Source organism: Schistocerca nitens, chromosome 8 (assembly GCF_023898315.1).
Source record: "Schistocerca nitens isolate TAMUIC-IGC-003100 chromosome 8, iqSchNite1.1, whole genome shotgun sequence".
Taxonomy (NCBI): Eukaryota; Metazoa; Arthropoda; class Insecta; order Orthoptera; family Acrididae; genus Schistocerca; species Schistocerca nitens.
Genome location: NC_064621.1, coordinates 555,313,025 through 555,385,113, shown reverse-complemented (window position 1 = coordinate 555,385,113; position 72,089 = coordinate 555,313,025). Strand labels below are relative to the sequence as shown.

At 41.0% G+C, this 72,089-nt stretch overlaps 1 protein-coding gene across 1 annotated transcript; it reads left to right on the top strand.

Annotated features, from left to right (window-relative positions):
* The first annotated feature begins 29,116 nt into the window (after positions 1 to 29,116).
* LOC126198883 (40S ribosomal protein S3-A) lies at positions 29,117 to 53,775 on the top strand. Its single transcript, XM_049935491.1, has 4 exons — positions 29,117 to 29,225; positions 29,450 to 29,769; positions 50,244 to 50,431; positions 53,534 to 53,775. Exons 1-4 carry the CDS (start codon positions 29,193 to 29,195, stop codon positions 53,725 to 53,727), a joined length of 735 nt encoding a protein of 244 aa, XP_049791448.1. The 5' UTR covers positions 29,117 to 29,192; the 3' UTR covers positions 53,728 to 53,775.
* The last annotated feature ends 18,314 nt before the right edge of the window (positions 53,776 to 72,089 follow it).

The following is a 72,089-nucleotide window of genomic DNA, read 5'->3' as shown; positions in this document are numbered from 1 at the left end:
AAGTGCATAATGAAACAAGAAATCTGCACCCAATATTGCGTCTGACACATCGGCAATTACGAAAGTCCATGGTTAACTTTCATGGAACCCGAGGTCTACCTCTATCTGACGTTTTCCATAAGTCGCTATCGACGTCTGGTTTGCTGCTGTGAGTTTCGACTGAGATGGAGGGAACTTCACATCACAGTTTCTAACAGGCAATGCACTAACGTCCGAACCGGAGTCGACTAGATAAGCACGGCCGGACTTAACATCTGTAACAAACAGCCGATGGGACAGTGAAGATAAAGAAGAAAGGTTAACTCACCTGTAGCTGCCCCTCGTCGATGTCACCTCGTAACAGTAGGCGCTGGTGCTCGAACTCGCGACCGGCGGCGCCTAACGCCGGCCGCTGTCGCCATTTGGGTGATTGCAGGGTGATTTGCAGCGCGTCGCCTCGCTTCCGAATCGTCGATGGTACCAGCAGATACGCTCCTTAGACACAATGTCATCTTCCTTGCTCTTCTTGTTTGTGCCTGTCTTGCCTCCGAGCAACGTCGATATCTGCTGCTTCAATCCGTCACGAACTTGTTTTCGTAGGTCATCCAGTTCCTGAGAAACGTCCGGCTGTTGGCGTCGTTGTATCGCCGCCGTTTCCTGTGAGTCTGTACTATTGTGTCCGAACATCACCGTCGACGTATGCGCTGCGTCTAACGAGGTGTAGACCTTGTCGGCTAATGAGATCAACGACGAGATATCTTGTGCGTCTGAGAGCGCCACAGCCGTTCTAACTGCCTCTGGCAGCTGCACACGCCATACATGTTGCAGTGTCGTATCAGGCAACTCGGTGCCGTTGACTAAGCTTCGCAGGTGCCGCCAAAATTCCGAACGTGACTTATCTCCTCTTTTTTCACCGTGCAATACTGGATGGGTACGTTGTTCCACCGGCAGACGTAGTCGCTCAATGAGTAACTGCTTAAAACGCGTATACTTTTGCGTGGCGGGCGGCTGATGTATTATATATGCGCTGATCGCCCTGTTTTATTGTCAAGCGCACTAACGGCGATCATAAATTTTGTCTCTTCGTATACAATGCCATGATGCTGGAAAGTCAGGTCAAGCATTGGAAGCCACAGTTCAGGTTTATCAGGTATGAACTGCGGTGGGCGTAATTTCATCTTGCTACTGTTCTCTGTCGAAAGGCCGTTACTTGATGGCGCAGAAAAATTCAACACAGCGTTGTCTTGTTCTTCAATGTCGCGCCGTAATTCCTCAATGTTCTTTAGCAAAACGTCGCTCCGATCCGACCCGCGCGGACTCGCCGATCTCCTGGTAGACGAAATTGAACTGGGCTGCATTTGTTCGTCTACAACGAAATTCTTTATACGGAGTCACAACTTTAGCCACGTACTACTTATTACAATCTTCAGAAAGACTCACGAAGTAGTTAGGCTATAATATTTTATTTTTTTATTGCAACAAAAAGCTCATATTAACATTGAATGAATAACAACAGAACTATTATATATAATCAAAGAATAAACAATATGTCTCTTGTGCGCGCCGCCACAGAATAATGTGCGTCTACGGATGTTCTGCTAGCAACTCCCACAAATTTGATGATTGTACAGGATATGCATGCAAATTACCGAATAGTCTGTGTGGTTCAAAGCAAGCGTCAAAATGTTGGTATGGATGTCTTGTTAAATTTCTTACTGAATGTAATGTCTGGGAGAGCTGTTCAGATGCATGAATGTTCTGTGGTGAAAACCTGGTACTGCCTTTTATGTTGATGATGGTTTGGCTATGGGCTTTATTGACTCAGAAAGTAAGTTTATTGAATAGATGGGTAAATATTTTCAAATAATTGTAGAAAAAGTTGATTGCTTCTTGGGCTTACAAATCAAGAAATTTGGAAACTGTATTAAGAAAATCAGTCGGCATATGTGAAGAGAGTTTAGAGAAACATGGTAAGATGGATGTAAAACAGTTATCTTTATCTATTGAACCAGGATGGATTCCAGGTGAGTCACATCCTTTTAGTAGTACTGAACTGTATCTACAAATCGTTGGACGTTAGACATATTTAACACAAGGTAAAAGATCAGAGAGTTCAAGATTCACCACCACAGGACACATTTTGCATAGCTCAAACGAATGTCCAAGTCTTAAATCAACAATTACAGATGGCATTAAATTTTAGAAGAATAAAGACTGTAATACTGAGGCTTATAGTGAGGCTGATCATGGCTGGGACAGAAGCACAAGACGATCAGCAAGCGTCCTACTCAAGTTCCATGGAGGACCAATTGTGTGTAAATCAAAATAACTGCAGTGTGTTGCTCTTTCTTCTATGGAGGCAGAATATGTGGCTCCTAGTGAAGCTTGCAAATCACTTGTTTGGTTAGACGAACTTCTGAAACAAATTGCAACTGTTGATGAGTCCTCAGTTCCTATTTTGCAAGGAGATAAACGAAGTGCTATCAGATTTATCAATGGATTATAATTGTATGAAAGACAAAAACACGTGGAGACAAGGTATCATTACACTTATCAACCAGTTAAAGAGAAGAAGGTTAGAGTGGATTGAACACCACCAACCAATAGACATGCAACAGACACTACGACAGAAAGGGTTGTCATTTAGAAAGTTACAGATGATAGAGGAACTTGTTGGTATTTGCGACAGTGGGTGAAAGTATCATTGTTTTCAGGGCTGTTCTATGTATGTATATCAATAATATTTTAAAGTTCTCTGTTACATGTCGTTATATTTTCTTTGGGGTTCAGCTATAGTGATGAGTGGTGTGTTATTTATCAGTGGTACTGTCATACTTTTTGGTGTTTAAATAAATGTTTCGTTTCAAAAACGAAATTTGATGTTTTGTCAACAATCAGTGTACTACAATCAGCCTCCAACCCCAATAAAAATTTAAAAGCAAATAATGCACACCCTCATGCTTTCATTACTGGATCCCTTGCAATAGTGAAATCTTTATAATTAGAGTTAATCAAGTGCAAGAGCAATCAATACAGTGGAAGTACATTCACACTTTACTATATAATTCTACAGGGGACGATTATTGAACTATATGAAGTAAAATGGTCATAAAGCCTGAACGATTTGCGTTATAACGTTCAAACTGCCCACTTGGCCATGGGGCATGATGGGAAATAGTATGTGCATTACTGTTTGGTTTAGTGATGAAGCCTATTTGGGGGACTGAGAATCCGCAATTCGCGATCGGAAAGTCTCTTCACTCTCAGCAGGTTACTGTGTGGTGTACAACATCCAGTTACGGAATAATTGGTGCGATATTCCTTGATGGCATGGTGATTACCGAATGGTATTGAAGGTTTTGGAAGATTAAGTCATCCCCATTATCGAAAGTGACCCTGATTTCAACAACAACTGCTTCATGCAATACGGAGCTCCATCCCATCAAAGCAGGAGGGTGTTTGATGTCTAGAGTAGCACTTTGGAGACAGCATTCTGGCTCTGGGGTGCCCTGAGGTACTGGCATGGGCCTTGATTGGCCGCCATATTCTCTGTATTAGAACACATGCGACTCCTTTTTTGGGGGGGCTATATTACAGACAATGTGTAAAGCAATAATTCCAAAACCATTTCTGAGTTGCAAACAGTCAATCAGTCATTCAGGAGCTCACCGACAGCATCAATGTTCTGACACTTCTGCGGGTCATGCAGAATTTCGCTATTCGTCCTCTCCACATCATGGCCAAGGAAGGCAAACATATCAAACATGCCATAACCTAAATTCGATTATCTGTACTGATGTTTACATGTTGAATAAAGTGTGTACATGCTGTAGTTTGTAACTAATTTACTTTTTTTAAAAATTTGGTTCAATAATTGTCATCCTGTATGTATAAATGTGCACTTCCATCTAAAATATTTTTGCTACATAAACACCTGGCACAATAACTATGTACTCTGTCACTAATACTACAAAGTGTACTCTATTTGAAAGAGCAACACCATTCAAAGTTCAAATACATAGTTATTCCATGACAAGTTGTGATAAAGTTGAATACCAATTCTGTCAATAGCTGCTAACATGGAGTTCTCCATTAATCATGAGAAAGCACGGAGAATGGGTGCGAACTAAAATGAAGTATAATATGAACAATGTACTTACAGTGCATTTAAAAGTAGCAGTTTAGATTTGTAGCCAAGAACAAATGTTCACAGAACAATATCCGACAAAACCAGAGTGTTTTATGTGAAATAAAAATGAAGAGATAGAAAAAATCAACCAACAAGTTGCAATGGGTTGGCTGACTTTTTTCAACCTCTCCAAACTTATACAGTTGCTCAATTGCAGCCACGTGTGAGGTTTTGAAATAAAAATATGGAATATTATAGATGCGAACAAAAATCTAGCATAATACAAGCAACATATCTAAAATGCAAATCCAAAAAAGAAACACACACAATACGTCGTACTCAGGAACGCAATGCAATGAAAGCAGCTTCTCTTTGCTACGAAACGAAAACAAATATGGACGACTTTAAATCACCAAATAATAAACTGAGATGATGGATTGATAAATGTGTCACACTCCAAGTGGCATGACTGCGACCCAAGTTAGTGTTACCAGAATAAGTTGTTTCATCCCCAGACCTTACAAAAATAGTAGACTTCCTGAGGGCGCTGCAGGTGCAGGATATTTTGAACCTTTGGCTGGACGCCACTGTGGTGGTAAGAGTCTGGTAAGTTGTCATGTGATGTGGCTCGTAAGGACACAGATTGAACGTTATATATTCATTGATGCATACATACAGTATTTGTTACTCAAAACTGTACTGTCTACACATTCCACTCTACATAAAGAAAAGTGACTTAGAATTGCGCACATTTAATTGCACAAGTAAATTCGGGAAAGGACCCAATATTAATATTCACAGATAGGTTTAGATGTTTCATATTAGGGACTTTCGGTCATAGCACTTACATTTTCAGAAGGAATTCACTCTTTTTGTAACAGTGATTGCTATTTTTGGTAGTACTGATGGAAATGAGGCTCAAAATGTTTTATCTTGTGGTACTGTAAAATATCTCAGATCTTAGTGAAAATGGCACATAGCCAGGGGTCACCAACATGTTGCATATGGCAATGAAATGGTAGTACTGTAGTGTACCAGATACCGAAAAAATCATCTTTTCCAAAATACATTTCACTTCAAAAATCGGAGCGCTAAACAATATGATGCATACAGTTCACATTCATGCCAACGTAATAAGCGGCATTTAGTTGTGAACAAATATTGTTATGAGATATTTCTTGTGGTAAATAAAAAATCGTTAAACAGTGACTATTTGCAGTTTGTTAATAAATTAAATTGCTATCTTCCAGTTATCTACTTAAATGAGAATTACGTTTGTGACGCAACTGAAAGAAAGATGTGTTATTATGCCTAACCAAAGGAGCGTATGTTACCACCACAATGGCTGCTGGGGCGCCTTTGTAACTACTCATGGTAGACCACTTAAAGGACTGTGGGGCCCTGGACAGGCCATAAAGAAACAAGCAATGATGTGATGTATTGTAGGTGACTGTGCTAATTCGAGCAGGCTTCAACTGTACATTGCTGTATGGATTACATGTAAAAACCTCACATTTTGTTTCCTAATAACTTTTTATCTTTGCTATCCAAGTGGATAGTGAAGGTGCATGAATTTCTGTAATTATTTAATCACCTGCTTTTTTCTCTCAGAATTGAAAATAACAGTGAATAATTAAGTTTCCCAAATCATGTATGTGGTGGAAAAGAGAATGTGTAGAATATATGTTGTGCAGTAGGATTGAGGTATATCTTTATAGTAAGTGCACTCCCCAGTCTTGTGGTCTAATTTCAGTTACTTGTATAATCATGTATCTTATAATTACAAGAACACGTTTTAATGCACAATGTGTCATTTAGTATTTCAATTTAGGGCACTTTTTTTTACAGTTGGACAGAAAGCATCTCATAAAAGACTATTATGCACACACTGCTCAGACAGACATCAATTATGGCAGCTACATTTTTGTTCATTAAACATCTTACCAATGAAGAATGACTATAATCATGTTTCAGATAAAGAAGTGTTTATCCCTGTCGATGTGCTTGGTCCACCCACATGACTCATCTAAGGAACGAAATGCAATGGTCCACTTTTCGAGCAATATTTTATTATTAAATGTTGGTGGAGTCAACAATATTTTTGAAATAATTGTTTAATTTTTACTACACAATGGTAATAACAGTTATGGACATTAAATGCCACATACTGGTCAAATTATTTACGAATTGGAAGGTTGATTAAAATATTAATAATAATCAACAGTCATAGGGTGAAATTGGAATTGTTGTAAATGTTGTTTGCCATCTTTTACAAGAGCCTGGCAAGTATTTCTGTGGTCAGCCAGAAAGCGATGGATAACATACTGACCATAGTTCCCAGTCTGGAAGCCCACATTCTTGTCCAGCTCACTGAAAGAAATGTTTCTATGCTCTGTTTGCTCCAAAAACCGACACTTAGGGAATTAAATTCAGTTAGGAACTATAACAGTTTACCTTTTGTTATCATTTGAAAACATAACCAGGACTCTCAATGGGAAGAATCATTTAATTAATATTTAATTAAAAACCTTCACTACTTTACGTTTTTGTAATATAAAAATCAAGCAAAATTATTATTTGTGGTTAATATTGTTGTGGGAGTAAAAGAGAATCAGTGAGAGTGTGTATGTGGGACATATGTTAAAATTGAAGATTAAATTTATGTAATACATTATGTAATCATAGCATGGGAAAGATGTTTGTGCCCACTTTGCTGATGATGTATGTCTAAGTGTACTTGCTTTTGTAAGGAGGCAGCCAGAATAACAGCTGAAAGTAAAATCGTATTGTAAATCTATTCCAAGAGTAATTTTCTTTTCGTTTTGGTTTTATTAAATCTTATGTTAGTATTTGCATGTTGGAATGACGTAAATGCATCTGCGAATAATGATTGGTGCAGGCCAGTTTTGGCGCGAGAATGATCTCAAACAATTCTTGTTGAGACACGCGCACCTCCCTCCAATATTTAAACAAAGGCTTAATCAGTCTTATATCAAATAATTAAATATTATATGTGGAGATAGGAAATCATAGGAACAACTGAAATAGCTCATCACTTCACTGCAATTTGCATTTATTGTAACACTTGATAACAGACCAAGAAAATGTCGAGCGTTACACTTGACAGATAATAGCACTAGAACAATAATATACACCTGATCCAGTTTTCTGCATTTTAGTTAAAGTTCGGCGCGTGAACACAATTTTAAGCTCCCCATATTAATATAAATATTTGTGTAGCACGTTAAAGAACTGGTTATGAAACAGTCACTTATAACAGCAAGGCAGGCACACTCCATTTAAAGGGAAAATAATTAGCAACTTTACATATTGACTAGAACATTAACGTGAATAACAGGAAAGTGCACCATCCGCAACACCTTATGGCGACAGTTAACCTCCAATAAGTTCCTTTCTTTACAATATGACATTAAGTACAGCTCAATAGTAATAAAAACATTTAGTTTCCACCGATATATATGTATATATATATATATAACTGTGTTGGGATATTGAGCAGTGATTAATTTAAGCTAGTCACAACGTACACTAACCAAGTTAGCAGCGTATTTAAAGACAAGTGTCGAGCAAGAACCCTGGTCAGAAGGTAATGGAACCAGTATTAATTTACAACTAACTACAGCATTGGAATCAACTGATGACAGTTGACCATTACCGATGTGGTGTACGATGGACAGTCAATAGACTGAACACTCAGCTGAAACCCACGTATAATGCTGAGGGGCGAAACGCCCAGCCCAAGACATGTTTAGCACAAACACCTAGTTTGAGAACAAAACAATCATGAAACAACAGGATGATATTGCAGCTGGCAGTACAAATACCAGAGCCCGAATATAGTGTTAATGCAGGGCAGGACTAAAGCACGCTAGTTTCTCTCTCAATTAAGGTTTCCAAAACAATCAAAACTAGCAGGATTCCCTTACATGGCAGACGTGCCAACACTTGTGTTCATACCCCAGAATCAACTAGCACAACATAAATCATTGACACATTTCAGATAATATTTTAAAAACAATATACTTAATTACCTTTGTTTACCACAAGCATAATTATTTAACAGGTTAGGCTCTGTTATTGACGCCATGCAAATGAGGTACCAAATTAAGATCTACAATTTTACTTTGCCATTTAACACGCGTTGTGACGAGGAAAGAAAGAATCCAGCTAATTAATTGAAAGTCACTACTCGGATTCAGTATTGGACGATGCGCTTAAAATCAACAGAGAAAGGTAAAACTCAAGTTTACAATCGCAAGCAGCACACGCGGAACACGAGCATAAGGTGAGTATTAAATAAACTGCTCCTTGTTCGATCATTCACACACCGACGAAAGAAATAATGTTAGCCGATTTACTGCAGACGTCGGAATCCTCAGTTGCTTGCAAATGACGCAAATAATGGTCAAAAGGTCTTACTTTAAGTCTGATGACATCCATAGGATAGGAGTTTCAATGGACATCCCCTTGGATCCACCATCAACAAACGACGTGGCCTCCTGTACACTACCAGACGTCCGCAACCAGAGTTCCTCGTCCCCGACTGACGCTCTCCCGCAAACCCGGCAGGCAGCCGGTACTACCACATTATAGTTAGGAGAGGAGGTAAGTCAGCCACAACTTCGGTGTAGAATCTGACAGGGAATTCATCGGATCCTGGCGCTATGTTCAATTTTAACGATTTCAGCTCTTTCCCAACACGACTTACACTAGTATTTCTTTCATTCATCTTTTCAGTGGTATGAGAATGTAATTGCGGCAGTTCACTAGAGGTTTACTTCGTAAAGGAACATTTGAAAACTGAGTTAAGCATTTCAGCTTTTCGTTTGCAGCTCTCAGTTTCAGTTCTTGTCTCTTTAATCAGCGTCCAGACACTAACTTTGGTGTCTCTAACAGCCTTTACATAGAACCAGAATTGCATTGGGTTTTGCGTAATAGCGTTTGACAGTATTCTACTTTGGTACTCATTGAAGGCGTCACACATTGCTCTATTTACAGTCAAACGTATTTCATTCAGCACCTCTCTATCTACAGACCTATGCTTTGTCTTAAACCTACACTCCTGGAAATGGAAAAAAGAACACATTGACACCGGTGTGTCAGACCCACCATACTTGCTCCGGACACTGCGAGAGGGCTGTACAAGCAATGATCACACGCACGGCACAGCGGACACACCAGGAACCGCGGTGTTGGCCGTCGAATGGCGCTAGCTGCGCAGCATTTGTGCACCGCCGCCGTCAGTGTCAGCCAGTTTGCCGTGGCATACGGAGCTCCATCGCAGTCTTTAACACTGGTAGCATGCCGTGACAGCGTGGACGTGAACCGTATGTGCAGTTGACGGACTTTGAGCGAGGGCGTATAGTGGGCATGCGGGAGGCCGGGTGGACGTACCGCCGAATTGCTCAACACGTCGGGCGTGAGGTCTCCACAGTACATCGATGTTGTCGCCAGTGGTCGGCGGAAGGTGCACGTGCCCGTCGACCTGGGACCGGACCGCAGCGACGCACGGATGCACGCCAAGACCGTAGGATCCTACGCAGTGCCGTAGGGGACCGCACCGCCACTTCCCAGCAAATTAGGGACACTGTTGCTCCTGGGGTATCGGCGAGGACCATTCGCAACCGTCTCCATGAAGCTGGGATACGGTCCCGCACACCGTTAGGCCGTCTTCCGCTCACGCCCCAACATCGTGCAGCCCGCCTCCAGTGGTGTCGCGACAGGAGTGAATGGAGGGACGAATGGAGACGTGTCGTCTTCAGCGATGAGAGTCGCTTCTGCCTTGGTGCCAATGATGGTCGTATGCGTGTTTGGCGCCGTGCAGGTGAGCGCCACAATCAGGACTGCATACGACCGAGGCACACAGGGCCAACACCCGGCATCATGGTGTGGGGAGCGATCTCCTACACTGGCCGTACACCACTGGTGATCGTCGAGGGGACACTGAATAGTGCATGGTACATCCAAACCGTCATCGAACCCATCGTTCTACCATTCCTAGACCGGCAAGGGAACTTGCTGTTCCAACAGGACAATGCACGTCCGCATGTATCCCGTATCACCCAACGTGCTCTAAAAGGTGTAAGTCAACTACCCTGGCCAGCAAGATCTCCGGATCTGTCCCCCATTGAGCATGTTTGGGACTGGATGAAGCGTCGTCTCACGCGGTCTGCACGTCCAGCACGAACGCTGGTCCAACTGAGGCGCCAGGTGGAAATGGCATGGCAAGCCGTTCCACAGGACTACATCCAGCATCTCTACGATCGTCTCCATGGGAGAATAGCAGCTTGCATTGCTGCGAAAGGTGGATATACACTGTACTAGTGCCGACATTGTGCATGCTCTGTTGCCTGTGTCTATGTGCCTGTGGTTCTGTCAGTGTGATCATGTGATGTATCTGACCCCAGGAATGTGTCAATAAAGTTTCCCCTTCCTCGGACAATGAATTCACGGTGTTCTTATTTCAATTTCCAGGAGTGTATTATGCTATAATCTCTGTTTCTTTAGAAGTTTCTTTACAGTGACTTTACACTATGGAGGTTGTAACCTCCCCCTCAGTTATCGACCTTAATGACAGTGAAAAATGAAACCGCGTGTGCCTAATGGGAATTTTGGAAAAGCAATCGTCACCGAAGTTAATCTGTCGGTAAAGAGGGAGGAAAGGGTTACATCTAAATGAAAGGAAAAATGCAAATGAAACTGGTGGAAATTAATTTTGAAAAGGGGTAAAGTTAATAAAGAAAGTAAATGTGCGGCCATTACGTTAACAATTAACTAGCGGTAATTAGATATTTGAGATTTGGGGGAAATCACGGTCGCCAGTCCTAAGGACAATTACTATAGTAACTGAAAAAGAAAAGTTATTACACATATAATTAGCACTAGAAGCGTGGCAACTGAAGGTTGACACGTGTAGTGTGAAAACTGAAAGTTTGTCAGAAGTAAGAAATTTCGCTACACTCTGACTTAATTTAGAAAAAGAATTAATAAAACCGGAAAATCGAAAGTTAATTTAGTGACTGAAGTTAATAGTGAGCTTTCTTTCTGAAGCACATCGAAATCCAGCAGAATACGGTTAGTCTTGGACTACCTCAACAATCATTTCAAAAGCAACTTGACTCTACGCAATTTAGAAACAAGAGATTTAACTTTGAACTTGAATTAAATGATTCTGAATAATTAACAATAGTAAAATTTAGTACGTACCAAGCTGAGCTGCAGTCACAGGTAAGCTAAAATATGCTAACAAAACTCGCACTCTTAATTTGTGCTCGTGTAATCTAAATATTGTAGCCAGCTATGAATAACTGAACTTTGAAATTAAAGCAGTGAAATCTAATTATATTATTTTAATGCTGGCGTTTGAATTTCAACGACACTCGGGTTCATTTCGGAAAAGGAAGGGACCCTGCTTGGCAATGCAATTGGGACAATGAGCAACAAAGGTTCATGTTAAGTTGCTGTAATTTTGCGAGGCAAATAGAACAATTTGAAAAGCTGAGGTCTGCCATACAGTTCTGAAACTTTACGTGCTTTTAGACTTCCTTGTTGGTTGATTGAAGGTTTGAAGCCGTCGATCGAGGAGGTGGCGACAGTCACTCATTGTCGGCCGTCGCTGTTGCAGAAGCTGGATGCTGGCGCGCCTTCTTCTCGACACGGTCACCAGGCGAAACGGGCTCCTGGTGTGCGCCAGCTAATGCTTCCCGTCCGCGACACCATGTCAGAAACTATCATCGCAAGTCGAGCGCAATTACATGCTGCTAACCCCGAAAGCGCGGCAACTCGCGGGAGCGTCACACCACACACCTGCTCCACTCGCTACTCCAGCCAGACTCCCACTGCCCTGCCCGCGCTCCACGCGGCAGAGTTAACACTACCAAAGATCCTACACACTTTGATTCTTCACACGACCTATCGATGTAATCGTTCGATAGCAGTTTTCCCTAGGCAAGACCCAGCGTAAAAATACAAATAATATTTACGAAACAAACCAATTATACACCGACATAAATGCATATATATATATATATATACAAATAGTAAAACAATTACAATATATAAAGGCACAGAAATGTCATATATTCAGGTAACAAATTAAGGAAAAAACTTACAGTACAACAGATGGAAATAGGAGGATATGCATTTCCGGCGTTACACGTGCCCCACATTGTCTGAGGATGTTCGTGTAACTTAAACAGACTCAGAAAATGTCCCAAAAAATAAACAGCGGAAATGCATATGCTCAAAACATCATCAAAATTTAGCATTCGTCTAATTAAGCATAAATCAATTTTTTTTAGACCATAAAAATTGAGTGGAGACAGTCCTAATCTTATTCCACTCTGTCATCTTGCACAAAATAAAACAGGTTGACAACATATTAAAATTCATAGAAAGCATAGAAAATGGTTTAGCTATTCCAAAATCATTAAAATTCGTAACACTCTAAGAAATGGAATACTATTTGCAAAATTAATTAGAGTACATGGTCATAAAAACAGGTAGATCAAAATACGCAGATTAATTATTAATTACATAGAATACACATTTTATATAACCTTTTCATAATTATTATCTCGTCATGAGAGTCCACTTAACGCTAAACAAGAAAATAATATACAGTAGATCGACAAAAACATAAATATTGACAGCAGAATTCTTTCACATCAGCTGTCCGGGAAGAAAAACAACTCCGCCTTCCGTACTCGCAAGTACAAAGAATGCCGACAGCGGCACAAGAGCCGACAGCGACCCAAGAGCCGACAGCGGCTCCGCCTGGCCAGTATTGTTGCGCCCGCCTGTGCGGCACGCTTGATCTCACTCGCCTGTGTAGCGGCATTTCCAGAACGTCCGTTTCACTGAATTCTTTAGGAAAACTCACTCCCGAGTAATCTCAAGGAGTCCCTTAATACTATCACAGTGGATAACTCAACACTGTGCATCATCACACGCATGTACTAGCCTGAAACTTAAAACAGCGTCTAAGTACATCGGCAATGACTAGTAAAACACACATTCATGAAATCTGACAGCTAGTTACAAAAGCATATTTACATTCCTTAATCTACTGTGACTCAGCTGAAAACTTAAACTAGCAGCTTGGATTTTTCAATTGGTTAAAACGTCTAATCAAAAATTAATTACTTGTTAATTACAAGTTCTTTAATGACCTCTAGGTCAGGCAAAAGCATCGCAACATGGCACATCCTTAAATCTTACACTCTATATTACATACTGTACAAATTACGCATTCTGTGGTATTAATCAATCCTAGGTTGGTACAATTTCAAGTCTACAATATTCCGTATACCTAATCGTTTTCCAGAGCTTGGATACTCTAAGCAATAAGCATTTGTGTGAGGTATACCAATGACTTTATATGGTCCATTATAAACAAACTGAAATTTAGAGATTTTATTGTCTATCTCGCTCGATTTCTCATGAGCTTTTACAAGTACTAAGTCTCCGATTGCAAACTTAGCAAAACGCGCTTTAGCGTCATGACGACGTATGCGAGCATCAGCTTTTAGCTTCATTACTTCTCGCAAACGATCTTTTTTCACACCAATACTAATGTCAATCCGTGGAGGGAATTTGATTATCTCTTCCATGTCACTTTCTACACTTTTGTCAATGCCGAGATTCCTCACGTTACGGCAGTTCAAATTCATTCCTACGTCAATGTCATCCGGCCAGTTAACAATGTGTATAGGCTGGTATTGCCTATGCACACCGTCTCCTGCCTCGTCAAAACTAACTACTATTGTTTTATCTGGTGACGTACATGTCAAAGTTTTGCTTTCGCAATTAATGACTGCACGGTACTTTAATAGCCAATCTAACCCGATAATTACTTCCGTAGTTAAGTCTGGCACGACGACAAACTCTTGCTCAAGTCGTGCCCCACATATCTCGAAGTTGACAAAAATCTCTTTTGTGACCGGTTTACTGGCCTTCCCAGTAGCACCGATAATTTTCACTCCTGTTACTGGCATAACTACGATACCAGGTCTGTCTTTCAGTAACTCAAATATTTTCCCAGATACAGCACTCAATTCTGCACCGGTGTCAATCAACACGTTTAGTTGTAGGTCGTGCATATTAACAGACACTACTATCTGTCTACACTTGTCCTCGACTGTTTCTTTATTTTCCCACAATAAATCCTCGTCTATATCCAGGCCATTCCAGAAAAAACCATCCGGCTTTGATCCTAAATCCGGTTTATCTGGCGGCTTTTTCATCCTCTGTTCACATACAGTTTTAATTTCAACACGTTTGTCCTGAGGCTTAGTCTGTAGCTTCGCCTCCAATACCGAAACCTTATCCTGTAACTCGTCAACTAGTGAGTGTTGCTTTGCTATCAATTCACTAATTGTCACCTTCGTTGATTCCTCTTTAATCAGATTGATCTCATCCGCCAATCTACCTGGAGAAATGTGCCCAGTAGTATCTGCAATTACTTCCTCTAGATCTGCGCAACCCACACTGTTATCTTCTGACCGTATAATGTCAGCTCTAACCTCATACACGCTGTAATCTACGTGCTTTTCTACCAATCGTGTCCGGCTATCACTAAAATTTTCGTAATCTTTCTCCTTAATACTCCCGCAATGTTTAAACTGGAGGCTTGCGTCGGATGGGTCGGCTACTTCTACCACTACGACTTTCGGTAAAGTCTGCCGGTTAGGGCCAGAACTTTCCTTTACTACTTCAACATTCAACTCCTGCGGGACGAAACACGACGCATCTTGCTCGTGCTCCCGATTAACATCAACTATTTCTAGTAAAGTCTGCCGGTTAGGGCCAGAACTTTCTATCACTTCACAAATACTATCTTCCTGTGGGACGAAAGGCGGCAAATCCTGCCCGCGCTCCCCATAAACATTTCTCCCATACAGGCCCCTATAATCTCTTAGTTCGTCGTATAAGCGACCGAACTGCCTTAACCAGACCTCATCCCTCTCTGCATCCCCTCGCTCGATGACGGACGTTTTATCCGACATCTGATCTTGTCTCAACACTTGCGAATCATTCTTAAACTCAATCTCCAGTTCCGCTGTGGGTATTACAGCTGCCACTTTATAATCGATTTCCGGAACACTACTTAAATTGTTCTCACTGACAGTGAATGTATTTTCTACTGCCGTGTCTACAGCTGATCTACTACTAGTGGGCGCACTCCTTTCTCTTAACACTGGCACACTCTCCCGCCGTTGATTATTCCACACGGAATTTTCATAACGACGACACCTGGGTTTTCTCCTATTATTGGGCCGCCAAAATTTCTCCACGCCCGGTCGGCCCCTCACCGGCGCGGCTAATGGTTTCCCTGTCTCGTCCCAGCAGATACGGTCCCCGGATGCTGCTGAGGCGGCTGATCACACCCTCTGGCGTTATTACTATTCTGTGAAGCCCGTATCACGTTAGTACGATACTGGTTTCCGTCATTCCTGTTATTATTTGCATTGTACCGATTGTTATTACGGCCCGAACCATTATTGTTCATGCTGTCATGGTTGCGGAATGCATTATTCCCATGGTGATCATTGTTGTGGTACCCGTTGTTGTTACCACGGCCTCTACCAGTATCGCGATTATTGCGCCAATTGTCCTCGTCCTCAACTCTTTCCAGGAAATCATTGATTGTCTTGTAATTGCTTCCTACGTAGCGTTTTGTATCATCTGGAAGTTTCTTGTAGAGTTCCCAGACTATTTCGGATTCCGTGCGGCGATCACGCAAATATTCCAACTTGCGGATCCAGCCCTCACAAAACTCCTTCATCGAGCCGCACGAATTCACATCGAAAGGCCTCGATACCACAAATTCGCGCCAGACACTTTGCTGTTTTTGCTCTGACCAGTATTCAGCCAGAAACAAATTCTTAAACTCGTCAAAAGTCAGGTTCGTAATGTTGAGGTTTAAGCCCCAACGCTTGGCATCACCAGCCAACACATCAATAACCGCATTAATTTTTCTCTCATTAGTCCATGATCTGGGTAAAACTCTTTCACAATTTTTAATGAAATCCGTCGCGTGTATACCGCCTTTTTTCAAGGGGTCGAACCGCTCCTCTTTCGTCAACAATTCCAAACTATGTGCACAGATTTGCACATACTTCTGTTTTTCGTCAAGTTTCTTTTCTAATTCCGACACTCTCGTAATTACTTGGCAAGTGGTTGTCGCAAGCGTTTCTACTTCCCTTTTTTTCTCTTCGCAGGTATTAGCCTGCTTCGTCACTTTGGTATCTACTTCGGATACTAAAGCCTTTAAAGTTTCCACCGTCTTTTGATCCTCTTTTTTCACTAATTGAATTTGTTCCGTCACCTTATTCTCGATGATCGGAGCAACTGCTTCTCCTACACTTTTTCCTATTCTGCTAATTTCGGAATTAAAACGCGTATTTATGCTCGCAATTTCCGCCTGAACACCTATCATTTCCTGTTTAAGATTACCGATTTCGGTATTAATCACAACAATATCTTCTTTGATTTTATCAACTTTTGTGTTAACAACCCCAACATTGTTGTTAACAACATTAATAGCTTCGTTCTGATTGCCTAGCTTTCGTTCAATTTTTTCAAACTGAGCTTCTTGCTTGGCAAATTGAGCTTCTTGCTTGGCGGCCTGAGCTTCTTGCTTGGCAGCCTGAGCTTTAATTTCTGCCGATTGAGTTTCTATCTTGCTAGACTGGGCCTTGATTTCGTTAATCAAAACATTCAATAAATCAGCTAAATTCTCGGAAACTACAGGTTTTACTTCCGTAGCGGCTTCCTCTTTAATTGTCCCCCCGTATTCGTCATCAAGGGATTCCGATTTGATTTTCACTTCCGATTCCGAAACATTTTCTAATGTTTGGAATTCCATTTCTGCTCTTTGTTGCGTCTCGGCGGTCGCGTCTTTCATGCTAGCCGCCTGCCCCTGAACAATGGGTACCGCGGTGCGTGTTTCCCACTGTTCGACCGATTGTTCCGTACCCAAGTCTACCAAATTTTGGTAATTGTTGCCTTCACTCATTTTAATAATTTTCAATATAAATAACAAATCTCAAATCTAATTAGGATTCCTCAGACTAATATTCTCGCTGACGTATCGACCATTTCGTAACCAGTACTTTGTTACGAGATTTGCACAATGCAAAATTCGTGTCCAGAACAACCTCAAATTTGAAGATTGTCCTGTCACGGTCGCCACGTGTAACCTCCCCCTCAGTTATCGACCTTAATGACAGTGAAAAATGAAACCGCGTGTGCCTAATGGGAATTTTGGAAAAGCAATCGTCACCGAAGTTAATCTGTCGGTAAAGAGGGAGGAAAGGGTTACATCTAAATGAAAGGAAAAATGCAAATGAAACTGGTGGAAATTAATTTTGAAAAGGGGTAAAGTTAATAAAGAAAGTAAATGTGCGGCCGTTACGTTAACAATTAACTAGCGGTAATTAGATATTTGAGATTTGGGGGAAATCACGGTCGCCAGTCCTAAGGACAATTACTGGTTCAAATGGTTCAAATGGCTCTGAGCACTATGGGACTCAACTGCTGAGGTCATTAGTCCCCTAGAACTTAGAACTAGTTAAACCTACCTAACCTAAGGACATCACAAACATCCATGCCCGAGGCAGGATTCGAACCCGCGACCGTAGCGGTCTTGCGGTTCCAGACTGCAGCGCCTTTAACCGCACGGCCACTTCGGCCGGCTAAGGACAATTACTATAGTAACTGAAAAAGAAAAGTTATTACACATATAATTAGCACTAGAAGCGTGGCAACTGAAGGTTGACACGTGTAGTGTGAAAACTGAAAGTTTGTCAGAAGTAAGAAATTTCGCTACACTCTGACTTAATTTAGCAAAAGAATTAATAAAACCGGAAAATCGAAAGTTAATTTAGTGACTGAAGTTAATAGTGAGCTTTCTTTCTGAAGCACATCGAAATCCAGCAGAATACGGTTAGTCTTGGACTACCTCAACAATCATTTCAAAAGCAACTTGACTCTACGCAATTTAGAAACAAGAGATTTAACTTTGAACTTGAATTAAATGATTCTGAATAATTAACAATAGTAAAATTTAGTACGTACCAAGCTGAGCTGCAGTCACAGGTAAGCTAAAATATGCTAACAAAACTCGCACTCTTAATTTGTGCTTGTGTAATCTAAATATTGTAGCCAGCTATGAATAACTGAACTTTGAAATTAAAGCAGTGAAATCTAATTACACTCCTGGAAATTGAAATAAGAACACCGTGAATTCATTGTCCCAGGAAGGGGAAACTTTATTGACACATTCCTGGGGTCAGATACATCACATGATCACACTGACAGAACCACAGGCACATATACACAGGCAACAGAGCATGCACAATGTCGGCACTAGTACAGTGTATATCCACCTTTCGCAGCAATGCAGGCTGCTATTCTCCCATGGAGACGATCGTAGAGATGCTGGATGTAGTCCTGTAGAACGGCTTGCCATGCCATTTCCACCTGGCGCCTCAGTTGGACCAGCGTTCGTGCTGGACGTGCAGACCGCGTGAGACGACGCTTCATCCAGTCCCAAACATGCTCAATGGGGGACAGATCCGGAGATCTTGCTGGCCAGGGTAGTTGACTTACACCTTCTAGAGCACGTTTGGTGGCACGGGATACATGCGGACGTGCATTGTCCTGTTGGAACAGCAAGTTCCCTTGCCAGTCTAGGAATGGTAGAACGATGGGTTCGATGACGGTTTGGATGTACCGTGCACTATTCAGTGTCCCCTCGACGATCACCAGTGGTGTACGGCCAGTGTAGGAGATCGCTCCCCACACCATGATGCCGGGTGTTGGCCCTGTGTGCCTCGGTCGTATGCAGTCCTGATTGTGGCGCTCACCTGCACGGCGCCAAACACGCATACGACCATCATTGGCACCAAGGCAGAAGCGACTCTCATCGCTGAAGACGACACGTCTCCATTCGTCCCTCCATTCACTCCTGTCGCGACACCACTGGAGGCGGGCTGCACGATGTTGGGGCGTGAGCGGAAGACGGCCTAACGGTGTGCGGGACCGTAGCCCAGCTTCATGGAGACGGTTGCGAATGGTCCTCGCCGATACCCCAGGAGCAACAGTGTCCCTAATTTGCTGGGAAGTGGCGGTGCGGTCCCCTACGGCACTGCGTAGGATCCTACGGTCTTGGCGTGCATCCGTGCGTCGCTGCGGTCCGGTCCCAGGTCGACGGGCACGTGCACCTTCCGCCGACCACTGGCGACAACATCGATGTACTGTGGAGACCTCACGCCCGACGTGTTGAGCAATTCGGCGGTACGTCCACCCGGCCTCCCGCATGCCCACTATACGCCCTCGCTCAAAGTCCGTCAACTGCACATACGGTTCACGTCCACACTGTCGCGGCATGCTACCAGTGTTAAAGACTGTGATGGAGCTCCGTATGCCACGGCAAACTGGCTGACGCTGACGGCGGCGGTGCACAAATGCTGCGCAGCTAGCGCCATTCGACGGCCAACACCGCGGTTCCTGGTGTGTCCGCTGTGCCGTGCGTGTGATCATTGCTTGTACAGCCCTCTCGCAGTGTCCGGAGCAAGTATGATGGGTCTGACACACCGGTGTCAATGTGTTCTTTTTTCCATTTCCAGGAGTGTATATTATTTTAATGCTGGCGTTTGAATTTCAACGACACTCGGGTTCATTTCGGAAAAGGAAGGGACCCTGCTTGGCAATGCAATTGGGACAATGAGCAACAAAGGTTCATGTTAAGTTGCTGTAATTTTGCGAGGCAAATAGAACAATTTGAAAAGCTGTGGTCTGCCATACAGTTCTGAAACTTTACGTGCTTTTAGACTTCCTTGTTGGTTGATTGAAGGTTTGAAGCCGTCGATCGAGGAGGTGGCGACAGTCACTCATTGTCGGCCGTCGCTGTTGCAGAAGCTGGATGCTGGCGCGCCTTCTTCTCGACACGGTCACCAGGCGAAACGGGCTCCTGGTGTGCGCCAGCTAATGCTTCCCGTCCGCGACACCATGTCAGAAACTATCATCGCAAGTCGAGCGCAATTACATGCTGCTAACCCCGAAAGCGCGGCAACTCGCGGGAGCGTCACACCACACACCTGCTCCACTCGCTACTCCAGCCAGACTCCCACTGCCCTGCCCGCGCTCCACGCGGCAGAGTTAACACTACCAAAGATCCTACACACTTTGATTCTTCACACGACCTATCGATGTAATCGTTCGATAGCAGTTTTCCCTAGGCAAGACCCAGCGTAAAAATACAAATAATATTTACGAAACAAACCAATTATACACCGACATAAATGCATATATATATATATATATATATATATATATATATATATATATATATATACAAATAGTAAAACAATTACAATATATAAAGGCACAGAAATGTCATATATTCAGGTAACAAATTAAGGAAAAAACTTACAGTACAACAGATGGAAATAGGAGGATATGCATTTCCGGCGTTACAAGGTTCCCTCCTGTTACGAACTGTTCTATGTGGTATCCAGTGCATGGCCGACTATTCTTTTAAACTTGAACCATAGCTCCCCTACATGCTCCTGCCCTCTGCTGAATGTTTCAAATTCCTCATTGAGATGTCACTACTGATTTTTTATCTATTTTACTGAACATATACATCTATCTGCTTGTTTTAGTTGTCCTTTGTGCTTTGTTAATCATTCTTGCCACAACTGTGTCCGGGTCACTGATAACATTTCCGATGTGGTCATCGTCAAAAGGGTCAGGTCCATTTGTTGCCATTAGATCCAATATATTTCCACAACGACTGGGGTACCTACCTATCTGTTCTAGGTAATTTTCAGAGAAGGCATTTAATAATGTTTCACAGAATGTCTTATCAAGCCAACCACTAACAAAACTGTAATTTTCGCAGTTAATTGTTGGATGATAGATGTCTCCACTGATGATTACAGTGCGAATGTGGAACTCACATACAAGTGAAATGAGGTTTGCTCTAAAGCCTTTAGTTACATCAGGGGATGAATCTGGTTGGCGACAGAAGGATCCAGCTATCATTTTATTCCCCCCCCCCCCATTGATTCTGAGTCTTGTCTAAACAATCTCACATGCAACTTCAATTTCTATCTCTTGCACTTGGTTTTCTTGCCTACTGCGGCAAATACACGTCCTCCATTTGCCATTTGCCTATCCTTTCGATGTACACTTGAATTTTGCTTGAAAATCTCACTGCTGTCAATTTCAGTGTTCAACTGGCTTTATGTACCTAGGGGCTTGTGAGCTTCCCTATTTTTCATGAGCGCTTCAAGTTCTGGCAATTGGTTTGCGATGCTTGTACAGTTTACCATTATAATCTTAATACCCTCACTTTTGGGAGGCATTTGCTTCGATCTTACACTGATACTTCAGGGTTTCCTACAGCCTTCGTTTTTTTGGATTCGATGGAGAGTCCCCTTATCAAAAAAAACCTTGTGTACACAGTCAGCTATCTGAGCAGCAGCATCTGCTGTGTAGTGCACACCTGACCCATTTAGGATAACCGTACAGTTCTCAGCCATGTGACTCAAAGTCCAAGAAATCGCAGTCTGGCTTGTCACAGAACCTTCGAAGTCTCATGTTCAGTCCCTCCACTCAACTCTGAACCAAAGGGCCAGGGTCAGTTCTGGGCACAAGGTTGCAAATTGTAAGCTTTGTTGAAACTTCAAGCAAAGGCTGGTCTTCTCAACCTTCTCTGCCGATCACTGGAATGACCTGAGCATGATCTCGGAGCACAAAAGACAGGCATCATTTGTTTCAATGTGCACCACAATCTGCAATATTTGCACACTGTTCCCTCAATTGCTGTTGTAATAGCCTCTTCAGCATGTTGAATGAGACACACAGGCATACACACTGAATGCATCTGGTGTCCTATCCTGTCCTTTGCTGCCACTTCGCATTTGTCATACATTTCTACTGCTGACAGTTATTAGACCCCTACCCTTTTGGGTTGCCTCCTCTTGACACCGAACAAAGCAGGTGTGCCCAAAGCATACGAGGTGAATCCCACTGGCTCAGTTTCAGTAAAAGGCAGCACATCGAACTTAATGGTTGGTAGATTTGTATAACATCCTTAGTCCTTCTTGGTCACTGTCCTTCCTGTATATGACACTTAGCTCTACCATTGTCGTTCCACTCACAATCAAGTAGATGAGTAATGATAGCTCCTGCACTTTCTGCGGAGGAGACAGGACCCACAGAAGAGGATAGTACTTGAGGTACCTATGGTACCGGTATCACAGGTACACAACTCTCCAACTCATCCCATGTTCAAGAACAGCGTTCACAGTTGGGCTGCAGTTTGCCTGGTGCAATGATTTACAAGACAGTGAACAAATAACTTTAAATTTAGCCTACTGATTATATTTTAACCTGTTGAGCTAAAAAGTTGCCATTTCCCTAGAAGAAATGAAGCAAATACACAAAACGAGATTTCTGTTAAGGCAACAGAAAAACATGTGACAAAATTAGTAGTTTCCTAAAACGTTTGAGGTTGATTATGGTTATTAGCAAACTAGAAAACATAGTTAATTTACGATCAGTGCAAATGCTTTATAGGGCTGCTCCACTTTGAGGAAAACTAGATGTAACACAATATGTTAGAATATCTGTTACGTATCACAAATGCCAATTTACTAAAAATTGCTCATAGATTATGCAAAAGACAATGGTAGCTTCCTAAAATGCTCAAAAAAGTGCGTCTATTTTCATTGATATGCAATAAAATTCAGGGGAGGTGTATTCTTGGGCAGAACTGTGAACCACAAATGCTGATTTGCTACAAAATAAGTTGTGTATCCAAAACACTCGTGCTGGCTACTAACGAAAACGACGAAACGAAGTATGGAGGACGACAATTTGTCTGTGTACCAGGAGGAAATGAGCTTGATGGTCTCATGATCAACAGTGAGAGATGATGTCAATGATCAAAACTTCGATCTCAGGGAACCTAGACAGTGCCATGATATGACATTAAAGTTTTTTTGAAATTTTTTGTAACGTCTTATGGAACCAAACTACTGAGGTCATCAGTCCCTAAGATTACACACTACTTAATCTAACTTAAACTAACTTACGCTAATGACAGCACACACACCCATGCTCGAGGGAAGACTCGAACCTCCGATAGGGGCAGCCACACGGACTGTGACAAGGCGCCCTAGACCACGTGGCTACCCCGCGCAGCAAATGACAAGACATCATGGGCCAGTACCTGTAATGATTTGTAGTCAGTTTTCAAGCAACAAAAAGTTATCATGGGTAGACGAATATGTTTTGAGTCATTTTACAGTTTTTCTTCATTGAAGTATTTTTCTATGTTTCGATTAAAACTTTACCTGTTGCTACCAGTGTACAGAGAAATCAACTCTTACTACTTTTTTGAGAAAAATAAAGCTACCAAAAGCTGTTTGAAGTTAATTAAAGATAATTTGAAGGTGCCGTGACAAAGCATGGGACACCCTTGATCAAAGACAAAATGGCGGATGGGAATTGAATTTGCTTGAAACAAAGTGGGAGTATAGCCACCCTATGAAATTTAAACTCCTTTTGAGGGGCCATAAGAGCCATTCACACTAGCCATCATGTCAACAGCATTTTCACGTCGTACTGTAATCACACAGTCCATCACGTCACATCATGTAAAGTCATGTGATCTCATCTTATTGGATGTTCTCAATCGTTTCCAACTTAAGAAATAACAAAAAGTAACAAAGATGTAGAATAAAACTGATGTCAAAGACAACCTGACGAAACCATGTCGAAATGAAGTATGAAGGATGATAGCATGTCTGTGTATCAATAGTAAATGAGCCTAGCTGTCACACTATCAACAGTGAATGATGATTTCAACCACCAAAACTTTGATCCCGGGAAACGTAGACAGAGACATGATGGCCAGTGTGAAGGCTGCCGTATGAAATGCATTGTGGAATATTTTGATGTGCCATAACATGACATGATGCAATGGCCAGTGTGAATTGGTCTTAACTCAGAAATATTTGACTGGTCAAGTAAAACTGATTCAGCTGTTAAAGGCTAAGTCACACTGGCCATCACGACGGCATCATGTCATGGCATAATTACGTCAAGGTGTTTTCACACTGGCTGTCACGTCACAGTAGGTAAAGTCAATTCAAGTTACATGATCGCAACTCACATGGCTGTTCTCAACTCTTTTTTCCCAGTAATTGTGATCTTCACAACATGATTTTCAACTGTTTTTACGCGTGAAGTGCATGTACACAAAGCGTAGCTCATATAAGTGGATGCTAGAGCACATTTCTATGAAAATGACATGCATTTGACCCTAATGGTTTGCATTTTGCAGGGACAGCTTGTATATTAGTGCAGGAAAACAGAAGTGCAAAACATTCGAAGAAAAAGTGTTTGGGTCTGAAAAATACCATTATGAGCAACAGAAGGGAAATGTCGCACACCATACAAGAAGCTCAGTGGAGAAGAATCTGCATTTTATGAGTATTTTAAAAAGTCGAAACACCAGTTTTGTTGATTTATTACGTCAATCTGCACCAAGAATTACTAAAAGATACAGTGTTACGAATTGCCATCACACCCCATGAAAAACTGGTTTCTTGAAAGTTAAGTTTACTTACCAGTCCAGTGCAGATTTTTGTGCAATAGTCATATCTTCCTCAATACCTTTCCCTGCAAGATTTATAGGTGTTCCTTAGATCTTGTACTTGGTCTTTCATAGTTCAAGTACTTTATTTGTTATGGAAAAACCACATAAGTACTGACCACTGATCCTTGCAAAACTGCTTGAAAAACTACAGAAAGATATATATTTTCAGTAAAATAGATAAAAGATCAGTAGTGTCATATCTACCTGCCAGGCTAGCTGAGAGCACTAATGCAGTGCTTCCTGGACTCGGGTTGTGCGCAGGCCCTCGATCGAATCTGCCCAGCGGATTAACGACGAGGGCCGGTATGTTGGCCAGCCTGGATGTGTTTTTAGGCGGTTTTCCACATCCCACTAGGTGAATACTGGGCTGGTCTGCACGTTCCACCTCAGTTACGCGACTCTCAGACATTTGAACACGTTCACACTATTTCATGGCTTACACTAGACACAGGCAGCTGGGGTACACTACTTACATCCCAGGGGGTTCGGAGTGGCGGCAGGAAGGGCATCAAGCTACTCTCTACAACTAACACTGGAAAATCCGTAATAACACGGCCGACCCCGCGTTGGCGCGGGACAAAATCCAAAGAAAGAAAGAAAGAAAGTGTGATATCTGAATAAGGAACCTGAAACTTTCAGCGCAGGGCAGGATCACATAGGGGAACTATGGCTCAAGATTAAAACAATAGTTGATCATGCACTGGGCAGATATTTACCCACTAGAACAGTTCATAATGGGAGGGAAACTCCATGGTATACAGTCACTGTAAAGAAACTTCTAAGGAGACAGAGGTTATTGCATGACAGTTGTAAAGCAAAGCGTAGGGACATATATAGAGAGGTGCTGAATAAAATGTGTTTAGCTGTCAAGAGAGGAATGCGTGATGCCTTCAGTGACTACAATAGCAGAATATTATCAAATGATCTTTCACAGAAGAATTCTGATCGTTTGTAAAGACTGTTAGTGTCAGTAAAGTTAGTGTCCAGTCCCTAGCGAATGAGACAGGAACTGAAACTGAAGCAAAAGCTGAAATGCTTAACTCAATTTTCAAATGTTCATTTACAAAGGGAAACCCACAAGAATTACCCCAATTTAATACTTGTACCACAGAAAAGACGAATGAAATAAGTATTTAAGTTGGTGGTGTTGAGAGGCAGCTGAAATCATTAAAATTGAACAAAGCACCAGGACCCGATGGAATCCCTGTCAGATTCTACAATGAAGTTGTGGCTGAGTTAACTCCTCTTCTAACTATAATTTAGCATAGATTTCTCCAACAAAAACAGTGCCCAGTTCTTGGAAAAAGGCACAGGTCACACCCGTGTACAAGAAGAGTGGTAGATGTGATCCACAAAACTTCCTTCCAATATCCTTGATACCGATTTCTTGTAGACTCCTAGAACATATTCTGAGCTCAAACTTAATGATGTAACTTGAAAAAAATGATCTTAACAATGGCAACCAGCATGGATGTCGAAAACATCGATCATTTGAAACACAACTCGCACTTTTCTCACGTGACATACTGAAAGCTTTTGGATCCAGGCAGTCAGGTAGATGCAGTATTTCTTGATTTCCCAAAAGCATTTGACTCAGTACCGTACCTATGCTTATTGTCAAAAGTATCATTATATTGGGTATCAAGTGAAATTTGTGGATGGACTGAGAACTTTTTGGTATGAAGGACACAACATGTTATACTGAATGGTGAGTTATCATCAGATGTAAACTAACTTCGTGTGTGGCCCAGGGAAGTGTGTTGGCAGACTTGCTGCTACTATTGTATGTTAAAGACCTTGCAGATAATATTAATAATAAAATCAGGCTTTTTGCAGATGATGCAGCTACCTGTAATGAAGTACTATGTGAAAGAAACTGCATAAAGATTCAATCAGATCTTGATTTGAAAGTAGTGCAGAGATTGGCAACTTGCTCTGAATGATCGGAAATGTAAAATTTTGCACTTCACAAAACGCAAAAACGTAGTATGCTATGACTATAATATCAATGAGTCGCTGTTGGAATCAGTCAACTCATTCAAGGACCTGGGTGTAACACTTTATAGGGATATGAAATGGAATGATCACATAGTTTCATTCATGCTAAAGCAGGTAGTAGACTTCAGTTTATTGATAGAATACTGGAGAGGTGCAATCAGTCTACAAAAGAGGTTGCTAACAAATCACTCATGCAACTGGTTATACAATATTGCTCAAGTGTTTGGGACCCATACCAGATGGGACTAACAGGAGATATTGAACATATACAGAGAAGGGCGGAAAAATTGGTCAAATGTTTAATATGTGGGAGAGTGTCACAGAGATACTGAAGGAACTGAACTTCAAGACTCTTGAAGATAGACGCAAACTGTCCTGTGAAAATCAGTTATCAAAATTTCATGAACTGGCCTTAAATGATAATTCTTGGAATGTACTACAGTCCCCTACATATCACTCACAAAGGGCTCGTGGGGATGAGGTTAGAATAATTGCTGAACACACAAAGGCATTCAAACAATCATTCTTCCTATGCTCCGTATGTGAATGGAACAGGGAGAAACCCTAATAACTGGTACAATGCGACATGCGCTCTGCCATACACCTCAGGGTGATTTTCAGAGTGTAGATATAGATAAAAATGTTTCACACAATCCAGAGAGCTACTTAACAATAAACAAGCCTGACAGAAGCACATATTTAAACAAACAACTCTGATATGTTACTTGATGTATGACAAGCTGCTTGTTGGCTTCCATCTAGCGTTCTTTAGTCGGTATTTGTTCGATGATTTTCCTGATGTTTCACCAGCAAAAGTGGCTGGCATTGTCAAACGTTCTCCTTCCATTGCTGATGCAGGGTGAAACTTTGAGAATGCTAGCCACTCACGCTAGCGAAACGTGAGAAAAATCTTCAGAATAACGTCAGATGAAGAACCTGAGACAAGCCAACAAGCAGTTAGTTCACAATTGACCACGAAAGCCTCAACGATTTTCTACTTAACATTGTTGCAGTGTCTGAAAGGTTCAGTCTATTTCTTTATGAAACGTTACAAATGCCTGACAACATACAAATATATTCCACTTACTAATCAACCTGATTCTACCCACAGTACTTTTTCACTTCATGTTGCAGCCGTGTTGCAATCCATTTCATTATAAAATATTAAATACGGCACTGATACTCAGTGAAGTCCATTTTATAAGTGTAGCAGGCGGCAAGTAATTTAGTACCCTCTTGATGAACAGTTCAGACTACAGTCTGACTACTTCAGCTAGTCTTCTGTCATTTACAATGAAATTACAAATGTTAACAAAACAAAAAACGGAACGAAACAATTTATGACAAATAACAAGAATAACCAGCCACAAACAACTGATATCAACACGAAAATCACGACGAAACGAAATATGGAGATGTGTGCATGGTCGTGTACCAGGGAGTAATGAGCTTAGTGGCATGTTGTCAACAACGGATGGATGACCTCAACTATCAAACTTTCTTCCCGAGAAACTATGGCGGTGCTGTGACGTGATGGGAAGGCCAATGTGGATGCCGCCATTTGATATGCATTTCAGAATGAAACTTCATGGCAGATTAAAACTGTGTGCTGGACCGAAATTCGAACTTGGGACCTTTGCCTTTCGGGCAAGTGGTAGAGCACTTGCCCGCGAAAGGCAAAGGTCCCGAGTTCGAGTCTCGGTCCGGCACACAGTTTTAATCTGCCATGAAGTTTCATATCAGCGCACACTCCGCTGTAGAGTGAAAATTTAATTCTAGAAACAACCCCCAGGCTGTGGCTAAGCCATGTCTCCGCTATGTCCTTTCTTCCAGGAGTGCGAGTTCTGCAAGGTTCGCAGGAGAGCTTTGTGAAGTTTGGAAGGTAGAGGGCGAGGTACTGGCGGAATGAGAGCTGTGAAGATGGGGCGTGAGTCGTGCTTGGGTAGCTCAGTTGATAGAGCACTTGCCCGCGAAAGGCAAAGATCCCGAGTTCGAGTTTCGGTCCGGCACACAGTTTTAATCTGCCAGCAAGTTTCATATCAGCGCACACTCCGCTGTAGAGTGAAAATTTTATTACATTTCAGAATATTTGGCCGGACGGGGAATGACGTGATGTAACGACCGTTGTGAATTCACCTTAACACGTAAGCAAGACAGCAAGAAGCTATTTCCTGAAATTCAGTTTTATATTCTGGCTGTTGTATGGCATGTGAACATTGTGATTAAAAATTTTCACACAAAAATTTTGCGAACAAACTTTAGCAGACAATCAAAAGTAGGGCTCTTTGCTCAAAAATTATTAACTTTGGGTTTTGCATTATCTCTGGTATACAGCGTGTTCCGGAAGGCCGCGATAGGTTTTAAGTCCTTTACTGCTATACTTTAGACATGGCGGTGGTTCCCATATCGAAGAAAAAGAAGGTTTGTGTCGTTAATGTGTTAGACAGGTGATAGCGAAACGTTTTACGCATCATAGGGAAATTTGTATTGGTTTGTGTATGAACATTTTGGATCATAGTGGTGCATAACAGTACAGATATCTGTCTGGATGCGGTGGATTCGGTTTGCGTTGCACGTTGTGTGTACTGATAGGTTATGTAGTTGTAGTGTTGTCAGGTTGTTAATATTATTGTATATTGTTGCAGTTCGTTGGAGACGGCGTATTTAAGGCCGAATTAAATGAGTTCCTTACGCGAGAACTCGCTGAGGATGGATATTCCGGCGTGGAGGTTCGTGTCACACCAACGCGTACGGAGATCATCATTATGGCAACAAGAACACAGAACGTTTTGGGCGACAAGGGTCGGAGGATACGAGAATTGACGTCCGTTGTTCAGAAAAGATTTAACTTTCAAGACCAGTCAATTGAACTCTATGCAGAGAAAGTGGCGACTAGAGGGCTTTGCGCTATAGCACAGGCAGAGTCCCTTCGGTACAAGCTGATTGGAGGTCTCGCTGTTAGGAGGTAAGTGATACGTAGATATTTTAGTTTTTGAGTATACGTGTTCTGTGTATTCCAGTGGAATTTCGTGATTTGTGGTGTAGATATAGACGTCTGCTTCAGGAATAACTGTTTTGCGATCACCAGCCACTTAGGCAAAAGCTTTTCCTTGAATTAACCCTTAGTTGGTAACTCGTGAAAAATTGGAAATTACGGTAACATCCGTCTGGGAGCCTAAGATGACGAAATTTTCAAAGAATTTCCACTGTAATGAATATCGGAAGTAACAATTTAAAAGCTTTATGAAAAGTTAATACTAATATTTTTGTCTTGCCATCACTTTTTACAAGATATAGTTAATAAAGTATTTTATTGATTTGCAAGATTCAGACTCTCAAATAGTTTCTAAACTTGACATGCGATTTCTCAAAAATCTTGACATTCATGCAAATAAATAGGGGAAAAAACTCAAATGTTGTACATATTTTCATGGGGCACTATAAGGAATTGGCTTTATCACATTTCACACACTTGTATGCTGTCATTGTGTTAAATATTTAGGGACAGTGACAGTTTTCTCTTTTCCAGCTTGTCACTTATTTTTCTTTTTGTTGGGTTCTCATGTCTTTGCTTTTCACTCAAAATACATGAAATACTTTTCCTGTGGTCGGAATCTGGAACCTTCATTGCATATGACGTCTTAAGTTCATTCCTATGCTCTTCATGAATTCAAATCTTGAAGTTGTACCTTTATGAAGATATATTACATAAGCATTTGTGCAGTTCCAAGATATTAGGAAGTAAAATACTGACAGTGGCCATTTCCTTGTTATCTGGTTAGCTGAGTAGTTGCTGCACTTCATATCTAGAGTCTCTACGCCAGATTTTCTGGCATTGTAGAAACTGGTTTGTTGCTACTTTCATGAGTATATTGCATTGAAGAAAGTGCTAAAACTGCCTTAGATTTTTGGGATAAAAGATAAGTGTAAGATCCTTGGTAAAACCATACGTACTGGAGCCCACTTCTTTCTTTGGGTTGGGAAGAAGCTCCTTTAGAACCTCTCTTTTGTTGGATTTTAGAGTTCCAACATGTCAACCTGTTTTTCAGCAGCTCCTTACACAGTTCAGTGGAGGAAAACCAATGAAACGGTGACATCCACACAGTAGCAAGTTCAACTCGTGAATGAAGCATAGCAGGACCTTGAGGAGCTTTTATACCTGCCTAAGAGATGGATGTTACCAGCTGAGGGTTAAATGATCAGAATTCATATGATCAGGCAATTTGCAGGCGGCTTTTGACGCCAATATCAACCACACCCACACGGAACAATTATTAGGCGATGACATATGTTGTCAATCCATTGCAGTTTGAGAGTAATAGAGACAGGAATACAATGTCAGATGTCTGCACTGTGGTCCACTGAATCTGATACCGGTTCAGAAATTGTTGGAACGAATACTTGCAGAGTTGTTTGATCCCATAGTGGAGCGTTCGACAGTGTCCTCAAAAGGTCTTATCAGCTCAGACATCCTGGGCAATATTTGTTGAAGGAAACAAAAGTAGGCTACATTGCACAACTTTTGTGCTCTCTGATGTATAATAAAATTTCATGAGATTTTTGTACAGGGAATTTGAAGCAAAGCAAGCAGGTACAGGAGTAATTGTGGGATAAACCAGGAACTTATCATGCCACTTTTTTGTAAAAGTATTCCTTGCAGACTCTTACAAACCCATATAAAAGACATTGATCTAAACCATACAAACTATATTTGGTTTTGTTATGCTATCATATGAGGCCCTAAACAATAAGGTAAAAGTGCAGTGGAAATTCTCATATTCTGTTGGTGCCCAGAATAAATCTAACTTCCATTATTTTCTATAATCATCTAAATGTGTCTTATATAAAAGTGAGCTTGAATCAGAAATACGATAAACTTCAGAAATAGCCCATTTTGTTTTGGAACATTGTATAAGGTGTTCAGCCCTTTTTTTCATAAAAAATGAAGGGGTATAAAAATCCAATAACAGGGGTAGTGTTCTTGGTGTTTGTATTAATTTGAGGTAATCACTTGAGTTGCTCAGCCTGCCGCTTTGCACTTGGGAATGTAAAGAATGTGTGATACATCTAGGTGAAGAATGTCGTGGGCTGGTTGGTATAGCATCTGCAGTTGCTAACTGTTTGATACAGTATAATCCACAGTTAACTAATGTGTACAGTGGGTGTGCACTGTATGGACATTGAATACGAAGCAAATGGTAGTTGACATTTATTGAACAAGTAGGAAACAAAAGTTTGTAGTGTCATGCCATCATTACATCACCAAACATTAAAGGCTGCATCGTAAAGCTTTCAAATTTGATCTAGTTAGTTTGGTGTCCGATGTATCATTCGCATAAGTTGTAATGATGTGGAGTGAGTCATTTTACATTAACATCACAAATTAATGTGTAAATGTGGCTACATGCTGAACCTCCAAGTTTTTCCCTTTACAATATTAGAAACCCTTCTAAAGGGGAGGAGTTGTTGAGAAACTTTTTCAAATTTTACTTTGCTGTGTATGACATTTTATGTCACTGGGTAAGTTACCAAAAGTAAGTTACTCCTTTGACAGACATCTACAAGATGGACATTGGTGAGTCTCACGTGTTATTCTTACACCATGTTTTGAGTGACGAAGACTTTCTTAGAGATGAATTACTCCAGAACTTTATTCCATATGACATTACAGAATGAAAATGTCGGCAAACTGATTTCTCTCTCCCTAAGATTTACAATGATTCACCGGCAAATGTGACTGAACTAAGTTGTTCTATTAGCTCCAAAATATGCTTTCCCATTTAAATTTTCATCAGTGACACCTAAGAATTTGAAAGGTTTTGGGCCCTAATTATTTCCTCACCATGTGTTAAACTTATCCTCATTGTGGTATCCCTAGATGTGCAGAACTGAATTTACCTTGTTTACCATTTCTTTTGTTGCCGTGTTCATGGTTGGACTGATTACAATACTAGTGCCATATGCATATAGAACTAATTCTGCTGGAACAATAGTAAATGTAAGATTGAGTCTTGGTAACCCTATCGTGATTTCTCCCTCGTCAGAATAATTTCCCTGAACTAAAGTTGAATTTTTAATGGCAACTTTTTGAGTTGTTTTGGTTAGATATTGCATCCATTGGTGGGCTACCATCAGTGCAATAAAACTTATTTACATAGAATATTGTGATTTACACAGTTAAACATCTTGCAGAAAATGCCGGCCAGCACTATTTTGTTGTTCAGTACTTGTAGTATTAGGAGAGTGAACAAACAAATGACATTCTCAGTAGAAAAACTGTTCTAATATCCAAGCCATGATTTTCTGAGGTCATTATCGTTGTTCATGTGAGATACTATTCTAGAATACATGTCTCAAATTTTGGAAAATATCAATGTGAAACTTGTAGGAATGTGAGAGGTAATAGTAACCTTGGCTCATGACTTACCTTAGAAGATAGGTTAAGGAAAGACACATATATTTGTAGCATGTGTAGACTTATAGAAAGTACTCTTTGAAATTCTGGAGGTAGCAGGGGTAAAATACAGGAAGTGAAAGGCTATTTACAACTTGTCCAGAAACCAGGCAGCAGTTATGAGCTGAGGGCCATGAAAGGAAAGCAATAGCTGAGAAGGGAGTGAGACAGGGTTGTAGCCTATTGACAGTGTTGTTCAACCCACACAATGAGCAAGCAGTGAAGGAAACCAAAGGAAAGAGTAGGCATTAAAGCTCAGAGAAAAGACACAAAAACTTTGAGGTTTGCTGACGACATTGTAATTGACAGACAGCAAGGGGCTGGGAAGAGCAGGTGAATGGAATGGTCAGTGTCTTGAAAGGAGTATGTAAGATGAACATCAACAAAAGCAGAACAAGGATAATGAAATGTAGATCAATTTAAATGAGTTGATACAGAGGAATGACACACAACTCAGTACCAGGTGTACCGGTATGAAATGAGGTTTTTTTGTGAAAATGAAACACTAATTTTGAATTGAAAAGTAAAAACATTTTATTCAAAGTACTGACCATTGCTTTCTATACATTTTGACCACCTTTGTGGCAATTTGTGGACACCACGCCAATAGAAATGTTGGTCTTTTGAAGCAAACCAATCAGGCACCCAATTTTCGACTTCTTCATAGGAGTCAGTGTTCCTCAGCCAGTGCATGTCCCATTGATGAAAACAAATGATAGTCGGAAGCGGCCAAGTCTGGTGAATACGGTGGGTGGGGTAGCAGTTCCCAGCCAAGTGTCTTGATTGTATCCTGAACCAGTTTCGTTTTGTGTGCAGGTGCATTGTCATGTAAAAAAAATTACTTTGCCATGTATTCTGGCCCATTCTGGTCTTTTTTCGATCAATGCATTGTTCAAATTGATCATTTGTTGTCTGTAGCGATTAGTATTCAGTTTCACTGGGTTTTAGAAGCTCATGATACACCTTTCTGATCCCACAAAACACAGAGCATTGTCTTCTTGCCGAATTGATCTGGTTTTGCAGTTGATGTTGATGGTTGTCCTGGATTAACCCATGATTTTTCCCATTTAGGATTCTTAAAATAAATCCATTTTTCATTTCCAGTAACAATTCAATGCAAAATTTATTTTCTTTCATGTCTTTGAAGCAAAAGTTGGCAAATGGTTTTTTGGTTTTCCATCTGTCTTTCATTCAATTCGTGTGGCACCCATTTTCGCACTTTTGTATCTTTCCCATAGCTTTCAAACGGTCAGAAATTGTTTGTTGTGCAACATTTAGCATTGCTGCCATTTGCTTCTGACTCAAAGTAACATCTTCACCCAGTATTGCTCGCAATTCAGCGTCTTCGAACTTTTTTGGTGGTCTTCCACATTCTTCATTTCTTACATCAAAATCATTATTTCGGAACTGTTGAAACCATCTTTTGCATGTTGCTTCCACTAGAGTATGATCACCATATGCCTCGACAAGCATTCGATGTGGCTCTTCAGCACCCCTTTTTTTACTATTATTTATTTTTTATTTTTTTTCCCCTCAAATGAAAACAAAAAATTAATGCTTTCTGCAAATCACTTTCTGGTACCCCCCCTGCAGGTCCGGGGATTAGAATAGGCCCGAGGTATTCCTGCCTGTCGTAAGAGGCGACTAAAAGGAGTCCATCCCCCTCACGGGGGTAGTTAGCGCCTGCGTCCGGAGACGGACGGTTTCACGACCTATAATCGTGGTCTTTTTGGTTTTTCACTTCTCGTTTCTTCCTTCCTTTTGTTGGTTCCTTTCTTTGCTCTTCTCCACTTCACTGTCTTCCTTACTCTTTCCCTTGACTCCTCCTTGCCTTCTCATTGCCTTTTTCTCCTTGCCTTCTCATTGCCTTCTTCTCCTTGCCTTCTCCTTGCCTCCTTCTCCTTGCTTTCTCATTGCCTTCTTCTCCTTGCCTTCTCTGGTCTCCGCCTCAGCGTTTGAGACAGTCTGTCCTCTTTCTCCCTCTCTCTTCTTTTTCCTCTTCTTCCTTCCTCCCTGTGCGTGTCTGAAGGCCGACCCACGCGTTCGCACGCGTAGCCGGTGACGGGGTAACGCGTAAGTCCCCGCCCTGGGTAGACATGTAAGGCACGCGCGTACCCCCTGGTAAAGGCCAGGCCCGGGGAGGGGTGATTGCCTGAGCTGATACCTTCTGACCATGCCGATTGGTCCCTCCGTCTGTTTCTCGGGAGGTGTGACCTGAGGTGTAAACATTCACCTAAGGCGGGAGTGCCCTCTGAGAGGGTCCCCACAAGGAAGGAGCGCGCCATCGGAGACGCTGGCAATCATGGGGGATTCCTCCGCAATGGATTCTACTCCATCTCTTTCGACTTCGACCCACAAACGGAAACGTGACCAGCCAACAGTGACAAAAATACTACCGCCTGCCCCACAGTTCCTCGTAGTTTCTCGATCTGAGGACGGAAAGGATTTTTCCTCTGTCAACCCTTTCGTTATCCAGAAGGGCGTAGATGCCATAGCCGGATCTGTCAAATCTTGTACCAGGTTGCGTAACGGTACCTTATTACTAGAAACTGAGTGCCTTTCAGGCACAAAAACTGCTTTGGGCCACGCTCTTGTACACGTTCCCTGTCCGGGTGGAGGCCCACCGCACTTTGAATTCGTCTCGTGGTGTAGTCTATAGTAGCTCTCTCGACGGATTGACTGACGAGGAGATTCAATCTTTCCTCGCTGAGCAGGGTGTGACGGCTGTCCATAGGGTCATGAAAAAGGTCAACATTGACCTTGTACCGACCCGGACACTTTTTTTGACCTTCGATAGTGTTCAGCTGCCATCGCGCATCAAAGCGGGCTACGAGGTTATTTCTGTTCGCCCCTATGTCCCGACACCTACGCGCTGCTACCAGTGTCAGCGTTTCAATCACACTCGCCAATCTTGTTCCAATGCGGCTAAATGTGTCACTTGTGGCAGGGATGCCCATGAGGGCGACTGTCCACCTCCGTCTCCTCGTTGTGTGAACTGTCAGGGTGACCATGCTGCATCCTCCCGCGACTGTCCTGTCTATAAGGAAGAACGCTGTATCCAGGAAATTCGGGTCAAAGAGAAAGTGTCCACCTCGGCTGCTCGCAAGCTATTGGCTAGTAGGAAGCCCACGCTGCTCCCAGCGGGGAAATACAGTACTGTCCTCGCCTCTCCTCGGACTACCAGGGAGGTGGCAACCCAGACCTGCGATCTGACCTTCAGCACCACGGTCGTCCGTTCGGCCAGTGCTAAGATCGCGCGGTCGACGTCTCCTCTTCGTCCCATCACCCCACAGACACCAGCCCCTTCATCAGCTTCTGCTAAAACGAAGACCCAGAAGTCAGATGCACGGGCCTTCAAGAAGGAACCATCCCGTGCAGACTTCCTCCGTCCCTCGACCTCCCAGCCTTCGACCGGTACTTCCACCAAACGTCCTTCTAAAAAGGCGCATAGGAAGCACAGTTCTCCTTCTCCGCCGCGGCGCCTTTCTTCTCCTGCGCCACCCAGCGGTTGCCGCCCCAGGCCGTCATCCGTTTCGCCTGGCCGCACCGCTGGTAGCCGAACATCTGGCCGTTCAACGGCGGAGGAAGCTCCCCCTCCCGGCCATCCTCCTGAGATGGCCGATGACCCTATAGACCCCATGGACGATGACTGTCCGCCTCCTGCTAGCGGCGGCAGTGCTCGCTCGAAGCCAGGCCCTAAGCGGCCTTCGAGGTGACCCCTTCTCTCATCTTCCTTTTCTTACGATGGCACTTATTACCTGGAATATTCGCAGCATTCGCTCCAACCGAGAGGACTTGAAGTTGCTGCTCCGCTCGCATCGTCCGCTCGTCGTAGCCCTCCAGGAAACGAAGCTACGCCCATGCGATCAAATTGCCTTGGCACACTACACCTCTGTGCGTTTTGACCTACCCCCTGTGGTAGGTATCCCAGCTCATGGAGGGGTTATGTTGCTGGTCCGGGATGATATTTACTACGATCCCATCACGTTGCACACCGGCCTGCAGGCAGTTGCCATCCGCATTACTCTCCCCACTTTTACGTTTTCCTTTTGTACCGTTTACGCTCCATCGTCATCTGCCGTTACCAGGGCAGACATGACGCAACTTATTGCTCAGCTACCTGCACCATTTTTGTTAACTGGAGACTTCAATGCCCACCATCCTCTTTGGGGCTCTCCAGCATCCTGCCCGAGGGGCTCCTTGTTAGCAGACCTTTTCAACCAGCTCAATCTTGTCTGCCTCAATACTGCCGCCCCTACTTTTCTTTCGGACACATCTCATACCTATTCCCATTTAGACCTCTCTATATGTACTCCCCAACTTGCACGCCGGTTTGAGTGGTATGCACTTGCTGATACATATTCGAGCGACCACTTCCCATGTGTTATCCATCTCCTGCAGCATACTCCCTCTCCGTGCTCCTCTCGTTGGACCATCTCCAAGGCAGACTGGGGGCTCTTCTCTTCCAGGGCGACCTTTCAGGATCAAACCTTCACGAGCTGCGATCGTCAGGTCGCACACCTCACGGAAGTCATTCTTGCTGCTGCTGAATATTCCATCCCTCACCCTACTTCTTCTCCACGTCGCGTACCGGTCCCCTGGTGGACCGCAGCATGTAGGGACGCTATACGTGCTCGTCGACGTGCTTTACGCACCTTTAAACGCCACCCTACAGTGGCGAATTGTATTAATTATAAACGATTACGTGCTCAGTGTCGTCGTATTATTAAAGAAAGCAAGAAAGCCAGCTGGGCTGCTTTCACCAGCACCTTCAACAGTTCTACTCCTTCTTCTGTTGTCTGGGGTAGCCTGCGCCGGCTATCTGGCACTAAGGTCCACTCCCCAATTTCTGGCTTGAAGGTCGCGAATGAAGTCCTTGTGGCCCCTGAGGCTGTCTCCAATGCCTTCGGCCGCTTTTTCGCCGAGGTTTCGAGCTCCACTCATTACCACCCTGCCTTCCTCCCCGCAAACAGGCCGAGGAGGCTAGGCCACGTGACGTCCGCTCCTCGAATTGTGAAAGTTATAATGCCCCATTCACCATGCGGGAACTCGAAACCGCACTTGGCCGATCACGGTCCTCCGCTCCAGGGCCTGATTCTATTCATATTCAGATGCTGAAGAACCTTTCTCCTGCGGGTAAAGGTTTTCTTCTTCGTACATACAATCGCATCTGGATTGAGGGACATGTTCCCGCATGCTGGCGCGAGTCTATTGTTGTCCCGATTCCTAAGCCGGGGAAGGACAAGCACTTGCCTTCCAGTTATCGACCTATCTCGCTTACCAGCTGTGTCTGTAAAGTGATGGAGCGAATGGTTAACTCTCGATTGGTTTGGCTGCTCGAGTCTCGACGCCTACTTACCAATGTACAATGTGGATTTCGAAGGCGCCGCTCTGCTGTCGACCATCTGGTTACCTTGTCGACCTTCATCATGAATAACTTCTTGCGGAAGCGCCCGACCGCGGCTGTGTTCTTTGATTTGGAGAAGGCTTACGACACCTGTTGGAGGGCGGGCATTCTCCGCACCATGCATACGTGGGGCTTTCGCGGTCGCCTCCCTCTTTTTATTCGTTCCTTTTTAATGGATCGACAGTTTCGGGTACGTGTGGGTTCTGTCCTGTCCGACACCTTTCGCCAGGAGAATGGGGTGCCACAGGGCTCAGTTTTGAGCGTCGCTCTCTTCGCCATCGCGATCAATCCAATAATGGATTGCCTCCCAGCTGATGTATCAGGCTCCCTTTTCGTGGACGATTTTACCATCTATTGCAGCGCGCAGTGTCCACGTGTCTAGGAGCGCTGTCTTCAGCGTTCTCTTGACCGTCTTTACTCCTGGAGTGTCGCCAATGGCTTCCGTTTTTCTGCCGAGAAGACGGTCTGTATTAACTTCTGGCGCTACAAAGAGTTTCTCCCACCGTCCTTACGAATCGGTCCCGTTGCTCTCCCACTCGTGGAGACAATCAAATTTTTAGGCCTTACCTTTGACAGGAAACTTAGCTGGTCTCCACATGTGTCATATTTGGCCGCCTGTTGTACCCGTTCTTTAAATGTCCTCCGTGTTCTCAGTGGTATGTCGTGGGGAGCGGATCGAACCGTCCTACTTCGTCTATATCGGTCGATCGTCCGCTCCAAGCTGGATTATGGGAGCTTCGTATACTCCTCTGCACGGCCATCCATCTTACGCCGCCTCAACTCCATACAACATCGGGGTTTACGACTTGCGATCGGAGCATTTTATACCAGTCCCGTAGAGAGTCTTCATGCTGACGCTGGCGAATTGCCACTCACCTACCGGCGCGATATACTGCTTTGTCGGTATGCCTGTCGGCTACTGTCAATGCCCGACCATCCTTCTTATCGTTCCTTTTTTGACGACTCTCTTGACCTTCAATACGGGTTGTATGTCTCTGCCTTGCTACCCCCTGGAGTTCGCTTTCGTCGCCTCCTTCAACACCTTCATTTTTCACTCCCTGCAACCTTTTGAGTGGGCGAGAGCCGCACGCCACCTTGGCTCCAGGCTCAGGTCCGCGTTCACCTCGACCTCAGCTCGCTCCCAAAAGAGGTCACCCCCGGTTCGGTCTACCACTCCCGTTTTTTGGAACTTCGTTCGAAGTTCAACAACATGACTTTCATTTATACAGATGGCTCTAAGACCAATGACGGGGTCGGGTGTTCCTTTATTGTCGGGGCACAAAGTTTCCAATACCGGCTCCATGGCCATTGTTCGGTCTTCACAGCTGAGCTCTTTGCCCTCTACCAGGCTGTTCTGTACATCTGCCGCCACCGACATTCTGCTTATGTCATCTGCTCAGATTCCCTGAGCGCCATCCAGAGCCTCAGTGATCCGTACCCGGTTCACCCTTTCGTACACCGGATCCAACGCTCTCTTCAGCAGCTGGTGGACGTCGGTACGCCGGTTAGCTTTATGTGGGTTCCTGGCCATGTCGGTATCCCTGGGAACGAAGCTGCAGATGCCGCGGCCAAGGCTGCGGTCCTCCAGCCTCGGACAGCTTCTTGTTGTGTCCCTTCGTCCGATTTTAGCAGGGTCATTTGTCGGCGCGTTGTGTCGCTGTGGCATGCCGATTGGGCTGCACTTACCGACAACAAGCTTCGGGCCTTAAAACCTCTTCCCGTGGCTTGGACGTCCTCCTCACGCCCTTCTCGGCGGGAGGAGGTCGTTTTAGCAAGGTTAAGAATTGGACACTGCCGGTTCAGCCATCGCCATCTGCTGACGGCTGCGCCGGCGCCGTTCTGCCCATGTGGGCACTTGCTGACGGTTCGTCACATTTTAATGTCCTGTCCCGATCTTAAAACACTGCGCCTCGATCTTAACCTGCCTACTACTTTAGATGCCATTTTAGCGGATGACCCACGAGCAGCTGCTCGTGTTCTTTGTTTTATCAATTTGACAAACCTCGCTAAGGACATTTGATGTTTTTTAATCCTATGCCTGTCAGTCTGTCTTTTATTGTGTTTTCCCTTTTAGTTGTTGTTGTCAACTTGTGCCTCGCGGTGCATTCTTAGAGTAGTCAGGGCGCTAATGACCATTGAAGTTGTGCGACAAAAAAAAAAAAAAAAAAAAAAAAAAAAAAAAAAAAAAAAAACTTTCTGGTACAAAATTCGACATTGTTAACACGATGAAAACATGTTTGTTTCATGACTTGATGAATACTAAATATCTTTGACAGATGTAATACCAACCAAACAAAAAATTATAAAAAAAAGTTGTTATATCAACTTAATTATGTTGTTAAATTAACTTATGTCATGTATTGGAAAATTTGACTCGTTCCACATCATTATGAAATATCGTATTCATGATCCATGGAACTAGTATTTATCTAATCTCTAATCTAAACAAAAAAAATCAAGACTCGTTCACAACAAATGTTCCCTGTCGACACATTTATATCTTAACGCTCATTTCATACCAGTACACCTGGTGGGTGAGTTTTGCTGTTTGGGCAGCAGAATAACTGATGATGGCCGAAGTAGAGGAAATAAAATGTAGACTGGTAACCACAAGGAAAGTGTTTCTGATGACGAGAAATTTAACATTGAATGTAGGTTTGTTAGGCAGTCTTTCCTGAAAGTATTTGTATGGAGTGCATCTATGTATGGATGTATGGAATTGAAACATGGATGATTAACAGTTTGAACATGAAGAGAATAGCAGCTTTTGAAATATGATGCTATAGAATAATGCTAAAGATTAGATGGGTAGATGATGTAACTAGTGAGGTGATCCTGAATGGAATTGGGGAGAAAAGAAATTTGTTGAACAGCCTGACTAGAAGAAGGGATTGGTTGACAGGGCTCATTCTGAGACATCAAGGGATCAGAAGTTTAGTATTGGAGGGAAGTGGGATTAAAAACTGTAGAGGGACAGAGGTGAATACAGAAAGTTGTAAGCTGCAAGTTGCAGTAGTAATTTGAAGATATAGAGGCTTGCACTGGATAGTTGCATGGAGAACATCAAAAGTAGGGTTCAGCAATGGAATATTTCAATCTCTCTGGAAAAAGCCTGGATTTCATGATGTGTTGGATACTTCAGATAAGACAGAGCCAATTATAAAAGGAACAAATCTGTATATCTAATGGAAACACCATCAGATCCAAAGGAACTTTTGTTTGAGAGAATATATTATTTTCTTAATTTCAGAAAGATAGGTTGGTGATATATTAATGCGATTAAATTCAATGAGAGTTGCTTTTCCAGGTTACTGCTGTGACTTTGCTGTTGAACTGTTTGTCCCTATTCTTTCTACTGTGTTTAAGAAATAATCATTAAATATATTTGCTGCCTGTGACTTGTCACGTATAGCTCTTTGATTCAATTCAGTAGTGATGTCCTGTTTTGTGGCTGGTTGTCCTGACTGTCATTTCTCTACATCCCGTATAGCCTTAAGTATGTTTTTGGAATGACTGATTTGACACTGTGCATGTTCCTTGATTTTTAATAACTTTTCTCAGTAGTTTTGAATAGTTTTTGTAGAGGATAACGACTGCAGGATCTCTACTTCTTGCCACCAGATAAAGGAAGAATAGTTTATTGCAATGTATGTCCTGTTTTCCCCAAAAATCAGTAGTAGTAATCATAGAATGGAGTGAGGGTAAAATGGCGGTCTATATGCCTCTGAAGGGACCCTAACTTCTTACCTTTGTGGTCATAAGTGAAATGTTATGTTGGTGGCGTTAGGATCTTTCTGTAGTCAGTTGCAAATGCTGGTTTGTTGAATTTCCGGAAATACAGAAGCGTCCGATCTTACCCGTCGGCTTTGACCCATGACGTCACAAATATGGCGGAAACGACCATAAACGACAATTCCAATATGGCGGATATAAAAACATCGCATACGTATCATAAACACTGAAATACACAGGTTTCACAAAAATCCTAATGACTCTAACGGGACAAGCGTGGGAAATTGGGGGTTTTTGGGTGGGGAGAAACTAAATATACACAAATGTAGCCACCGACCGCCATACAAAACCACGCAAAACGACGAAAAAAAATCAACATCACGAAACTGACCAAATACCAAAAAACACATTCTTATCCAGAATCAGACACTTCCCTTGACCAACATAGATCTACAGTAACTCCCGATCCCATAAATTAGGATCGAACACTTCCCTTGACCTATATAGCTCAACAGAATCTCCCGATCCCAACACCCAATACAAAAATGAAAAACCACCACAAACCATAACAAACAAACACTTCCCTGAACCTACATACATCTACAGCAGCTCCCGATCCCATAAATTGAGATCAAACACTTCCCTTGACCTATATAGCTCAACAGCAACTCCCGATCCCATCTCCAATTACAAAAATCGACATACTCCACCAAACATTGAGATTAACACTTCCCTCCAGCTATATAGCTCAACACCAGTTACCAATCCCATATCGACCACTACCCATGACCTATGATCTCAAACACATCTTCCAATACGAAAACCCAATACCAACCTTCACAGCCACAAATCTCAATGAAACACTTCCCTATACCCAATACACAACACATACACCAAAAACAAAAAAAAAAATGGAACTTACCACAAAAAAGTTCAAGCCCCACAACCTAGATTGGCCACCAGGATCACACACACACACACACACACACACACACACACACACGGCAAAGAGAGCACTTTACAACTTCGGCAATTAATCCGAATAGCTGTAGAAACTTGATCAGGTCTAACGGTATCTCGCCCATCATCGCCCTCAACCGAACACTATTCATGCGATCTTTCATATCCATTCCTGAACAAAAAACCACAACCGAATACACTCAATAACAAACTCACACAGCGTACAGCAATTACCATTACATTAACCATCACACAAAACCGTTAACTCACTAATACAAATTCCGCTTCAAAACCACGAACACAGCACTCACCACTGAGCAACAGCAAACTGACCCCAACAAACCAAACAAACGTAAACCATGAACACACCACCAGAGGGCACGACAAACATCCCCACGACATCTACAAACACGCCACAATCACAAACAAAACTCCGCGCCGTAATGACATCACACACCACAACACGCTTACGTCACGGGTCAAAGCCGACGAGTAAGATCGGAGGTTTCTGTTGACCCGAATTTCCTTAGTATTGCTCAAAAAGAACATCACCTTCCTTACAGGGAGTGCCATTTGAGTTCCCAAAGCATCTGCATAACACTTGCATGTTTTTTTTAATCTACCAGTAACTAGTGTAGCTGTCCACCTCTTTGAGTTTGTCATCCTTTAATCTGATCTGGTGGAAATACGACACTTCAGCAATGCCCAAGAATGGGTTGCGCTAGAGTGATACATCAGATTACTTGTACAGATTACTTCTTATGTTTCCCAATAAAATGAAGTGTACCATTTGTCTTCTCCACTACAGTCCTTACATGCTCGTTCCATTTCATATAGCTTTGCAATGTTACGTCGAGATATTTAATTGATGTGACTGTTAAGCAATACATTACTATTGCTGTATTCACACGTGGCCCAATGAATTCGTTGTATTGTCTGTGAAACAGTGACAAGTGCTGGGTTCTGGAGCAGCACATATTGCAGCAACCTCAGCTCCGTCAGTGACGGTGTCTGACTGGCTGTATAGTTTTCCTTGTTGTGGAGATGTTTATTTTTCTTACTTTAAAATAAACCAGCAGTATATTACCCATCATAGACAATAACAAATTACATGAATGTGTGGTGTCTGTTCTTTGTCAGTGTGGATGTACAGATGTGTCCGATCTCCTGTGGGAGCCTCGGAAGAGCGAATAGGAGGAGATGGACAGGGGCTGCAGATACATGGTGCTCGATGGGAGTGTGGATCGGCAGTGAGGCGACCAGAGATAGTCCATGCAATTGCTAAAACACTATTGTGGCTGGTGCAGTCGTCATTGCACCTGTCTAGTTAGCAAGAAATCCCGGGTTCGAATCGCAGTCTGGTAAACATTTTCACTCATCGCCGCCAATTCTACGTAATGTGCCAATGCAACTGAGAGCAGTGATCCCTCCCATTTCTTCCCCTCTCCACCTTCAATTTACATATAGCAAAAAGTCATTTGTGTTTTTAACGTATGTATAGTGTTCAGTTTCAGAACTGTCCTTATAGAAAATGAATGGTCATAAAGAACTGAATGAGAATAGTGTCCTCATTTTGTGTCTGTATTAATTTGAAGTAATTGCTGTAGCTTTTCTCGGCAGGGCAGTTTGCAGTCTGGAATTTAAAAGAATGCATGCTACACCACTGTGAAAAGTAGACGAGAAACTATAGCATACAATTTTTCATCAGTACACTAACATTCTACATAAACTGCAAATTATGTGAGCACAAGAGTGCTATACTTAAAGACTGGCATTAAACTAACACATCAGTGACATTGTGAAATACGTGCGTTCAGAATCCTCATTAACACAAATCCACATTGTGACAATGGTGTAAAATGGTGTATAGAATGGGTTGCAGCTTTCCTGCAACAATGTTACCGCCATGGTCTTAAGTGTCTTGATAATTTACAGAAAATTTTTGAAGTTTATAACTGATTTGATTCTGTAGTTAAGACAGCGGAGAAATTGGCTGGGATGTGTCATGAGTCTCAACAGCAATGTTTTTTGCCTTGAGGGAACTACATATTAATCAGGATTTTTTTTGTGTTATGGTACCTCTCACAGTATGTGCCAAGCACAATTTAGGCACATTTTAGTTATGGCTAGCTTAGTTGTTTGTATTGCGTTGCAGAGTGAAACTTACTTCATTAGATGGTTTCAAATGTGGTCTTTCTAATGAAAATAGTTTGAGTTCAGTGAATATACATTTTTTGTAGAAATAGGCCGAAAATACCCATTTTTTATAATTTTAAAAAGTAAATTTTGCCCTCAGTTTGTAAACTACTGGAAAGGCATAGGAGAATGCAATGTTAGTTTCTAAGGCCTGTTGTTGGTGAGTCATAATATGCATTATTTCTGGGGATTCAAAAATCTAAACTCATTTTCATTTTTTTTTTTTTTAAACATCCCACAAGAGCTGTGGACAAAAGCAACCAATATTGTGAAGGAGAAAAACACTTTCTCAGGAAAAAGAATAAGGGAGGCTAGATGCCTGTTGGCTGAGGCCTGGAAAGTTGCAGAAGAATGAAGGAAAACTAAAATAAAAGGGGATGGATCAGCAATGTTTAAATTAAATACAGTGTTTCAGAAATTGGCTAGAAGCAATACAAATGTCTTCTTAAACAGTGCAAAGAAGTTGAAGGTAACAGAATGGGAAATTCAAAGGATCTTCGCAAGAAAATTAGACAGCAAAGGGAAATTACATATGAAAATTTGAATAAGAGATAGAAATGGGAAAGATCTAACAGAAGCAGAGGACGTTAAGGAAAAATGGGCAGAATATGTAAGAGATCTATATAAGAAAGAACTGCATACAGACAATGCTGACGATGATGAAATTAATGTTTTAGATGTTTTGGAGAATGAAGTCAAATGGGCTCTTGAAAATAAGGCTAAAAACAAAACTAGTGACATGGTGGAATTCCAACAGAATTGTTCAGTCATTGGAAAGAATGCAGTAAAAGTACTGCATTCCATATGTCAGAAAATATGGAGCACACAACAGTGCCAGAAGACTTGAGAAAACGAGTATTCATCCCAGTCCCAAAGAATGGAATTTCTAAAGAATGCTGAGATATCACTGAAACTTCTCACTTGCTAGCAAAGTCATGCTGAAAATGTTACAAAATAGACTTCGCCGGTATCTAAAGTGAGAACTACCCGAAGAACAAACTCGATTTCGTAAAGGAAGAGGAACCAGAGATCACATTGCCAACATTCAATGGATTATGGAAAAAGATACAGAATTCTTGAAAGATGTGTATCTGATTTATTGATATTCCAAAGCCTTCGACTGTGTTGTCGATCATAATAAATTATGGGAAATAATGAAAAATATGGAAGTACCAGAACACCTCATTCATCTCATATGGAGTTTATACTCTGACCAAGAAGCCATGGTGAGAGTTGTGTGGCTAAAGATTCAAAAAAGGCGGGCGTCAAGGGTGCAATACATTACTTACTCAGTGTGTATGCAGAACTCATTATGAGGAATGCCAGGTTAGGTGAAGATAAATTGGAATTAAAGTAGCTGGGATAAATATAATCAACCTTAGGTGCACATGATACTATACTGTTGGTGGCAAGTGAAGAAAAGTTACTCTCTTGCTGAAGGTGAAAGAACTGGTCTTAGGCGGAATATTAAGAAAATGAAAATTGTGGGAACTACACCTATCATTTCATGGCACATAGGAGGTAGTGTCTACATTAAATTATCTTGGTTCCCAGATTTCTACTGATGGTGACTGCAGCCACAAAATCAAGAGATGCTTGCTGCTTGGTAGAAAGCCAATGTCAAACCTTGGCAAGGTTTTAAGGATTAGAGGTATAACTTTAGTAACAAAGATCAGTATTATAAGGGCTATGGTCTTTTCAGTTATGATGTGTGGATGTGAGACCTGGACCATTAGAAAGATGGAATGGCGAAGAATAGACTCCATTGAATTGTGGTATTGGAGGAAACTTAAGAATGCTGGGGAAGATCGAAGGCATTAGAAGACATCAGAGGATGAGATGGATTAATGGCATCACAGAAGTAGTGTTCCAACCTGGAAATCCTACTGGAGAAAGGGAAGGGGGGGGGGGAGTGAGAGAGAGATTGAGAGATTTTTCCTGTCGATTTCACTTTAAAATATTTGTATGAAAATTGCTCATGAAATCTATTATTATTATTATTACTATTACTATTATTATATTCCTTTCTCAGACGTTATGTCTGGTTAAAAATGGAAAGTGACGTGGACCTTGATAAAGTGTGACTTCCTTTTAACTGTACGGTATATGTTACATTGCATTTAGGAACTTTCGGCTAATTGAACATGTATCAGTAATTACAGATTTCTGTAGTTGTATATATACGTTTGGATGTAGCTGCATTGAGTTGATGTACTGGTGGATATTGTGTGGTATGACTCCTGTAATAGTATAATTGGTATAATGTCAACTTTATCCTGATGCCACATGTCCTTGACTTCCTCAGCCAGTTGGATGTATTTTGCAATTTTTTCTCCGGTTCTGTATATTTGTTGTATTGGGTATGGATATTTCGATTAGTTGTGTTAATGTCTTCTTTTTATTGGTGAGTATGATGTCAGGTTTGTTATGTGGTGTTTTTATCTGTTATAACTGATGATGATCGAAGTAGAGAGGATATAAAATGTAGACTGGCAATGGCAAGGAAAGCGTTTCTGAAGAAGAAAAATTTGTTAACATAGAGTATAAATTTAAGTGTCAGGAAGTCATTTCTGAAAGTATTTGTATGGAGTGTAGCCATGTATGGAAGTGAAACATGGACGGTAAATAGTTTGGACAAGAAGAGAATAGAAGCTTTCGAAATGTGGTGCTACAGAAGAATGCTGAAGATTAGATGGGTAGATCACATAACTAATGAGGAGGTACTGAATAGGATTGGGGAGAAGAGGAGTTTGTGGCACAACTTGACCAGAAGAAGGGATCGGTTGGTAGGACATGTTCTGAGGCATCAAGGGATCACCAATTTAGTATTGGAGGGCAGCGTGGAGGGTAAAAATGAATACACTAAGCAGATTCAGAAGGATGTAGGTTGCAGTAGGTACTGGGAGATGAAGAAGCTTGCACAGGATAGAGTAGCATGGAGAGCTGCATCAAACCAGTCTCAGGACTGAAGACAACAACAACAACAACGGTTCTGTTCCAGTATAACTTGTATTCATCATTCTCCAGTACTTTTTGTGGTGTGTACTTGTACTGTTAAAAACTGTTATGGGTCAAACAAATGTCTTCTCTCCATGCATATTGAATTGGTGGTCGTGAAACTGTACCTATGTGAACTGGGAACATGAACTTTCACACAACATTTTGTCAAAATGTGTGAGGTCATGTGAGAACTTCTACACCTTTTGGCATAGAATGGCTGAGAGGTCAGTTACGCAGTTTTTTGAAACCTTCTACAGATTAATTTGAAGTGTGTTCTAGATCACTCTGCAGTATGAGATCTTTGTTTTGTTGTCTTAACTCCCATAGTTTTGACATGTGAGATATAATGTATTGTGTAAAGTCAGTGAATATACACATTCCACTTTTGTTTACAAGCAAACAATGAAATGCTTGCTTAAAAGGGGAACTCCCCATCACACCATTTGCAGCAGTGAGGGGTAAAGTAGAGACCTACAATCATTGTTCATTCTGCACAACTACTCTACTAGCAGCTGGAAAATAAGTAGCTTTTGAATGGCAAATGTCATACACTGTGTCAGTGACAGAACATGTGTCTTGTGATCAGAATCTCTTACCAACACACATAATTTGTATGCCAGGTGAGAGAGTGAGATATGCCTCATTGCCCAATATAGGTGTTGTATGAATGTGAATGTGGTCACTCCCAAGGAAATGATGTTCAATGAATGAATGCAACAGTGTCACAATCCCACACTTTCTCTGAGCTCTGTGAAAACATAAGATTTTAACGTTTTTTAAGTTGCTTTTCATTTTTGAAGTCTCAACTCTTCAGTTCCTTTGTTATGTAGTACACATGTTTGTTTTCATTTATGTGAGAAGAGTATGTGGTATCTTGCTTGCTTTCACTATTCATCACATTTACTTGTGATTGTAACACAGTCTTACCACATGACTCATTCTATAACCAATGTGTAGTATGAAAACAGCCAAGAATACAGAAAGAGAACAAACTTTTCAATGACTGGATGACAGTTTGTAATGTGTGTGGGGGGAGGGGGGGAATAAATGGCACGAGGGAGTTTTGAACATGGCTCACGTGCTTGCCAGGCCAAAACACCATAAAATTGTGTGTTCTGAAAATCCCATAACCCATTAGTAAATGGATGGAATTAATCACCTATAGCAGTAATTTTGCATACTGCAATGGCAGTGGATTTTCCAGCTAAGTTTGATCTTTCTGTAGTCCCAAAAATTCTTTCTGCTTGTATTTGACTGTTTCAGAGTATTTCATTGGCTGTTTGTCAAGTATACTGTTTTTAGTTTTTATTAGACCAGATTTGTATCACATGCCATGAGGAATAAATTTGCATCTTCTGAAACTGTAAGTGGAAGATCATTTATGTATTTTAGAAACAAGAGGGCCTTAGATATCCCTGAAGTACACTGTAGGTAGTGTCTTCAGAGTTGGACACCTACTGATGTGTGATGGACATGGAGCTGATGTACTGCCATGCAATAAAAATGAAAATCGATAAATCTGTGGTTTCCTAACTCACAGTAGTTTGACTTGAATAAGAATTTCACAGATCATACATTCATTAGTTTTAATCAAGTTACAAATTATTCCTATTAATAATAAATTATTGATGTTAGTCTGTGTTCTTGAGATAAATGACTGTTACAAATTAGTTACTTTTTTCTTTCATAGAGCATGTTATGGTGTTCTGCGGTTCATCATGGAAAGTGAAGCCAAGGGATGTGAGGTGGTGGTATCTGGAAAGCTGAGAGGTCAGCGGGCAAAGTCCATGAAGTTCGTTGATGGTCTCATGATTCACAGTGGAGAGCCTACGAATGACTATGTCGATACTGCTACCCGCCATGTGTTACTGAGACAAGGTAAAAAAAAAAAATTTGCTCTTTCTAATATTTGTTGGCTGTCTGTCTCCTGGTAATAAGTACCAGACTACCATGTGGAACAGCATTAGCAGTTGTGCAAACACTTCATTTTTACACTCCTGAAGAAATAATTCATTGGCCTCGTGCATCCTGTTTGTGATTATGATAATTGTGTATTCATATTTGTGTGATATGCCAAAGAGTCAAACAAGCCTGTCAAAGCTGTAACGAGTCCACATTAGCTGTGAAGGGTGCAAATATGAAGGTTACCCATTTTTATAATTTGTAGAGTATTACCATATTTACTCGAATCTAAGCCGCGCCAGAAAAATGAGACTTGAAATCAAGGGGAAAAAAAATTTTCCCGAATCTTAAGTCGCACCTGAAATTTGAGACTCGAAATTCGAGGGGAGAGAAAAGTTTTAGGCCGCACCTCCAAATGGAAACAAAGTTGGTCCATTGTAATAATGAGACACAATTTAGGTCGAATGAATGACGATACAGCTACAGTAGTTTGGTTAGAGTTGTAAGCCTAGCAGTTAAGCTTTACTAGGTAGCCATTGCTATGCGTCAGGCGCTCCGTTCGTATTTATACAGTACCCTACCTTTTTTACGTGCTTCGTCTGGTTTGAATTGATTGCTTACTTTTCTTTGAGCTGATAAGTGTCATTCTTTGTTATAGGTGTTCACATCACTCTAAGCTGAAAATGCATTACTGTACTATGTCATGCATTGTTTGTCGCATTCTGATAATGAGTGTTTACGGCCTGTCGCCGTTCGTGGCATGGCTTGCTTTTGTGCGCGCTACCGCCGCTTATAATTTATATAAAAAAAAGAGGAATCGTCTCATTAGCGAAACAATGGCATGAAAATCTTTGCAGACGCCTCTTTAGTAAATTATTCTGCACAGAAATTAGTCACCTTAGATTTAAAAATCTAGTCAATTGCCGTGCTTCATTTGACTGTATCACTATTGGGCATAAGAATAATACGAATATAAACATGACATGATATGTATATTCTTCTGCGTTTGCTGTTGTCTCACTCTAGTTTCGTAGTTTATTAGACAGACAGGATTTAAATGAGATAGCAGCAAACACGAAAGAATACATGGCAAAATGTTTATATTCATATTAGTCTTATGGTGAAGAGACTACTGCATGTGATTAACAATTCATAAAAGTTCCTATTAGCAACCATCTCTTCTGACAGGTAGGAAAAGATTCAGAATGTAGAGTTGGCCATATTGACAAACATCCCAAACAGTCTTGCCAGTCGGATTTTCGTAGTACATTGAAATGCTGCTACATTCGAAGATGAACAATACGGAATTTGTGTTTACTTCGTTGTTTCGTTGGACAATGTATGAAAATGCAGTGGTCGAAACTCGGGGCGGAGAAAGCTCGTCTTCCACGTTTTTTTTTTCTGACGCAGAGGTTTTGGTGCCAGTATTTATCTTTGTGCCTGCAAAGCATGCCTGTGTAGCGCTACATATATTCGACGACAGAAGTTAGTTGTGGTGGCACCTACCAACATTTTTCAGAACTTCTGCTTACTTTGCACTCGATTCTAAGCTGCAAACGGTTTTCTGGACTACAAAAACTGGAAAAAAAAGTGTGGCTTAGATTCGAGTAAATGCGGTAACTTTGGTGTGTGTTCATAGATTTTAATAATCTGTGATAATGTGTATATGAAAGTACAGATTATTTGTGAGGACTTTTGAAAATGTTTTGTGCATGTGTACATTATCTTGAACTAGAAAAGTCGTGTTTAAAAACTGAAGTCAGTGAAGTATGAAAAACATTTTCTTCTTACTGTTAACAAGCCCGGGATATCTGAATTGTTACTGTTAGATTGCCTAAAGTGTTTTGCTTCTGTGTTTTGAAACACTTGTACATATAGTGAAATATGCCTACAGATTTCTTGAGTAAGACATCTGTGACTGCAGGATAACCAAATGCGTTACCATGATACTCATGTGAAGGACATCGTCACCACTAGCAGTGCTTCAAAACTAAAAGTTGGATATATTTTGAGAATGCAATTATTGGTTATAATTTTCGTTATTTTTATAGACCTGTTGCTTCAGAATTTGTCAACATCCTTTCATCATAATTTAACACATTAATTTATTGTGTTGGTATGTATACCATATGAAGTGATCAGAATAATAGGTAGTATTCACCAACTTTTCTTTATTTTGGAGGTATTGCGTGTAACCTCAACTTGTCTAAGTCCATGTTATTTTAGAAGGCAAATTCATGGAAGCTTTAGAGCAGTAATTCCTTGTCATATGAATAAAAGAGGAGATTCTCAAACCTAAAGAATTTTCTCCCTCCTCCTCCTCCGTAATATCCTGTGTCTGGCACAGAATGGACACTGATGTTAAATTTCATTCAGCTCACTCAAACTATTCAGTGTACAAATATGGCATTGGCATCATTGTGTTCTGGAAGAGCTGCACTATGTTTGGATTTTACTTTTATGGGGGGGGGGGGGGGGGCAGCAAGTTACTAAGACAACTACGAACAGTTCATGAAAATGCAATTTCATGTGATGTTACTGACTCCAAACAGGATTCTAACACAAGATGATAATGGTTAAATACAGTGCATAATGGTCTGTTAGTACCTAAGTAGTAACCTGTGTGGTTTATGAGAAATGGCTCTCTAGGTTTGTAATAACTCGGTTATTAATTTTTTGCTCCATCTACTTATTTCTAAAATAAAAAAATAAGATTTATGCTGTGAGAAATCTGAAAGTGACATGGTTCTTCAGTGTGTACCTAAGTCTACTTGTACATCAGTTGGGAAACTTGTCTGCTAAATAGCAACAAAAATATTTTACTTTTACATCATTTGAAAGGTCGCCCCATCTTCTTTCATGATTTTCTCAAAGTAAGTTCACCAGGCAAATAATGTTTTTATTGTTAAACCCCTATAACCTTACAGTTTCTCTCTTCAGTATTTCTTCAGGCTACATGTATCTTTTATCACATTCCAAGCAACACAAATTCTGCCATTATGCTAAAAAATATGTGCTCAGTTTTATTTGTACAAGACAATGAATAGTCAACACATGAATTTTTGTTCTTTTTTCCAGGTGTGCTTGGTATAAAAGTTAAGATTATGTTGCCTTGGGATCCCAATGGCAAACGTGGTCCCAAGAAGCCTCTGCCAGACAATGTTTCTGTTGTGGAACCTAAAGACGAGTTGCTGCCAACCTCACCATCTAGTGAGATCAAAGCTGCGAAGCCGGAGGCCACTCCTCCTATTGCTGCAGCAGCTGGCTTGTAAAATGTTACAGATGTTTCATTAATAAAAAGTAAAAACTTTGACTATGTACATTTTAGCTTCCCTAATTTTTCCAGCTTCACTCCTAAGTTTTGCACCAGCTCTTTCATTGCAGTATGTTCAGTGAATATCTAAAATTTTCTCATGATGGGAGTTATATCTATGGTCTAAACTCTTCTAGCAGCACAGTTCACGCACACGCACACACAAGGTCAGGAAGTACTTCTCTATGAATAATGTAGCAATCACTATGAAGACTGGTTTGACACAGCTTTCCCAGCTAGCGTCATGTCCAAAACATTTCACTTGGAACTACTGCGGCCTAAAACCACTTTAACTTGGTTATATTGTATTAAAATTGTAATCTCCCCCATACTTTCTTCTATTATCAAATCACCTAATCCTTGGTGTATCCTCCTGTGTCATGTTGTGCTATAAAGCTCTTTGCTCCCAAATGTGATTCTTCTTCCATAGTCACCTTATCTTTGCATCTATTAACCTGTAGCACAAGGTTTTAATGGCTTTTGTTTTCTATTCTGCTATTTATTGTCCATGTTTGCTTCTGTGTAAGGTTGCATCCTCTAAAAATACTTCCTTGAAAGACTTGCTTACATTGTTTGTAGTAGGACTCTTCTTCAGTACATTATCTGTTCTGCTAAACTGTTCTTTAGAGTCGTCTGTCAGAATTATGAAGTCATTGGAGTCATTCCATGTCAAATGGCCTAAGTGTCCCCACTCGACCATCTCAAATTTCGATGAAATTTTTGCAGGATGTACATATAGACCTTAAATGAAGCACTACCAGATTACAGCTTCATTTGTATGGTGGGGGCACTAGCCACCTTTTCATAAAGGGTCGTTTTTTGACGTTGACTGAAATGAATAAATGATCAACTTTATTTTACCATTGTTCAGGATCTATGAGACCTGTCGTGCTGAAACTTTGTGATCCTGTTCAACTTTTTGGGTACGATAGCTTCATTGTAGTAAAAAGGTCAAACTATGGTAAATTCATCATAGTGTGCTATCAAAGTGGCTCATAAATCTTGTTGTACCCAGTTTTGACTATACTTTATTGTCTTGCATCTACTGAAAGAATAACTTTCTGAAGCTGATACTTTAGTTTTGTGCAACCTGTCAGCATGTCATAAAGCTCTGCAAGTGGCATCCAGATTGCTCAAATAACTGAGTTATTTGAACTCACCTTGTCTGATCAGAAAAATTTGTTTTATTTTTGAGACAGACCAGTTTAGTGCTTAAATAATCAGTCTGAATCACACTGTTGTGTAGTGAAGAGTGTTCAGATGCTGTGTGTGCCTTTTTAAATGATGTAAAGTGTGTTGTCATTACTGGATAAACATCTTTTTTGAGTAAGTAAAAATTATTTAAAGGTACAGGATGACTCTTTAGAAATGTTTATCAGGTTATTTAATTTTTTTCTGTTGTATTCTCAAGGAAGATCCCATTATCTATGTTTAATATTTTTCAGTTGGAAATATACACCTTCTACGTTATTTAATATTCAAACAAATGGTAATTGGAAGCATAAATTTAATTGTAGTGTAATGGATAGCAACAAGGTTTCAGTACCATGTGTCATTGACCTTGTAGACGATTCTGCGTGTCGTCTGCAAACATACACCAAGGTTTCATTCCAATCAAAGAATTTTCAGTAGAACAGGAATTAATAAACCAAAGAAGTGAGATATATCTTACTAAGAATGCACAAATATGCTTTCATCACAAAGCAATACTTGTGGACAAATGACTTTCTACAGAGATCTTGTTGTAATCCTTTGGGTGCAAAGAAGCATTCTGTTAAAAAGGGTTTACAGATTGTCAATGTGGAAACAGCAAAACAATTGCAAGCAGTGACTTAAGAGCAATGTGAAACCTGGTCAGAAGATATGTCTAACTTGCAGAAAACAATTTTTAGCAAACAAAGCAGAAAAAATCTTTCAACTTCAAACCAGTCAGAAGATGAAGTGTATCCAGAAGCGTCAATCTATTCAAGTCTAACTGCTTTTGGGGTCTCCCCTCTAAAATTTCAGAGAGTATCAAATAGGGATGTGAAAGGTTATGCAAAACAAAAAATAAGCGAAGCTCAAGGGGCAATTGTGACTAACATTGCTGCTGCTGGAGGATTCGCCCCAAAAGACCTTCAAACACCTAGTACAAGCAAGATACGTCCTGATTGTGAAGATTTTAAGCAGCTGATTAAAGAATTGAAAGAGAAGTTGACATTAGTACAACGAAGCTGCACTATAAAAGAGAGAGAATGCAAGAATTTGGCATTTCGGAGAGGATGGTAAAAGCAGCTAGGAAGTTACAGGTAGAAAATTGTGTATTAGCTCTGCCAAAGAAAGTGTCGCAAGAAGATTCCAGATGTCATAAAAGAAAGAGTAGTAACATTTTTCAGAATGAAGAATTTGTCCAAGTAAAAGACACTGTATCAATTAGAATAGAAGGAAAGACAGTTAAGATGCAAAAATACCGTCTGAATTATTTGAAAGATATGTTTGCTGCATATCGACTTCAGCACGGGCCTGAAATTGGATTTTTCAAATTTTGCAAATTGAGGCCAAAATGCTGCATCGCTATCGGTGCTGCAGGAACCCACTCAGTCTGTGTTTACACTTTACACCAAAATGTGAAACTGATGCTTGCAAGCACTCCAATTAAGCCTTATAGTGCCAAATACGATCTAATCAGATTGCACGGTAGGCGCGAAAAGTGCCAGGTATGATCTAATTATACTGCCGTTTTCGCGCAATTTTCTTTCAAACTAAGGCACAGATCGTGGTTTATCGATGTCGTGAAGAGAAAGGTTGAAAGATAGTCGTCAAGTACTTCGTTTAGATTGTTGATGCCAATAATAGATATTTTAGAGTTCCAAACACAAGGTTGTTTTTCGTTGTTTTCGAAGGTAATATGCGGCCGCTAAGCAAGAAGTCTCATTTGAGTGTGTTGTATACAGTGGAAAGTAGTGAAGGTGAGAGCGATTTTGTAGGTTCTCCAGACAGTGGTATCTCATCATGTGAGTCATCAATAGACGAATCTGCACCCAGCGGCGATGAAGACTGTTGAAGAATTTACTGCAGCCAGCGGCACATTTGCTGAAATTCCAGCTGATGAGTTGGGACAGTCGTGCTCATCACCGCTTCACGTTTGAGGAATTACCAGGCCCCAAACATGTACCAATACATTCTACGCCAATTTATGATGGAAAATGGATTGCTAATGTATCTGAAGTTTCTGAAGAAGAAAATGTTTTAATAAATTTCATGCACCCCAATGGACCAGCACATTCTACTGGCCAGCTAGACAGGATGCTTGTTGGATTCCAAACACACACATTATTTATATCATTCCAGCTCCATCAGCAACAAGAATGGGCCAACATTATAGCTTGTCAGAATCAACTGTAATTGCTACTAGTAACAAATTTCAGCAAATGAATTAATAAGAACTGAAATATTTGGTTTGGGAACCATAAAGAGTACGACTGGTACATGTATTTGTTAATGTAATTTAAATAAGTTTATTTGGTACGACAAGATTTATGGGTCACTTTGATAGCACTCTGATGAATTTACCATAGTTTGACCTTTTTACTACAAAGAAGCTATTGTACCCAAAAAGTTGAACAGGTTCACAAAGTTTCAGCACAACAGGTCTAATAGATCCTGAACAATGGCAAAACAAAGTTGAGCATTTATTATTTCAGTTACAATGTCAAAAAACGAGCCTTTACAAAAAGGTGGCTAGCGGCACCACTATACTACTTATGAAGCTGTAATTTGGCCGTGCTTCATGTAAGGCCACTTGACGTGGAATGACCCATTGGCAAACTTTGGTATTCTTATTTCTCCTTCTTGAACATGTATTCCCTTTCCAAATTTCTCTTCAGTGTGTAGATTTAATAACATTTACATATAGGTTACCATGCTATCTCACTCCTTTTGCAATTACTGTCACCTGTTCATGTCCTTTGCCTCTTACATCTGCAGCTTAGTTTTTTACAACTTCGAGACAACAACCTTTAGTTTTGTGCATGTTGTCCTGTAGCTGTAGCATACCAAAGAGTATATGCAGGTCAATTGTCAGAAGCTGTATCTGAATTGGCAAATGCATGGTTGCCAGTCTTCAGTCTTACCTTACAAAATCCTGCAGTCAGTATTGCTTCATTAGGTTAGATTTAGTTGTCATTCCATAGGTCCAAAAATGAGAAGTCTTGTGGGTGTGGAACATTGTAATATACTCACTTTCCTTATCATTTGTTGGGAGATTGTCAAGACATTTGAATTCATTATACACAAAATACTGAATCTGGACTGTTCTGACAAGTGCTGTCAAAACTAAAATTAGACATTTTTACTTAGCTGGTCTAACAAGTATCTGTTAACATATTCATCTGTAGAGTCAGTGTCACAAATTCTGTTTAAACTGTGCTTCACTTGAAAGCAAGTTTTCATTTCTTTGGAATCCAAATTGATCTGTGGAGATATCCGTTTCGTCATTCCAGTCTTTTGCAGGTAATACCTTTTTTCAAAACACTAACATGACTTATTTAACTGAAAGAAACTCTATAAACACTTAGTTCGGAGACTTAATTTGAATAACAAATGGAGATTCGAAGCTGCTGAGATGTGTGTCAGGGTGGGTCATGTTGCAGTATCTTCATAGGGTAATTATGCAACAGTAAGCCACGTAATATTTTGGCCGAGGTTATTTCACATAGCTTGCTTTGCAGTACAGAATTACAGTACCTGCCTTCCAGAGATTGTGTGTGACTACACCTATGTATATCGAAAGAATAACTATATTATTTAGGCACATTCATTCTGCTCTTATCAGTCGAATTGTGGGCCTTGATTAACACTAATACTTCAAGAATAATCCTCCAGGTGTAATTATGCGAGTTGAATCAAAGATTATCAGTTTATTTCAGTTACTATGCCAACCACAGATTACTGCTAACACAAAGACCAGTGATTGCAGCTATCTCTGGTTGGCATATTGAAAAATTCTTAAACTTAGTAAATTATTTACATAATGTGTAATCACTTTAGTCACTTCCTGGCCAATAAAACTGAATACTTTTACTGATATATCTTATAAGGTCTCTGTGCTTTAAAAATCACTCAGATTTGCGGTTTATATCAACTCCTGTAATCTTGCTGCAAAATCAGATATCAAACAGCACATTTTTGTGTTGTGTTGTAAGGAATTTAAATTTCCATTCAGTAAAAAATCACTCTTTCTGATACTCAAACACATCTCAGTACAAATAAATTTGATTCATCATTTTTTAAACTAATTCTTTGAAACTCTTATCGTATATTTTGAAGGCGCACGATGTTTTATTGCATAACGCTATATACAAATTACTGCCAACTGTGTAACTAAACATAGGCCATAGCATCTGAGGGAAATGTCCAACACCTTCCGCAAATCTGTAGGCTCTCTACAGTTTACGTCTGGTGCCACCAACATCCTGGGCAGGATAGATCGCTTCAGCTGCTGCAGTCCTCGTGGAACAGAAGAAGCAGATAAAACACATTTGTAGTTCTCAAAAAAGTCATTGCTAACTAATACTTCTAATAAACTCAGGGTGACACTTCTGTACATTCTTGTGCAGTAATTGATAGTTTAAAAAACCTGTTGCCATACTGCCCAAATGTAATAGTCTTGTTCAGCAAAGATGAGCTACGCAAAATTCATACTATTGTTAGAAATGTGAAAGATTAAACCACTGAAAATGCAACTGGGCTTCTAAGAAAGTGCTTAAATGACTTGTACAACCTCTTCCGGGATACTGCTGTGGGGCGTGGTATCCACATCAGGTAGGGTTGGCGGAAAACATAAAGTTCAAAGAGCAGTTTGCTCTGCATTAGTGTGAAATGAGTGCCATTGGTATGACATGCAAATTGGGGTGGCAGTCATTAAAACAAAGGTGCATATAATTGGGGCAGGATATGCTCACGAAATTTCAATTATCAACTTCCCTCCTCTGATTACAAAAATATCTTTTTGATAGCCACCTACATGGAGAGTAAATATCATTGTAATAAAATAAATCAGAGCTTGTACGGTAAAATTTAAGTGTCGGTTTTTCCCCATGTGCTGTTGGACTGGAATAGTAGAAAAATAGTTTGAAGGTGGTTCCATACCCCCTCTGCCTGGCTCTTAATTGTGAATTGCAGAGTAATCATGTAGGTGAACTGATTTTGATGAACTTTGGTATGTAGACAGAATGAATGTCAAGGAGGAACATGTGCTACACACTTCCTAAGTAGCCTAAGTTATTTATTGATTCGAAGAATATAACATGAAATATGGAACAAATTACTGTGGATAAAAGCTATTTACTCTTTGAGTTTGGACTTTACCATATTTGTGAAAATGCTTTTTTATATTTTCTATGTAAGATTCCAAGTAATGAATACAGTGGTTATACAATCCTCAACGTGTTTAATCCATATGAATGTCACAAGGCCATTGCATTTATCACAGTGCCACGGATCTATTATAGCTTCAGAGATACTCTAAGAATCACTACAGTGTTGTTAAATGTTGTACAGGAGTGGTGTCGTGCTGTTACATTTAGATCAGGGGAAGCTTTTAGTGAGGCTTCATTTGATATGTAAACGCAGCTACAGGTAATGGATACACATTAGAGCAGCTGGTGTTATTGCATGCACAAGCATTATAAAATTTGCACTAAACTAAAAATTATTTTTTCTTTAATCATCTTTTTAACGCGGCTTAATAATTTGAGAGTCCATATTTTATTCTAGTACTGTCACCAGGACTCCACATACCAAAACCACTAATAGTCATCAAAAGTTACTGATCGTATTGTTAGCATTGCTGAGTGTTGATTACTGTTTCCCGGATTTGATTCCAGATTCTCCACTCATATTATCATCTCAGTAATTTATCATTGTTGAAGTGCTGTCAAATAAAGACTTGCATCAAGTGGCTGAAAATCATGGACGAGGCCTCATGACCAGTAAAGTCCTAAACTAGTTCAATCCATACTAAACAGATTTTGCAGAAACTGGGTATGGAGATAGCTTGAATCCAAAGGAAGAATATACACTACTTTAGGAAAAAAAGGGAAAAGGAGGGGTGAAGTAAGGAATGGAATTTTTTACATCACTGAACATAAAGGGTGGTGGTGGTGGTGGTGGTGGTGGTCTTCAGTCCTGAGACTGGTTTGATGCAGCTCTCCATGCTAATCTATCCTGTGCAAGCTCCTTCATCTCCCAGTACCTCCTGCTTAGTGTATTAATCTCTTGGTCTGCCTCTACGATTTTTACCCTCCACGTTGCCCTCCAATGCTATATTTGTGATCCCTTGATGCCACGGGACATGTCCTACCAACCGATCCCTTCTTCTAGTCAAGTTGTGCCACAAACTTCTCTTCTCCGCAATCCTATTCAATACCTCCTCATTAGTTATGTGATCTACCCACCTTATCTTCAGCATTCTTCTGTAGCACCACATTTCGAAAGCTTCAATCCTCTTCTTGTCCAAACTATTTATCGTCCACGTTTCACTTCCATACATGGCTACACTCCATACAAATATTTTCAGAAATGACTTCCTGACACTTAAATCTATACTCCATGTTAACAAATTTCTCTTCTTCAGAAACGCTTTCCTTGCCATTGCCAGTCTACATTTTATATCCTCTCTACTTCGACCATCATCAGTTATTTTGCTCCCTAAGTAGCAAAACTCCTTTACTACTTTAAGTGTCTCATTTCCTAATCTAATTCCCTTAGCATCACCCGACTTAATTCGACTACATTCCATTATCCTCAGGACTTTTGTTGATGTTCATCTTATATCCTCCCTTCAAGACACCATCCATTCCGTTCAACTGCTCTTCCAAGTCCTTTGCTGTCTCTGACAGAATTACAATGTCATCGGCGAACCTCAGAAAGTTTTTATTTCTTCTCCCTGGATTTTAATACTTACTCCAAATTTTTCTTTTGTTTCCTTTACTGCTTGCTCAATATACAGATTGAATAACATCGGGGAGAGGCTACAACCCTGTCTCACTCCCTTCCCAACCACTGCTTACCTTTCATGCCCCTCGACCCTTAAAACTGCCATCTGGTTTCTGTACAAATTGTAAATAGCCTTTCGCTCCCTGTATTTTACCCCTGCCACCTTTAGAGTTTGAAACAGAGTATTCCAGGCAACTTTGTCAAAAGCTTTCTCTAAGTTTACAAATGCTAGAAACGTAGGTTTGCCTTTCCTTTATCTTACTTCTAAGATAAGTCGTAAGGTCAGTATTGCCTCACGTGTTCCAACATTTCTACGGAATCCAAACTGATCTTCCCCGAGGTCGGCTTCTACCAGTTTTTCCATTCGTCTGTAAAGAATTCACGTTAGTATTTTGCAGCTGTGGCTTATTAAACTGATGTTTCGGTAATTTTCACATCTGTCAACACCTGCTTTCTTTGGGATTGGAATTATTATATTCTTCTTGAAGTCTGAGGGTATTTCGCCTGTCTCATACATCTTGCACACCAGATGGTAGAGTTTTGTCAGGACTGGCTCTCCCAAGGCCGTCAGTAGTTCTAATGGAATGTTGTCTACTCCCGGGGCCTTGTTTCGACTCGAGTTTTTCAGTGCTCTGTCAAACTCTTCACGCAGTATTGTATCTCCCATTTCATCTTCATCCTCTTCCATTTCCATAATACTGTCCTCAAGTACATCGCCCTTGTTTAGACCCTCTATATACTCCTTCCACCTTTCTGCTTTCCCCTCTTTGCTTAGAACTGGGTTTCCATCTGAGTTCTTGATATTCATACAAGTGGTTTTCTTTTCTCCAAAGGTCTCTTTAATTTTCCTGTAGGCTGTATCTATCTTACCCCCTAGTGATATGTGCCTCTACATCCTTACATTTGTCCTCTAGCCATCCCTGCTTAGCCATTTTGCACTTTCTGTCGATCTCATTTTTGAGACGTTTGTATTCCCTTTTGCCTACTTCATTTACTGCATTTTTATATTTTCTCCTTTCATCAATTAAATTCAATATTTCTTCTGTTACCCAAGGATTTCTATTAGCCCTCGTCTTTTTACCTACTTGATCGTCTGCTGCCTTCACTACTTCATCCCTCAGAGCTACCCATTCTTCTTCTACTATATTTCTTTCCCCCATTCCTGTCAATTGTTCCGTTATGCTGTCCCTGAAACACTGTACAACCTCTGGTTTAGTCAGTTTATCCAGGTCCCATCTCCTTAAATTCCCACCTTTTTGCAGTTTCTTCAGTTTTAATCTACAGTTCATAACCAATAGACTGTGGTCAGAGTCCACATCTACCCCTGGAAATGTCTTACAATTTAAAACCTGGTTCCTAAATATTTGTCTTACCATTACATAATCTATCTGATACCTTTTAGTATCCCCAGGATTCTTCCATGTATACAACCTTCTTTTATGAGTCTTGAACCAAGTGTTAGCTATGATTAAGTTATGCTCTGTGCAAAATTCTACCACACGGCTTCCTCTTTTAGTTCTTAGCCCCAATCCATATTCACCTAGTATGTTTCCTTCTCTCCCGTTTCCTACTGTCAAAATCCAGTCACCCATGACTATTCAATTTTCGTCTCCCTTCACTACCTAAATAATTTCTTTTATCTCATCATACATTTCATCAATTTCTTCATCTGTAGAGCTAGTTGGCATATAAACTTGTACTACTGTAGTAGGTGTGGGCTTCGTGTCTATCTTGGCCACAATAATGCGTTCACTATGCTGTTTGTAGTAGCTTACCCGCACTCCTGTTTTTTTTATTGATTATTAAACCTACTCCTGCATTACCCCTATTTGATTTTGTATTTATAACCCTGTATTCACCTGACCAGAAGTCTTGTTCCTCCTGACACCGAACTTCACTAATTCCCACTATATCTAACTTTAACCTATCCATTTCACTTTTTAAATTTTCTAACCCACCTGCCCGATTAAGGGATCTGACATTCCACGCTCCGATCCGTAGAACACCAGTTTTCTTTCTCCTGATAATGACGTCCTCCTTAGTAGTCCCCGCCCGGAGATCCGAATGGGGGACTATTTTACCTCCGGAATATTTTACCCAAGAGGACGCCATCATTATTTAACCATACAGTAAAGCTGAATGCCCTCGGGAAGAACTATGGATGTAGCTTCCCCCTGCTTTCAGCCGTTCGCAGTACCACAACAGCAAGGCCGTTTTGGTTAGGCCGGATCAGTCAATCATCCAGACTGTTGCCCCTGCAATTACTGAAATGGCTGCTGCCCCTCTTCAGGAACCACACATTTGTCTGGCCTCTCAACAGATACCCCTCTGTTGTGGTTGCACCTACGGTACAGCTATCTGTATCGTCGAGGCACGCAAGCCTCCCCACCAACGGCAAGGTCCATGGTTCATGGGGGGGACATAAAGCATTATAATAAATTAATTTTTTTATGTAATGTACAGGTGACCACTCTCTTCTGCACACACTGCTCAGCACTTGGCAGTGACACTGTGTTTGCCTCACCGTGCACAGCAGCAATTGGAGTGGTGCACACATCACGAGCTATGCAAATAGGTAGACATGAGGGCAGCTGACGTACATACAGCAGCTTACTCATCATAACAAAATGGCTAAGCTGCTGTATGTACGTCTGCTGCCCTCATGTCTACCTATTTGGGTACCATATTTGCTCGAATCTAAGCCGCACCTGAAAAATGAGACTCGAAATCAAGGAAAAAAAAATTTCCCGAGTCTAAGCCGCACCTGAAATTTGAGACTCGAAATTCAAGAGGAGATAAAAGTTTTAGGCCGCCCCTCCAAATCGAAACAAAGTTGGTCCATTTTAATATGAGACACAATTTAGGTCGAATGAATGACGATACAGCTACAGTAGTTTGGTTAGAGTTGTAAGCCTAGCAGTTAAGCTTTACAAGGTAGCCATTGCTATGCGTCAGGTGCTCCGTCTGTATTGATATGGGTACCCTTCCTTTTTCACGTGCTTCGTCTGGTTTGAATTGATTGCTTATTTTTCTTTGATCTGATAAGTGCCATTTTCTTTATTATAGGTGTTAACGTCGCTCTAAGCTGAAAATGCATTACTGTACTGTGCCATGCATTATTTGTCGCATTCTGATAGTGCGTGTTCACGGCCTGTCGCCGCTCGCGGCATGGCTTGCTTTTCTGCGCGCTACCGCCGCTTTAAAAAAAAAGGAATTGTCTCATTAGCGAAACAATGGCAAGAGACTGCTGTTTGCTGTTACTTACACTGCTGCTTTCTTTGATAATGATCAACAAGAACCAAAAGACTGCGTATGATAGATGATGTTCTGAACGAGAGTTTAGCGAAAATTTTTCCCCGTTTGAAAATCTTTGCAGACGCCGCTTTAGTACATTACATTCCATTCTGCACAGAAATTAGTCATCTTAGATTTAAATATCGAGTGAATTGCCGTGCTTCATTTCTGACTGTATCACTATTAGCCAGAAGAATAATACGAATATAAACATGACATGCTATGTATATTCTTCCGCGTTTGCTGTTGTCTCACTCTAGTTTCGTAGTTTATTAGGCAGATAGGATTTAAATGAGATAGCAGCAAACACGAAAGAATACATCGCAAAATGTTTGTATTCGTATTATTCTTATGGTGAAGAGAATACTGCATGTGATTCACAATTGATAAAAGTTCCTATTAGCAACCATCTCTTCTCACAGGTAGAAAAAAATTCAGAACATAGTGTTAGCCATATTGACAAAAACCCCAAACAGTCTTGCCAGTCGGATTTTCGTAGTACATTGAAATGCTGCTACATTCGAAGATGAACAATACGGAATTTGTATTTACTTCGTTGTTTCGTTGGATAATGTATGAAAATGCAGTGGTCGAAACTCGGGGCGGAGAAAAAAGCTCGTCTTCCACCTTTTTTTTTTTTTTTTTTTTTTTTAATTTATTTACTGACGCAGAGGTTTTGGCGCCAGTATTTACCTTTGTGCCTGCAAAGCAAGCCTGTGTAGCGCTACATATTTTCGACGGCAGAAGTTAGTTGTGGCGGCACCTACCAACATTTTTCAGAACTTCCGCTTACTTTGCACTCGATTCTAAGCCGCAGGGGGTTTTTTGGATTACAAAAGCCGGAAAAAAAGTGTGGCTTAGATTCGAGTAAATACGGTAAGCATCACAAGCTATGCTTACCCAAATAGGTAGACATGAGGGCAGCTGACGTACATACAGCAGCCTACTCATCATAACAAAATGGCTGATAAGTGAGTGCAGCCACTTTTAACAGCTAGTCTGAAATGTAAATTTCTTGCATTTTAACATCAATGTAGTGAATAGTTTGTCCCCTTTTTAACACACACACAAAAAAAAAAAAAAAAAAAACACTAGTCAACCATTTTCCTCGGGAAGCCTGACGTGTAATTGCTGGGTAATGGCCTTGGGGCCGAAACTGTTGCTGTCATTTTATTTCGAGTCAAGAACTTCAGTTCGCCTTTTGAGTTGACACGTTTAAATGTAGCAATGTTGAGGATCTCCAAATTCCCTGATATCACCCCTATAATAAATACATACTGTTGCTCTTACCAGGTAACAGCAACAAATGAAGTAGAAGATAGGTAAATACCAGACGAGCTTTCAACAAGGCATTGCTGACATAGACAAAAAAAATCCTCTATTCATTGCGCCACCCTGTGACTTATACTTCCATGAAGAGAGTATGAGCAGTAAAACCATGAACTTACACCAACATACATTAACAAATACAGCTGTTGAAGTAAAACTCAGGTGAAAGCTCTGAATCTTGGACAAAACTGGAGTAAAGATGTGTCCACTAGCAAATATTGTTGTTATGTGTGGCCAAAAACGTGCTAATAAAAAGAAATGTTTGGGTGAAGAGTGGATTCAGAGGACAAATGTATCAAGAAACACTATTGAACTAAAATCGGAGGACTTTACTCAGAATAAAACCTTTCTGAAAGTTTCTTGGGATTTGTAAATATAGACAGCCTTCTGTTTACTCCTTGTCTACCATTCATGTGTCTGTAATCATAATAGTGTACATACTAATTTTCATTAAATAAAATACTGTTCAATACTAATTATATAAAAAAAATGCTTTTAAGTTTCAAAAATCTGTCTTATCTGCTGCACAATATTCGAAAACATGATTAAAAAAAAATAATGCTGCAAGCTGTATCATCAGAGATCATGCTATAATTGCTCTTGGATCTTTTCAGTGTTTATTACACATGTATTTATGTCAAGATTTAAAAATCAGCTAAAATTTAAATATGTCTCTACTTCCCCCACTAATAAAATAAAGTAATTGATAAATTCATTTCTCTACTTGGCTGAAGGAGGCCATTTATGTGTCTTTAGGGTTTCCAATAGTACATTAGTTTTGGCCCTTCTGTCTCTGTGCCATTCTGCTTTTTTACACAGACATTTTTGTATCAGTATTGTACACACACAACTTCTGCAAGTTCAAGAAAAACTTTCAGCAAGTGGCAAGTGATTGCAGCAAGATACAAATAAAATGTTTCCACTAACTTGCAGAGTTTCTTCTGCAAGTTGATGAAACTTGTGGAAGTATACTTGCAGGTGGTGTTTCCACATCAAAGAACTTGCAGAATTAGCTTCTACAAGTGACTTGAGAAAGTTTACATGCTAGTGGACACACTTCTTACAAGGTCATCAGAACACAGAAGAAGAAAAAAAAAAAACCTAGAATAATAAATGATAGAACAAAAGGTAATCAGTATCAACTGACTTCCTTTTTCTGAAAAATAGATAATTACCAGGACTACCCCTGAAGCTGTCCTAGGGAAAATTCATAAGACTGATGTTAAAACTGGCCTTCAACTCGTATGATAACCAAACACAGTACAGGGACTCCAAGCATGCAAACCTGGGATATCTCACAATGATATATGCCAACCATCACTCAGATTGAAAACTCCCAAGTTCTTGGGGGAAATTAATCAGGAGTGCTGGCAATGACTGACTAATAAAACCTTGAAGATAAATATTGCACAGTGCATACACTTTATTAAAATTTCACACGAAATCAGATTCCACCGAACTTCCTGCAGTCTGCACATTGTTAACATTCATTGTCAGATAAAAAGGAGTGACAAAAAGGCAGGAAATGTTCAGACCCAATATGCAAATAGAAGGGTTGCATTTCCTGAAGGAACAGTTTACTTCTGTTGCGTGGGAAAATACCTGAAATTTTACAGAAAACTGAAAATCCAGGATGGAATGTAATAATAGTTTTACAGATGTGTAGCACAAATGGATGAATCACAATAAAAAAAAATTTCTACCTCATAAATGGGACCAAAAAAAGCTATAGTACAATGTCTAGCTGACACCAAAACGGATTTTTAGGAAGTTGCTGTTGACCCAATGGAAACTACATGGATTACTTACAGCAGATTGATTCTTGTCAGCTCACCTCCAAATGACAGAATGGAATCTCAAACTCAAGATATGCATGAACACTAGAAGATGGCAGATCTATAGTGAGAGGCTGAAATTTGGGAAGATGAGATGACTGAGTAATGGTCCTATTTCTTCTTTATCAGGTTTGCTGCCCATAGTCAAAGCAGGGCCTAACACCAACACTGTGTACCCAGTACTGTTCTCGGCAGAGTCCGACACTTATGTGCCCACTTGCTTGATGGTGAAACATCCGTCACTGCTGGGCCTGGCCAGACAATGGTGTTAGGCGTAATGCCCTGCTGTGACAGCCATCTGCCTCGTGGCAGTTAACACTTAGCATGCTGCTGAAGTATGTTAAGGGCTTGTGGGAAATGGGTGTTTGTTGCAGACATATGAGGGTAATCCCAAAAGTAAGGTCGGTCGGTCTCTCTCTCTCTCTCTCTCTCTCTCTCTCTCTCTCTCTCTCTCTCTCTCTCTCTCGAACTCTCGAACTCTGTTTGTGTGGCAGTTGGTCACACTGTTTTGAAGAGTGCTTTATGTGCTGTGTGTAAACATACGCACGCCGTGCTGGCGTGGCAGCCGTTGAGAATGGAGCTCCTGTTGGATGTTACTGCCAAGTGCGAATTGCGAGCATTTATTTGGTTTTTGAACATAAAGGGCTATGCGCCGATTGAAATCGATTGCCAATTGATGAAAGTGTATGGTGAGTCATGCATGGCTGTCAAAAATGTTCGTAAGTGGTGTAGAGAGTTTGCAGCTGGTCAGACTGAAGTTCATGACGAACATAGGAGCAGGAGACTGTCAATTCTGAGGAGACAGTGTTGAAGTTTGAGCAAAGCATGCGTGAAGATCGGCGGATCACCCTGGATGATCTGTGCACATTGGTTCCTGAGGTTTGCCGAAGCACCGCTCACAGAATTTTAACGGAAACATTGAACTACCGGAAGGTGTGCGCAAGATGGGTGCGACGCATGCTGACTGAGGACCACATGCGACAAGTTGATGCTTCCCATGCATTTCTTCACCGCCTTGCAGCCGAACAGGACAACTTTCTGGACTCAATTGTCACGGGTGACAAAACCTGGGCATACCACTTTACACCTGAGACCAAGCAACAATCACACCTGTTCATAACTTTCTGAACAGCATGGCGGTGAGCTGGTATGACATTGGCATACAAAAACTGCCACAGCGTCTACAAAAATGCATCGACAGAAATGGTGATTATGTCGAAAAATAGCTAAATGTTCAAGCTGTAAACTGATGTAAGCCATTTTAGAAATAAACAGGTCTATGTACTTATAAAAAAAATAGGAGACCTTACTTTTGGGATTACCCTTGTACATCATACCAGCTATGATGTTTTTTTGTGGTGTCAAACATTTGTTTACAGCTCCCACAAATGCTTCTCACATGTGCAGACTTTGTAGTTTTTGCTCAGTGGTAGTGGGAATATCAATGGAAAAATTCATTTTCGCAATCTTTGTTATCGTCTCTTGTTTCATAGACATTGGCTGACATTCAAGTTCTCTTTGTTACATGTATTTTGTCTTCAAAGTGTCCAATGAAAAGGAGATACGTCTGGAGTAAATGATATAGAAACTCCTTAATCTGCAGATTATGAGAAAGAAATATTTGATGACAATTCAGATTACACGTTCATTTTATTGTTTTCACAGATTGTGTTTTTGTGAAGGATTTTCACAGCATATGATTCCAATGAATGTAATGTTGGACTAGGTCTGTCTCCATGTTACAGTTTGTATTGCACTGTACTCCACTATGAATGCTAAATTTTGTTTTGTTCCTGTGTTTTGTGTGCTTTCTTGGATTTAAATGATCTCTAAAAGAAATTTAAACAAAAATATCAGTTGAATGCTTACTGGGGCTTGTATTTGAATACCAGAACCCCGTTTCAGTTTTTTCTGTGATAGTGACTGTTAAATTGAAGTTTCGTCTGTGGATTCCGATTTAATACTGGCAGTGTGTAAATATGTATATTTAAAGTAGAAAAACCAATAAACCTACAAATGTTTTGAAATTCCCATTACATATAGTATTTGTACAGTCAGTAGGTAATGGTAGCTATCTACAAGTAATTGCTAATGTGTTAAATACTGTAATTTGTCATATTTATGCGTACCTGTATATGGTCATTTCTGCCTGGAGAGCATGGTCAGGTGTTATACTTTCTCTTTCAGGAACTTTTCTCATGCAGTTTCTTTTTTCTATCTTACATTTCTCAGAAATGCATATCTTATTTTGTTTCCTGGAAATGGAAAGATCTACAGTCTTTTCACCCTTATGCAGCTCTTTTTTTTAGTAGGTAGTTGCTTAAGTTATTCTGGACCATGAGCTGCAGATAAATACCTCATTATGGTATTCACTCTTGTTGAAGTTGGAAGTGTTGCAGTACAGTTCAGAAAAAATGTCTAAACTATAGCAAAGTATTCAAATAAAATTCCAACTGTTTGTGTCTCGATATGGTGAGAAAGCATTTTCAGCTGATGACATTGTAGTAACTACGGAGAGGTCATATAATGTTCAGCAACATGTCGCAACAGAAAAATGAACTTGGAATACAATGGACTGAAAATACAAAACACTACAGCAAATACTCCTAGGGGAATCCAGCCAACCTTACTCACAATTGTGTGAAGAACTTTTTACAGCTTTCATGTTGTGGTGACATTCTTTAAAGTAAACTGAACCATTCAATGTTACGTGGATTCTTCTCTTGGCCGCTGGAGGATGAACTCCAGTGGACATCCACAGTAGAGTGCAGAATGTGTACAGGGCAGCACGTCTGTTGAAAATCACCATTGTGGAATGGGGCACCAAGGGGTGCTGCCATTTCAAGGTAACATGTTTCCATATCGCAGATGTCATAATGCCAAAGTTTTGCCAATTCAAATGGAAGACACTCGAACATCCACCCTCTGGTTCTGATTTCTTCCCATGTCATTATCGCACCTTTGGTCCCTTAAAAAAAGGCCTTGAAGAATTGATGATTCCTGTTGGATGAGGATGTGCGGAAGGATATGGTGTTTTACCAAATGGGTATCTAAGCTGGTGCATTGGTGGGGTGATTACCTCACTGCTCGTGGCTATTTTGCCTGATTGACATGATGATTCTCAACTGTATGGGCTTTGAATGGGAACTTTTTCTTCGCCCCTTTTATCTTTCCATCAGCAGTGAATTGTTACCTCTACTCCTAAATAATTTACATTCTGTGAGAACTTTTTTACCACGTGTGAGTCAAAAAGGATGTTACAACTTAGGAAGCAAACATCCACCAGTAATCATTGTTTTCCCACACTCTTTGCAGCAAATCAGGCGTAACTTGTGCAATAGGGGCATAGATTCGATTTTTCAGGTCAGCTGAATTGTTTAGCAGTGGAGGAACATACACACGGTCATCTTTAATGAAACCCCGTAGAAAGAAAAACAGTGGTTTCAAGTCTTGGAAGCGAGGTGGCCATGCAGTTGGCCTATCACTGCCATTCCACTGACCTAGGAGGTGATTATTGAGGAAACCACAAACTAAACTGAGAAAATGAGGTGGTGCACCATCTTGATGGTAGTAAACCATTCCGTCTTGGTCATCTTCGTCGATCCTTGAAATTAAAAAGTTCTCAAGCATGTCCAGATAGACAACGCCAATGACAGTTTTCTCCGTGAAGAAGAAAGAGCCGTACACTTTCGATTTGCTAAGGGCACAAAAAACATTAACTTTGGGACTGTCATGAATATGTTCCAGGGTTGCATGTGGATTATCGCTGCCCCATATTCTGCAATTGTGGGTGTTCACCATACCACTGATATGAAATGTTGACTCATTGCTGCAGATTATTGTGGTCAGGAATGTCTCATTGTCCTCTATGCCATGCAGCATTTCT

What these genes read in the sequence shown, in the direction of transcription:
- LOC126198883 (XM_049935491.1), top strand. Translation starts at nt 29,193, where the DNA reads ATGGCGGTGGTTCCCATATCGAAGAAAAAGAAG. An exon ending in CCATATCGAAGAAAAAGAAG is followed by an intron (nt 29,226 to 29,449) that starts GTTTGTGTCGTT and finishes ATATTGTTGCAG; the next exon opens with TTCGTTGGAGACGGCGTATT. An exon ending in GGAGGTCTCGCTGTTAGGAG is followed by an intron (nt 29,770 to 50,243) that starts GTAAGTGATACG and finishes TTTCTTTCATAG; the next exon opens with AGCATGTTATGGTGTTCTGC.